This window comes from Echeneis naucrates, chromosome 7, assembly GCF_900963305.1.
Source record: "Echeneis naucrates chromosome 7, fEcheNa1.1, whole genome shotgun sequence".
Taxonomy (NCBI): domain Eukaryota; kingdom Metazoa; phylum Chordata; class Actinopteri; order Carangiformes; family Echeneidae; genus Echeneis; species Echeneis naucrates.
Window position 1 is genome coordinate 2492314 of NC_042517.1, and position 72089 is coordinate 2564402.

General features: G+C 42.3%; 3 protein-coding genes across 3 annotated transcripts; all 3 read right to left on the reverse strand.

Moving 5' to 3' along the window:
* Positions 1–2482: 2482 nt before the first annotated feature.
* atp9a (ATPase phospholipid transporting 9A) lies at positions 2483–30714 on the reverse strand. Its single transcript, XM_029506339.1, has 28 exons — positions 30559–30714; positions 28640–28784; positions 25602–25715; positions 25325–25433; positions 24332–24390; positions 23335–23386; positions 22159–22253; positions 21556–21636; positions 20931–21006; positions 20505–20581; positions 20163–20323; positions 19922–20064; positions 19030–19142; positions 18181–18390; positions 16013–16174; positions 15484–15576; positions 15278–15361; positions 13985–14155; positions 12661–12759; positions 10961–11050; positions 10551–10695; positions 10006–10070; positions 8570–8725; positions 7206–7270; positions 6847–6955; positions 6704–6761; positions 5511–5714; positions 2483–4164 (listed from the first exon to the last, which is right to left on the reverse strand). Exons 1-28 carry the CDS (start codon positions 30624–30626, stop codon positions 4028–4030), a joined length of 3141 nt encoding a protein of 1046 aa, XP_029362199.1. The 5' UTR covers positions 30627–30714; the 3' UTR covers positions 2483–4027.
* Positions 30715–33996: 3282 nt separating this feature from the next.
* sall4 (spalt-like transcription factor 4) lies at positions 33997–39491 on the reverse strand. Its single transcript, XM_029506607.1, has 4 exons — positions 39425–39491; positions 34912–37386; positions 34517–34821; positions 33997–34431 (listed from the first exon to the last, which is right to left on the reverse strand). Exons 1-4 carry the CDS (start codon positions 39489–39491, stop codon positions 33997–33999), a joined length of 3282 nt encoding a protein of 1093 aa, XP_029362467.1.
* Positions 39492–59944: 20453 nt separating this feature from the next.
* zfp64 (zinc finger protein 64 homolog (mouse)) lies at positions 59945–64819 on the reverse strand. Its single transcript, XM_029506622.1, has 6 exons — positions 64598–64819; positions 64284–64451; positions 64019–64165; positions 63813–63875; positions 63468–63719; positions 59945–63341 (listed from the first exon to the last, which is right to left on the reverse strand). Exons 1-6 carry the CDS (start codon positions 64617–64619, stop codon positions 61921–61923), a joined length of 2073 nt encoding a protein of 690 aa, XP_029362482.1. The 5' UTR covers positions 64620–64819; the 3' UTR covers positions 59945–61920.
* Between the last annotated feature and the right edge of the window lie 7270 nt (positions 64820–72089).

Consider the following 72089-nt stretch of genomic DNA (forward strand, 5'->3'; position numbering starts at 1 on the left):
CGTGTGAATGAACTAATACGTTCCGTCAACATGGAAACTACATACATCCACTGCGTTGGACGAGACCGCCTCCTTATGTAACAGGATTCTGATCAATACTCAAATGTTTGTAGAAAGAATTCAAGTGTCTTAAGTCCAGTGGAAAAGTGGAAGGAGAGCTCACAGATTTTTCCCTCTTCAGCGCAGTAGTATGAAATCCCCAGAAACTATATCACCTCCCTCATCTGCTTGTCAAGACCATTTTCTGTCCCGTCCAGGTTTCCAATTATATTCTACAGTATTTCATAACTTTCAGCCTCTCTTTGTATCCATCCTAACACAATACGGGCGGATAATACTTTGGTAGTCAAAACAAGAGGGAGAATCTCAGCTCATCTCTCCCATAACGGCTTCATTCATAACAACAGCTGACGGCATTTCAGCCTCCGCAATCACAATCAGTCACCACCGATGCACCAGTTCAGAAAATAAAAATGGATTTAATCCGCTCGGTCTTAAAGTGATCTTGCTGTTGTGGGAGGTGTTAACAGTTGTCATTAGAGATCATTTGTGGCCTGTCTTTAACATCGCTGGGTACTCAAACAAATCAAAGCCTTCCAGGCCCGCAGAGCTATATATAGTGCCAGAGGAGGGTGTGTGTTCATGCTTTGCAACATTTCTGTTAGGGGGCCTGTCACTGCCAAATCCAGTGTTTACCCAGAGCAGTAACAGTGTGTAGTAAACATTTCATCTGCACCGGCTTGTTCGCTGGTTGGTGTCAGTCCAAATGGTCCATGGAGGGTTTCTGTTATTTCAAAACAGATTGTTGCATCCAAGCAGACAACCCTAATGTGGCTTGTAATGACGGGAAGATGATGCAAATTAAGAGTCGGCGCGAGTGACTTCGTTAGGACGCCAGCCAGTCGGACGTGACCCGGGTGGCAGGAGGTCAAGCGGTCTCGCCAGGAAACTGTAGATTTGGATCCCGAGGCCCGAGGACCTGGTTGCCTGGTGCCATCTGCGTGAACAGCTCTCATCAGGACTTTGTGACAGTTTGTGGTGCATTCTGTTGTATTCTCACAGTAGTCTCTCTCTCTCTCTCTCTCGGTTCCACTGGGAGCAGAAACCAAGATGTTTCCAAGCTGGAAACAAATTCCTGTCTTGAAGTGCCAAAGATAAAATGCTCCGTGACAATTAGCTTGGATTTGTTATGTAACAGCTGTAAGCTACTTTGTGTTGGATGCAAAAAAAAAACAAAAAACAGATAAATAAATAAATATAACTAAACCAGTAAAAATGCTAGGTTGATTTCAAAGTTTGCCCAGAGCCTGATTGGACTGTGCATTTGGCAGCGCACCAGCTCGGGGGGGCTCCAGAGCTGGAAGAGAGCAGGAAAGAGCACCAATGTTAAGGCTAGTGGGCAGCTCTGTTGACTCTGGAGTGGAATTTCAGTTTTCATGGGACTGATTAAGTTAAATGGTTTCTTTTAATGGTATAACTTACGTATTTGGGCAGTGGAATGAGAAGAAAAAAAGTTGGGCATACACTGTAGGTTTAATTTGAACATGCGGCCCTGAGGTGCTCGACTGCATGTTATAAAAAAAAAGGGAAGGATTTTATGGCAGAGAAGCTGCTCCAACTAAAACCATCGCTGGGCTGAAACGTCATGTAAGCTTCACTGCTTTTACAGCCTGTAACCTCCACGGACAATTAACAACATTACGTCTCAAAACTCAAACTCAACTGGATGTCAACGGTTTAGTTTTAACGAAACGCACGTTAAACGCCGAGTTTATTCATTTCCAGTGAGTTTAAAAATGGACTCGTCTTATTGTGCTCGGGCTCTTTTGAGTGCTGATGTAGTTTCAGGCTGTGTACAACATGCAGGATGTGAAAACGCAGATGTCTGCAGGCATCAGGGACTCCCTCCTCTGGTGAGACAGTGCCAAACATGCAGCCCCCGCAGCCTGCCTGTGTGTCCTGTCTGACTTCATCAGCAACTCAAGTGGAGCTTCACCACTAAATGTTTAAGCACACCAACTTTCAGTCCAAACTCTGTTTCCAAGCATGGATATAGAAGGTATGTATATAAAATTCATTTTTTAACGTGTTATTCTTATCAAGGACCCTTTAAGGCCACGTGACCGTGTAGAGTTGGGATTAATCATTGTGACGTATTTTGAGGCCACTCAAGTCACTCTAGGCAACGCTGAGCTAAATTGGTTCCACTGTTATAATTCAAGAAAAGGTCATTAACTGTAGTTAAGCTCCAGGATGACATTCTGTGGCTGTTATGGTCCTTTTTACTTTCTTAAGGATATGTTTTTTGTCCAATTAAAAAGGCCCAAACCAGCAATTAACTGATCCTAGTAAAAAATAAACGTCTGTGTAATTTAAGCTTCGTAGGACTCTAAAAACTACTGACACAGAAGACACACAGGCTGTTGTGTTGGGTGACATGTTGAATACCACATCTGAGAAAGAGAAATGACACGAGTAAAAGAAAACATGAGATTTATTAATCATCACAACATTGACATCAACACGATTCTCCCTTTTTGTTCTGCTCATCTGAGTGCAATAATCACTGTTAAATAAAATAGGTTAATAAATTAAAGAGAAAAAAAAAAGATAAAATGTTATTTACAAGCAGCCAGATAGTTTTAATATCATTTCTGTTTTGCTGTCTCATCACAACAGAAAAATATAACGATCAGACGTACAAAAGAAAAAAAAAACATTCTGTGCAAACAAGTTGTTGAATTTTGTGGATAAAAAGTAAAAATTTGAGTTGATCAGCAACAGAGAAATAAATAGTTATGGCACCTTGGACAATCATCTCAGGAATTCCTCATAATTCTTTTTGTTTCTAAAACAAGGGAAAAGAGGCGTGTAGTTCTGTTAGCTGAGTATTATTTACATTAAGTCTGATGAAATGTGAGGCGTGAACTGACAGTAGTAACGTACCGTTTCTTTTTCTCAGTGTGCAGCAGTAATACTTCGACAATATTCACATAGGATTTCACTGACTAGAGGTGGTTTGTTCCCTTTTTTCCCTTTCACAGCTGAACTGTAGAGGTTAGTAGCAGTGAGAGGTGGTGGGTGACATGAAATGGGGGCAGCCGGACAACAGTCACACGGCTATTTTCATCTATGGCTTTAGGTCACTGTTACAGTGAGTCATCATGCAATGCTGAAGCGTGGCTGGGGCCGGCCTGCCTGACTGGCCACATGAGAGGCTGCACATTCCCCTGCGGACGCCGAGCCCGTTGGGAGCCCCGGCGGAAGGTTTCGGCTCTAAATAACCCGATACTGCTTTCGCGGCCGGTTTGACCGCGTTCCACAAACACTAACGACTCAGGGTCCGCACAAAGAGACGAAGACAAATTTAACATCAGACATCACAGGTCACGTTAAAATAAACAACCGCACCACCTCCGCCGTGCCGAGGCTGCAGAGTCGGGTGACGCATAAACAAATACACAAACTTGCAGACGTGTGTTTTATGCAAAGTCTAGCCGGTAAGCTTTTTTAACCATGTAATTCTCAAACTCTATTTGTAAATCTCTGTTTAAGGAGAGAGTGAATCAAGTCCTGAGTGAGAGTGCTACGTCAATTTTGAGTGTATAATAAAAACAGCCTCATTATTTCAGACGGAAATATAAATTAGAGGAAATCAGCCTCCAGTGCAAATGACACGTCTATGAATCTGAGAGAGCCTCCCACTGCTTTCACTGGCTTCTCTTGATGAGATTATCATGACTGAAAAGCAAACTTGACCTGCATTATTTATGTTTTTTGGAGTCAAACTCCCAAAAAGCAGCCATCAGCTAGTTTTTGCATTAGACACATGTAGCAAGTAAAACTCTTTTAAAAATCAGGCACGCTCCCCCCTCAGTAAACAATCTGCCCCTGACACAACTCTGGACAAATTAAAGGGCATAAATCCATGTTTGATTCTCTGGTCTAACCGCCGGTTCTGCTGAATGAAGGTAGAGGCCGCTCTTTGTGCTCCCTCACAGACGAGGCCGGTGGCTCCTCGCGCTCTTTAAGAGGTCAGTTTGGAGTAGTTGGGAGGAGAGAAGCGTCTCCGCAGGTACTTGAGGATGTAAAGCGGCAAACAGCTGACAAGCGTGATGGCGGTCACCTTCCAGAGGAACGACACCGTGGTGATGAAATGTACGTCTGGCACAGACAAAGAGCCAAAGGTCAGGATGAGACTGAGGAACTGACTGAAGCTCTGTTCAGATCTGGTTTTAACGCGAGTCTCAGTCGGTCAGCTCCGAGTTGAGGTGTGAATGCACAAATGTCAGGTCTGAGGGCCGATCACTCAAACCACATTCAGCCGTGGTCTGGATGAAGCGAAAGGCCGCGTCGTCTTCTAAAATCCCAACAGTTTCACAATGAACTGGAAATGTTTGACTTTTTTTAAATGAATAAAACCTCATTTCATTGTCTTCACTCACACACCGGTAGGCACAACACTAACACCACCACCATGTAGCTCTGTATTTGGAAAGAGCAGCGTAAAGCAGGGAAGTGAGCGTGACATCTTATCACCAGTTGTGACTGGAAACTGATAAAGAGGCGGAATAAGAGTTGAGCTGACCACCTGTGATGGGGCGTTAACACCAGATCTGATCAGGAAGTTGGACTGTTGGAATCACATCAGTTCAGTTTTATCGTAAATTCGGGAGAACTGTTTCATGCTGACGTCATTCAAAAGTGTCATTAAGTGTGTGGACTACACATGCAAACAGGAGAATGGCCAAAGTCTATTCTGGTGTAACATCAAGACTGAGGAGAAGTGTCCAAAAAGGGTACGCTCAACCACACACCAGTCATGATCCTCAGTGGTCGAGATTGTAGGCTGAGTGGAACTCCACACCCCACATAAAGCTGAAAATAAAGGCCTGCAGAGCTCTCGGTCACAGTATTGTACATGTCACGTCTCTTAATGTGGAATGACTAAATTTGGCTTGTTTTGTTTTAAGTGGGTGCAAGTAAATAAACAGCCAATAGCCTGGCAACAAGCATGGGTGTGATTGAGCACCACACAAACACCAGCAATACTCTCCCCGCTGCTGTAAAAGTTGTTTATGTTTCAGGTGTCCAATTGCAATAACTCCTCTTATCTGACACCAGAGAGAAAAATATTTCTTTGGGGTGTTTTCTACCGAACACAGGAAACTGACAGCACTGTTGGCATTTCCTCTTTGATACTACAGTATGCCTGAGTCTGGCCCACACCAGGACTATTTGTCACTGCACTCACCTTTAGACTTCCTATTATCTGGCAGACCAAAGCTTACTGCACACCAGAGGAAAAATGTGAATGAGCGGGTCCCACTTTTGACTGAATGCTGACGTACTATTTCAAGGTCGCCCGAAGCACAAAAACATCAATCAGGCTTCAGTGAAATGAACGCAGACTGTTTGTTTCTCCGTCTCTATGAAATATAGCACCACAGGCTCCATGCTGCAGCTGCCGTGGGTCAAGTATGAGCGTGTCTGTGTTTTTGTTCACTCACCTATGAACTCGTGCAGGAAGACAAGTGAGGCGACATAACAGGCCAAGCTCAGGAGCTCGCCGACGATCATGAGCCAGTGCCACGTCTGAATGGTCAGGGCGACCATCAGCAGCTCGGTCAGGATGAGAGAGGTGAAGGAAATGGCGACGATATGGACGAACTCTGACTCGAAGAGCAGCAGGGCCCCATACATGATGATGCTGCCTTTGGAAGGAAGAAAAAACCAGACCAATAGTGGTGTTTATTGAGGGGAACAAGCCAGGCATCAGCGGTTCTGGGTTTCTGTGCAGTTTTTCCGTTCTCCGTGTGCCCAATACTCCGGCTTCCTCCTCTCACAGTCCAAAGACACATATATTACATTTAGTGGCGACTCGTGAAGCACAGCTACAGTTACAGCTTTTAATCCCTCATCAGTTAGAGAACGAAATGGGCATTAACTTTCAGTGAAAGCTTCGTTTTGCTAGTTGCAAAAGTGTAGTAGTTGTGTTTAGTTCTTTTAGTAACATGTAAACTAACTGGCAACTCAATCCTCTAAACTGCTCTGATCTGTATATGACACATGCTCAAACACACTATAAGCATGCGGTAAAATGAGAATATCTGAATTGGTGAAGAAAAACAGAAGAGATCATAATTTTCTTTGTCCAGGCTTTCAAAATAAACAGGAGCAGAATTCTTAACCTGTCACTGAATCTTGTAGCTGATATATGGAGCTATTGGCTGGAAACCAAGAAACATAACTTGAGAATATACAGTGTCTTGAGATGGGCCATTAAATTGAGTGTTTCATGTTCTGATGGACTTCAGTAGAAGGCTTTGGGGCAGAGCTTCGTATTATCCCCCAGATGCTTTTCACTGCAAATGTTCTGCATTTGATATTGACCTTGGGTTTTGACGTGTAAGGTCCTCAGACATTATAAAACTTCTGTGACGGTGTGTGTGGGCTGAAGAGCAATGTGTCACCCGCTTTTATCTTTGTTTTACTGGGAGCCAAAATCTAACATCTGATCCTCATTTCTGTTCTGATCTGATTTGGCCAACCTCTAGAGCAGCTGAGTGTGTGTGTGGAAATTGATGACTCTGTGATTCACTGCACTGACCTCACAACTCATGTCTCATTTTTAATTTATGGGTCTCTCTCAGCTGTGGTTACTGACTATGATCATCAGCATTTTGTATGAAATCTTTCTTACCTTGATATATACTTATTAGGACCCATATTAGAAAGGTCTTGAAAGACAGAGGCCGACCCTGTGAGGTGGAAGAAGACATCGTCATGTTTTATTTATTTATTTGCTGTGTTGTAACACATAGGAGATCACAATTCAGGATATACCTTCAGGAGATCTTTGTACAACTCTGGGTACAACATGGCAACTTCTGACTTCACATCCTTGTCCAACACCAGGGAGAAGACGGGGAACATGGTGTAGATAGTGGAGTAGCTGAAACAGACAACATTGTGTGTCTTCAGTGTGGAGCGGAGTGGTGCGGGTTAGGAGGGGGGCATCAGCAGGAGAAAATGGCACAGGGACCAAAAAAAGTTTTACACATTTCACTGCTGGATTCATTAGAGATGCATCAGTGGAGTGGTCAATACTTTCACATTTTCCCCTTCTCACATTTCAACACAGAGGAAATGCCATTGAGACCAGGCAGCCAAATGCTCTCTTGATAAGTCATCGCTGTTCTTACCCAATAATCAGAAATCCTTGGTAGAGTGGGACTGAAGCAAAGTAGAAAACGGAGGAGAAAACCGCCTGGGGACAGAGAAGGAATTAATTCACTCTTCTTTTCATATGAATTCAATATAGGTGATGAAGACAGAAATGAGGGGCATCACTTCTCAAATGCTACAGACGGAATTAAGAACAGGAGGGAATGAAGGATATGACATTGCAATATTAACCTGTCGTGGTAATGCATAAATGAAAAGGTAATCACACTTTGACTAAATCAATTAGCTAAATCACCACAACAACCTTCATGCTGCCGCAGTGCAGCCAGCGGAGAGAACTCCACTGACTCACGTTGGCATGAGCCTTCGACATAAGGACGATGCCAGTAGTGAGCAGTCAGCTAGTCAGTCTGCCGTCCAGGCAGCTCCAAAGCCGACGGGTCACAGCTGTGGTCAGTGTTAATGTGAGACATGTGGAGGAGGGCCCCCCTAAAACCCCAGAGTCCCTGATGCAGTGAGTCACGGGCTGTCCCTCCACTGCGGGGGCGGAGGTTGGACTGGGACATGGGAATTGAACTAAGGACGGTATCAAGTGTGTGTGTTTGTGTGTACGTAGGGGGGCTCTGAAGGGCACCATGAGCCCACTCCTGTGAGTCACTGTGGACCCCGCCCTGCCATGACCTCCCCTGAAACTTCTCTCTGCCTTCCATCGGCAGTGTTGTGGATCCATTTTACATCATTTTACAATTTCTGAGGAAATTCTGAGTTTTAAAGTGTAAAACTTAACACCTTTAAAATACAAAAAACAGACTCACAAGACAAGTGTTCACCATACAGCAGTGAAAACTATCAGATATACAGCTACAGTGGAGGAACAAAGCCTTTGGCAGAGCATTACAACCCAAAGAAAGTCAGTTACAGTAGGCTAAACTGTGATTTAATGCTTCCCAGTCCTATAGAACCACTGTGGCTTATTGTGTTTGAAATAATAAAACACAAGTAGCTGAAGCTGGAGGATAAAATGGAGGATTACCTGTTCTATCAGGTCAAAATTAATCAAATGTAAGTTGTTAAACTTACACTTCTTGACAGGTGACTTTTTCCTGGAAATAACTTGTTTGGATGAGAACTGACAGGTATGTTTGATGTTTTAAAATGCAGAAATATTGAAAATGTGTGTTCATGTCTGCTGTTTCTTCTCTACTGCTCTGATAAACATAGTATGTGATGTACAATATAATCTGAGACAGATGTTTCCATTTTATGAGCTATGTGGAACTTGGATGGAGAGTTCTGTGGTCTGAGAAAACTCACTGTTGCGACATAGTACAATAGTTATAAGTTCATAACAGCTGATTAACATGTTACAGTCGCACTCTACCTGCATGGTGCTGATGCACAGGCTCCTGTGGATGACGAATTGGCTGAGGGCCGCAGACCTTTTGTAGCTGTTCCGACCGTGGACCATGAGGAGACGGCCCAAATGTTTGAACTGAGTCACCGAGAAGTCGGCGGCCAAGGAGGCCTGCTTTCCTTCCTGTCAAACACACAGCACAGAGGGCAGTGAGGAGACACAACTAGTCTTTGCTGATCCGAAGAGAAGGCCTTTGAGTGCTGACTGTAATGAGAATTACGTTACAATATATGAGGATGAAAGGAAAAATACTGCACAGAAATGGAAAGGCTTGCATTAGAATACAGACATGAGACCTGAAGGTTTTACTCCTGAAAAACAAATCAAACACTGAAAAATGAACACACCATATTGATCATGGATAAAAAGTCGGCCAGCAAATAATCACCCTCCTAATTATTAATAATCTGCCAGGTACTCTCTGAATTAACCATTTGTTTTTTAAAATATCAGGAAATTGTGGAGCAAATTTTCGCATTTGAGAAAACAAAATCAGATAAGTTTTTAGCTATATAAAGTTTTTAGCTATATAAAAAAAAAAAAAAGAAAAGCAACAAACTAAAAAATGGCAATATCAGAAGTAGAATTCTCATTTTTATCTGATCTTTATTGAAAAATGGAAATTAATTAGTAGTTTTATAAGTATGCAAGCCAAACATCCAAACATTGGCCAATAACAAGTTATTACAACAACTACTGTAATTATTTCACAGCTCATAACCAGTCCAGTACTGAGTCCATGTGTCGCTGGGTTTTTTTTTTTTTTTTGCAGTTTTCATCACAATGCTGTTGTTTCTTTTATGTTCCTTGAGGAAAATGCTCCTCTTTTGTGCTGAATACCTGCAGCTTTTTAAAATCAGTTGGAAACAACCTGCAGCAGTGCATGTGAATGTGAATATGTTTTTCTTTATGCATGAGACTCAGTCCTGGCCTTGTGAGTAGTGCAGGGTCCAGCCTACTTTTTCACCACTTCATATTGGTACAGCTGGTTCCAGCTTAATCTGAGAGTGGTATCAGTTTCTGAACTACATTTCTGGATTTAAAAAAAAAAAAAAAGACAAATGTGCAAATTTCCCAAATGCTGTAATGTCACTGCAGATGCATTCACCGTATGAGGTCCATGTCAGAGTAAGATGACCATCTTGACAGGAAATGTCCAAACAGAGGGAGGTACAAGAGAAAGCAGGGTGATGAGAGACGCTTACTTTTACTTAAGCACAAAAGCATCCTGTCATCTTTGTTTCCTCTGCTCAGACAATAGATCCTCATAAAGAGGAATCATCTGTGTGCTCGTCCCTCTACATTTCTCTGGACATGAGAGAGAAATCTTGCCAGGAAACGCAAAGAGAAAATCTGTGAGAGCAGCACGTCAATGTGAACCGATGAGATGGAGCAAATCTTACTTTTCCCTCCACTCCCACGCCACAGTCGGCTTCCTGGATCATGCTGACATCGTTTCCTCCATCCCCTAAGAGAAAACAAAAGCCATGGAGGTGTCAGGATTCACATCACTGACTCACTGATAAAAACTGTTAAAAGAGCATAATGGCATGCACCTATTTCAAGAGACACTCCCTTCATTTGGCGCGATAAGGAGTTCAGGACTAAAGCCAAGGAAACGTGAAATGGAAGTTTTGAATTTGGCAAATAAAGGAGCTGAGTGATATACAGGAGCTGTATTTACTGCAGAACATACTGATGAAAGTATTTTTCAAATAAGATAATGATTGATGACCTGATTTCAGAAGTTCGACTGACTGATGCTGAGTTCAGTTAAGCAACTTTAATCACCGGCTGTTTGACAGAGGGACAGTGACTCACCAGTAATGGCTGAACTGCTTTTGCCTGAAATCTATTAATACATTTTCAAGAGGATGTGTAAAAGGAGAAGACGTTAAAAAGACAAACAAACACTTAAACTGTTGGGCAGTTTCTATTGTCTACTCACCTACAGCACAGGTGAGCTTGCCTGTGCGTTCTTGCAGCAGCCTGACAATCTGAGCCTTCTGGGTGGGGGTACATCGGCAGCAAACCACAGCAGGGCACTGGCATGCAAGCTCCATAAACTCATACTCATAATATTTCAGACAAACCTGCAAAGATACGGCATCAAAAACAAACGGGTGAGCAATTCAGGCCACCACAATATAACTGATCTCAGCTGTGGATCCTTAAGACCTAGTTAAACTCCTACTGCAGCCTAGAGAATGACTCTAACCACAGATACCACTTCCAGAGATGCTTCGATGGCAGCGATTTTATCATGTATCACACAGAATGCATGTCAGACTTTCGTAAGGAGAGGTGAATCGGTGGGAGGAGGAGGGTTACACACGCGCGTACACTCTCAGGGTTTACCTCAAGCGAGTCCCCTGATATCACCAGAGCGCAGTCGTGTTTTCTCCTGAAAGCGTTGAGCTCCAGGTGGGCTTCCCCTCGCGTCGTCACCTATAGCAATGGCAACCACATTTATAAATGCATGCAAATGGAAGCATGCACACATAAAAGAACACACACAACATAAAAAATTATCTGCGGCGCCAATCTGTCAGCTTTTGCATCCTGATTGTTATCAAATAGAAGAGCATCAGGTTTTTTCACTCCTGCAGCTGCAGTGACGGCAAACGTTAGAGCAACCGAATATCTGCCACATCTCTGACTGGCTGAAGGGGAACTGAACTGATTCTTTACTTTAGTCATTTTCACCTAGTTTACAAAACAGGCATTTGACCTGTGATGAGGTATAACATTATATAGAGTAAAAGAGCTGACATAAATGTTATTCTATTTATGTTATAATGGGTCGAATGCATTTAAACTTTAGCTGAACAACGTAGGGCAGAAAACTGATTAAATGACCAGATTTATTTAACAAACTGAATTAGCGTCTCCCTTTTTGGTGGTGGATGGGAAATTTTGGCAATGAGTTAAAATCAATTAATGTTTTCATGGTGCCAAACCACGGTGGGAGGAGAAACACAAAGTGAGGGAGGAGGAGAGAAGGAGGAAGGAGAGAGAAGGGAAATGGCTCTGTGTGCTCATGTATATATTGTGGATTGATGATGTGATAGTGAAAATATTTATGCTATGCCCATAGGTCCTTTGACAGATTCTTGTCTTCACAAAGGAAGTTATACTTGTTGACAAATGCATTAATAAAACACAATAAAATATTTGATTTTCACGTTTAACTGTGCAAGATTTATTAAATGATTATTCGAGTCAATGAAGACACGAGTGGTACTGAAATCTTAATTGGAAAGGAAATACGGGAAGTGGGAAAACATAAAGTCAACTGAGTTTCCTCACACTTATGTTACGTTCAAATATAGACTTCAAAATTCTCCAAAAATGCAGCACTGACAGGGCATGGTGTTAATCTGTCAACGGGACGTATGCTCCGGTATGAATATCCTTCAACCGCTGACTATTCATACGTCAATCCAGATCAGGCCATTGGTGGCTGCAAGGAAGCTAATCCAGATGTATGTGTTGCAGGCCCAGTCAGCACTCCCCCGTCCACTGGGACGCAGGTTTTAAAGCTGTGCCAACCATTGTTATTCTCTTCCAGTAACCGCAGTTGTACGCAAGTTGTAACCTTCCTATATGGCAGAGCTCCTTCAGCTCTGGCACAGCTCCAGAGGGGAAGGCAGAAGGGGGGACTATCAAAGTCGGCAAAAGAGCCCGAAACCTGCAAAACAAATTAGGAAGTGAGCCCTCTGTGTGTTCCCTCTGGGAGTGGTTCAGCTGGTTTCTCCTCTCTGGCTGAGCGAGGATCTGTTTGTTCTTTTTGACAGTGGCTTGGATGGTTTCGCTGGTGGGAGGTGATTTATTCAGCTGCGGTTATTCAGATGCTGGCTTGGGCTGCATGCGTAGTTGTGTGCGGCTGCATGACCACAAGCAAATGGACCTTGGTCACACATGATGCCCGTGGGTCGACAGAGTCAGGAAACTGCCAGTGCTGCGTTGAACTAAGATGAACCCTGCAATACTAAAATCAAATATTTCCCACCTCATATACAACCAAAAAGCAGGATGAGTCCTTGTCCTGCACTTACGGGCCTGAAGATATGGATGTCCTGGTTTCGGGTGATCAGATGGGCGTTCTTAGCCGTGCATGTGGCTGTTTCAAGCTTGTCTCCTGTCAGCATCCAAACCTACACAAAAACCCAAGAGAATGTATGTGTTTATAAGACATCAATAAATCAAAGCAAACTGTGTGTGTTTTAAAAAACCTGTCAGTGAAATTAGTAAGCAAAAGCTCCCTTTCAGAGATCAAAGACCTAATCACTGTCTCGATCAGGCAACCTGTGACTGTCTGCAGTGAAGGCATGTGGACTTATCTGTGTTGAAGCATTTGTACTTCAAACAGGAGACAAACATGAGGCATCACAGAGATTGGTATCAGAAAAACACACTTCTGTCTCCGACTGATTCTTCATGGGACTGTTCTGGATGTTGCGCTTCATAAAAGAATGAATTATGTAGACAGGATTTTCAATCATGTCACTTTATTTAGTTTTTTGTTTTTTTTTGCATCTGTCTTTAATCTGTCTTTGATTATAATGAGGTTGCCAACTGCATTTTATTCAGTTTTTATCTGTTCTTCTATTATTAAGTTAGTTTTTTACCAATATTGTAAAACTCAGATTGATTTGATTTGTACATTTCTTTTTGGCTCATCATTCATCTGTGAAGCACTTTGAACTGCACTAATCTGTTCGAAAACAAATCAGATTGATTGATTGATTGGTACAGTAGTATCAGTGTGTCGCTTAACTGTAGCGTATAGTTTTGTTGTTTTTTATTCGCTTGGTTTTTGAGATATTAATCACACAGGTTCCTGCCTCCACTCAGATTAATTGGGGATGACATTTATAAAGTAAAACATGACTTTCCAGGAACAGTGCTCCTGTTACTCTGGATACCTGAACACGGCCAATTATCCACAACATTTTTACTGGAATAGTTTAAATGAGTTTAAATGATGAAAAACTGACAGAATTTGAGTAAATACACAAAAGAAAACATACATAGCAAGATAAAACTAGAGCGCTAAGAGAGGAATTCTGATTTTATTTTAGGGTGAATTTACCCTTTAAATAAAACGCAATGGGAAGTATCAGCCTAACTTTTACCACAGTAACTAGTCAGCTTTCTGGTTCTCATGCTGAAAACCAAACGGTTGTTCCCATATAAACATGGTCAAATTACCTGTATTAACAATGTAAGGAGTGCCACTTCCAAATGATTCATTTAAATTTTATGTAATTTTAAATGAGTTATGAAAAATGCCTTGCTCTGTGTGTTGTTTCTGTGTTTTGCTTTTAGTAATTTGCTACTGTTGTGTTGTACGAGGTCGTGCCCCTCCCTTCCTCAGACCTTGATGCCTGCGTTGCGGAGGATCTCCAGGGTGGGCCTGACGTCGGTCTGGAGCTGGTCCTCCACTCCAGTCAGACACAGCAGCTCCATCTCCATCTCCAGACTTTCAATCACTGTGGCCACCTTCAGAGAGCGGTCATGGACGCTGAGCTTGGCTTGGACATACCGTGCCTGGAGAGTAAATGGGAGGGGGGGAGGGGGTAGGAATACTTTCAGTGGAAAGAGATGAAATTGGATTAAAATAGGGTAAAGTCTGTGGCAGCACAGTGGAATAGTGATTAGTGCTGTTGCTTCCAACAAGTATGTCACTGGTTCGATTCCCAGGCCTTGGGCCTTTCTTTGTGGAGTTTGCATGTTCTGCAATGATTGGCCCAAAAATGGATAAACAGTCGAAGATGAATGAATTAATGAATAAGGTGAAGTCATTGCAGGGGAAACACAAGAAACAAGAAATATCAATGTATCCTCCAGGTGAATTTCCCCTTGGGGATCAATAAAGTTATATTTATCTATCTATCTATCGATCCAGTCTGCATACACTATCCGAATATTGCAAGCCAGACAGAGATTAATTTGTGTGCAGCATGAACATGTGACTTTCAACTTTCCCTGTAACTTCGACATAAGATATTTATAGTTTCTGTTAAAAATGAAAGTCCAAACTCCTCAGTATTTCTCAATATTTGCTTGGGAGCAGCCCTGAAAGACAGTGTGTTTTTAAAAAGCTTGATGCACGGAGGAGATGTGATCAATGGGTTAACGCCCATCTTCAGTGCTCCAGTTCAAGTTCCATGTCAATTTGTGAGTGAGATAAAGCAAAAATAATGAGTGTGACTCATACAGGAACACAAACTCTGTGTGTGTGTGTTTGACTCAGTTGATGACTCACTACTGCCCACCAGCTCTGCTCACACAATTATACACTTCAGCACTGGGCCTGGGGCTGAAAACTGCAGGGGAGTCGGCCCTGCCCTGCTCAAACAATGAGAGGGGGCTGGGTGTGTGCGTGGGAAGTGGGGTGTACAAGCAATAGAGGAGGGAGGAGGGTTCAGAGGTTAGCTCAATTACCCGAGAACACAATCTGACATTTAGAGATGTCCGTGTAGAATATCAGTCTGCATTTTCTTTGACAGTCAACAGACTCTGGGTGCGAGTGAAGCAAAAAAGAAGTGAAACACATGGTTGATATTTGTGTGGTTTACACACTGCAATGGCTTCACTTGACAAAGGCCAAAGAGAGTGAGAGTGAATGTCCCTCAGCTGTGGTCTGATGTCATGAGTGAGTGCTCTTACCTCAAAATCTTGATACTGCTCCTCTGTAAGGGACTTCTTGGAAACCACAAGGACCCTCAGACCCTCCCTCGCCATGTTCCCACACTAGAAAACAGCAACAACAATCAGAATCCGCGAGTTATAAAGTCAGTTGGATCTGTATGTTAATTAAGTGGGAATAAACTTGTCATTAGATCATGAGTTGTGATAAAAAGAAGGACATCTACCTCCTCTTCCAGCCAATCATTATACTGGACGATGCCTGCCATCACCACATCAGCACCTTTCATGTAGAAAGTGATTTCTCCTGTTGATTCATCCTAGGAAACATGACAGGATATAAACACCTGATACACCACAATATAAAATGCACACCATTGTTTCACTCACACTTTGCAGTCAGAACCATTTTATGATTCTGTGTTGCCTAGAAATACGCAACTTATTTTGGTATTCACAAAGGATTTGAACGGTGTTTGAAAATTGTTATGATGAGGAAGTTGAACTTCAGAATCCCAGACTTACTGGGCTGTAGTCCAGCCAAGAAAAATAAAGTCCGTCATCAGACTTAGTCAGAGGTCATTGTAAGCTACGGTTTTTCCTCAGATAATATTCTTTAATATGAATCAGTTTTTACATACTATGTGAGAGGCGGCAGCAAAATAACAATTTGTGTCCTAGCAACAAGCAAGTTAAAACAAACATTTCACTTCAAACAAAGCAAGACATAAATTCATCACAAAAAAATAAACATACTCGCACTATGATGCCCATTCTCTTGCTCTCATAGGTAAAGGGGAATATCTGCAGAATGGTGAAGTTCAGGATTTGGCCAGTAGGGGTCCGCAGCTGCATGGAGGACTGATCCCTTCCCACCAGTGTGAGCCCAACACTCTCAGTCCACTGCACCAGCGACACCTATCAACGCCACATTGTAAGGATCGCAGTAAGTGGTCATTAAAACTACACCACTGGACACAGGGCAGAGAAAGATGCAATATTTAATCAGGCACATGATGCTTTATGTGTTTAAAAGAATAATTAAAATATCGTCGCCACACAGGAGGAGAGAGAAAAGCGGCTGCTGCTTGGATTTTTTTATTAATATTCTCACAGTAAAACCATTATGTCAATATGATGTTCCATTACTTGGATTACAAAGAACACAGGCAGCGCACACTTGAAAGAGAAGCCTGTCAGGGAGCACAGTAACCATTTAACTGTAATCAATAGCTCAAACATTTTCAGCACTCAAGGCTATTGATTGATAAACCAGGGAGATGTCCCCTTCTGAAGTGCAAATATTGCTTTCGTTTGAACCTTTCTGAAGGACACAACAGATGACATCCATTAATACAATGGTGATGTGTGCATGTGTGGGGGGAGAAAAGAGAGGGGAGATGACATTGCCCAATAACTTCCAGACCAGAAGCCAGATCACATACCCAATTCATCATCCATCTTCTGACAGCACTAATAGCATAGTGGCCAAATGGACACAGATGAGAAAAAGCAACAAATATCACCACTTTCAGACTCCATTTTAAATCTGGAGATTCTAGTGGTTCTGAAATTGCTTATTTTGGAAATACACAACCAAGTATGTCTGACAAAGCTTGGCCAGGAGCACGTTAACGTCAGAAAACCTACCATAATGTTTGTCATCCAGGTTGGGAAATATGAAGTTTGTGTTTAGTCACAGTCTAGAAATATTCATAGGGGAGGCATTTGTGGATCTTGGTGTCTGCCACAACAGCAGCACCACCTTGTAGCAGCGGCATCTGGGTTGGCTGGCAATTTCTAGCTGGACTGAATAATGCTGCATTCAGCTAGTTTGACTCACAACAACCACAAGGCATTTTTTTTTTTGTGAGATGAGAAATCAATGATTCAGGTACTACTGTGACTATTCTGAATCATTTAAAAGTCATCATTTGATGGTTACACCTGAATAAGATTATTCCAATATTAACATGTAAGTACATTAACCTACTTTCATGTATTTGTAGGTATCTTTTTATCTGCTTCAGGAAAAAAAAAAAAAAAAACACGTATTTAACAGTCACAGGCACTGTGTCCATAGTACTCACAGCCAAAACCAAATGTTAAGACTTCCTGGAAGCTTTAAGAAATCAAACTGCATCCAGACTGCTACGGCTCAACTCTCAGGCAACTGCAGTTCAAAGAAAACAGCTTCAATTGTTTTCCAGTGTGACACTAAAATGGTTAAACAGCTGCTTTGTCTACCAACAATGCCAACCAGTTCTTTAATCAGGGCAGATATGCAGCACTTAATGAATGTAAGCTAACAGAAGAAATTCAAAAGGGGACAAGTGCAATGGGCCGTGGAGCACATTAAGGAAATCCGTATTTACATACAGGAAATGGAATGGAAGTCGAATTCCACAGCCTTCTTCCTGACGTTCAAAGAATTCCTACCAACCAAGGACATAAATGTTTTGGATGACTAAGGGTCACAAGATCCAAGAGAGATGAAGGGTGGTAGATACTGTACATACAAAACAAGAGTCTTTAAACATACCTGGAGGGGAACCTTAATATTTGATTATTTGATATCTAATTATCATCTAGCATCTGATTTCTCAAAAAAATAGTTTTGCTCATAAATGTGACTTTTTGAACTTGGAGAGCACAATACATGCAACTTGAACATGAACAGACTTCTATTACTTGGCTGTATAAATACATTTAATTTGATTTGATTTGAAAATGTTAAGTAATTTGTTTGAATTCAAGTCAAGATGATGAAATTATTTTAAAATTTTCAGCGCATGCCCTGTAGACGTGGAAAATCAGTAGCATGTAATTGCTCTGAAGATAAAGAAAAAAAACCAAACCAACAAAACATCACGGTCAACAATGAAACTGCAGTAATGTGATATGGGCCTGTGCAGCCACCATACCTCATCTGGGCTGGACGCCTGGTAGACCCTGCATGTGTCCTCATAGTGCTGCTCAGCCTCAGCCTGGTCTGTCACCCCGTTGGACTCGTACACAGGTGTTACATTATGGACCAGAGCGATGGCCTTCACAGCTTCATGAACTCTACTGCTGATGGTCTTGCGGACCTTTGTGGCTGCTGGTGCTCTGGATGCTGGAAGGTCATGAGTGGGCTGAAGAAAAATGCAGCACATACAAGAATCTGAAGAGTTATAACAAGCCTCTCCAACAGGAGTGTTTCTTTGTGGCCAACGCTTCTCTAAGAGAGGCTCAACCACGGCTCATTATAAACAACAGAACAGAAAAATACACAAGGTATGTGAACACTAGAACTTCAACATATAACTGCTGATGTGTAGGTTTAATAGGAAGAGACTAGTTGTTGAATTAACCAAACTTCAATCACTGCTGTGATAGGTGCCTATAACCATGACCAGATGTGTTAAGAAAATATGAACATTGCATTTGTGGCCTTGCTATTTTTAGACAGCTGTGCGTTCCAGAGGTTAATGGTGGCGTCATTAAAGAAGTCCGGTCAGTGCTTCGCTCATGGGCTAATCCTGTTTCCTGCTTCACTAACCTCTGGTGTCAAGGGGGACAAAGAGTGTCATCTGAGGTCAGGAAGCATTCAACCAAACAATAATCACAAACTGATATGTTTCTTAAAACAATGTGCAAGTCTGTTTGTTTTACCCTTTTCCCAAGCTTGTGGAATTTCAATCTTTTCTTTTCTGTTTGTTTTTTAGATGGTCATTTCGTTTCTTGGACAGACACAGAATGTTGCAAAGTTGTTTTGTTGTTTTTTTTATTACCTGTGTGTAGGCACTGAAGACATGGCTTTGTACTTCATCCATTGAATCCATCCCATACGCCACAGTTCCAAGATGGAGCCGTCTGAACACCATTTCATTTTGGGTCAGGGTCCCTGGCATAAATTACGTAACAGTCATTTGAATTTTCCACCATAATTAGACCGGGAAGAGTTAATTACAGTTAATTACAAGAATAACTACCACATTATAGTGTTTGAAATTTGCAAAATTGAGAAACTAAGACTTCAAATCTCTATAAAGATTTGTTGTACAACAACCATATTTACACTGGTGGGGTTTGCAGACATTAATCATTCACTTAAACAAAGTTTGTATGTCACATGTTGTGACTGGAAATAATTGTTAAGAAAGCTAGAAGCTTTCCCTCTGGCACAACACACAACCTCTGTATCCTCACACTCCTTTAAAAAGCATTTTCCGCTAGTATATCAGAAAAACGTCTGGGGCCTCACATGAGCTGCAGACCCCCCTCCCCAAGCCTTATCACACTCTGGATGGGGAAACTGCTGATCATTTTATTGGGCATAAGGGCTGTAAATCTGACGACCAAAACCTCACACCTAAGGAAGTTCACTGGTGGAGGTGCTGTGCTCCAAAGGTGTGTTTGGATGACAGACTTCAGGGGTTTTTTATGATTTAAGGGTCCAATAAGTAGCAGGTCACCGGGAGCAGCAACCCCTCCACAGAGCAAACCCCCCCCAGAGAAGGAAACAACTTAAGTCGGTCCAACTAGATACTTCCTTGGCAAATCCTCGGCACTATAACCTTTCATTTTAGGACTCCACACAGTGGCTACAGGCTTCTTTTGGGCACACAACCAGATCTGCCTTGAAGCTAGGCTGCTTTTCATGGCCACTTCCCGCCTTCTAACCTGTTTTGTCAGTCAGCAAGTAGGAGATGCGTCCAAGCTGCTCAGGTATGGTGCTAGCCCTCACCACCGTCCCAGGGATCTTGGAGTCTTTCTTAATCATCCAACTGAAGACCATCTTTCCCATATCCAGATTTACCCGCAAGCTGTGTTAAATCAGAAAAGTAGAGCCGTTCTCTTCACGTCATCATACCTTAATAGAATACAGCCCCACAGATGTATTGCTGGAATCATTATATCTCACCTGATGGGTACAATGTGAGAGAAGAGGAGCAGGAAGCGAAAGATCTGGAGGTACCAACGGCCAGCAAAGTGCTGGAGTGCCACCATGACCAGTGACACCACCACCAAGGCCCCAAACAGGATCTTAGTCAAACAGTTCACTTCCAAGTCAAACAAACCTACCTATAAGATGCAACAGAGCAAAATTAATATAAGTAGAATATATACATGTAAATAAGAATAAATGAATTAATTAAACTAAAATTAAATATCAATTATAAATTTAAACTTAGCTGTGAAAATCTGACAGACGAAAACTAAATGACCTAATATGGGTCCCCAGGCTCTGCTTCCGCTACTGTACCTTGTGTCGTGGGTTGGAGGTGTTCATGACACTGCGCAGCTCCTTTCCTGTGTAAATCACAACCCCCACCACTGTGCCTGGAGAGAGGGAGAGAAAATCTACCTCAGGCCAATACAATAAAGGAACAACATAAAACAAAAGTTGTCATGAAGACGTTTCCCAGACTTATAATCCTGACATTCCCAAAAGAAGAACGTCAGCAGGAATATAGGATGCAGATTTCTAATTGCTTAACAGATAACATGTGTTGGTGTGAGTTTAAGTGGATTCTGTCTACGGTGGAAGGAGATTTTTATCATCCTTAGCTAAGGAGCTATTTATAAATGAGCAAAAATGTCAGATAAAAAGCTGTGAAAGACGCAATGCTTTAAAAGGTGCTCAGAGCACGCGCTCATCCTTCCATCAATCCACCAGTCAGATATTTACCAGAGGCAACAACTGTGCTGGCCCACAGGGTGTTCTCAATACTGAGACTTTCGTTAACTGGGGGGTCTCCATCCTCCTGCAAAAGTTGATATAACATGCAAATACAGAGAATGAGGAGGGAAGAAATAACGTGAAATAATTGCGTTTGCTGTTAAACAGGATTTGTAAATATACAGCAAATTACACCAGAATCATTTTCAAGCACGGACATGATGACATTCAGTTGTTGAGATATAGAAAGCTTGCACGCTGGAGCATATTAATGCTCATCCTCGTGGTTTCACTCAGCCATGAGAGCACATTAACAGAAAGAACCATAATCCTTTCACTATCATGTGCTTCATTTGATGCATGGGAGAGAGATTGGCAGAGGAAAATATTGTGATTAGGAGGAACAAGAGTATTTTCTGTTGCTGTGTCCTTGATTGTCCCATGATAACAATCGTGGGCCCCAGTTCACCCGCAACTTGAACAGTAAATCACTGATACATAACAATGCCACTGAAAGAAAGAACATTACCCTGGCACCTGGTATGTTATGAGGTCTGGCCATTTCTTATCAAAGCATCTTAAAAACTGTCGTCAGATTTACAAAAAAATTTCATGCCTAAAGTTGAGCACTCACCCTGGTAAAGGTGCCAATAAAGTTATGGATATCAATGTTCGGCTCTTCGGCGTACACGTATGATCTGATTTGGAGAAGGTCCTGTGAGATATCAGAAACATGGTCCAGGATGAAATGATTGATGAGGAAACAAGAGGCAAAACTTCAACTTCCTTTTTCGAATAACAGATAGGATTTTAGTGTATCACATATTATTTGCAGCTCTATGGTTCTGCACTTTAAAGAAAACATTTGCTCAATAGCAGCAAATATTCATATCTGAGGATCTGAGGAACTCAATTATTTATTTCATTACTCGTATGTACTTACTTTTTACTTAAAAATTGAGTAAGTTGTTTGATTATGGAAATAGCTGCCTAATTTTATGGAGAACAACTCCTCTAACAGTACTGGTCTTAGGCGAACCTTTGACCTTTTGGTCAGCCATACGTCCTTCAAAAATTACTACTTTGTCTGAATTAGCGTCTCGCTCCTCATAGACCATGGTTGACGTGTGCAATTACTGCAGAATCAATGAGCTTTTGTTGCACAGAAACATTATAGAAGTGGTGTCAATTTTCTCCTGCACCCTCTCCACCTCTCCGTCTTTATTTTCAGACTCACAGCAGCAGTCGGCAGCCTCTGTGTGCAGGCCACTGGGAGGCGTAGTTTCCAGTCTGTCTCTCCGTCCAGTTGGTCAGTCCGCAGGAAGCAGGAGCCTGGAAAGGAGATGGACAGATGGAAACACACTTACCAATAGAGGGCTTCACCAGTCTAGTCTTTAGTTAAAAAAAAAAACAAACAAACTCACAATTTCTCCTCTGGATGATGGCCTTTACATTTCAATACTGTACAAGGTTTATTATCTTATTTCTTCTAATGCACATTTGCTCTCCACATTCCCGGTTTGCCAGCCTCTTTTCAGTGTGAATGCCAGAAAAAACGCTGTAAAACAATTTCAGCCTGGAGGTACAAATGAATATCCCCTATCTGAGAATGGGACTGAGCTAATTATTACTTTTGGGATGAGGCTTAGGCAGAAGTGGAGGCATCCACCCAACCCATCCCCCCCTGCCTGCTGGTTTGCATGCGTCATCCTGTCCTCACTCCCAATGCTGGCCTAGGCTCTTCATAATTGACCTAATGGCCTCCACATGGAAGAGAGATAGCAAAGCACTATTTCCAGTAAAACAAAGATGTTGTTTTTCTTCCCCCAACAGGAAGACGCAACGAAAACACACATCTAGCGTCTTATAGACCCACATTTGGTCATCTAGAGGCTGAAAGCAAAACATCTGGGGTGACATTTTGGAGGTGCTTATTTTGAATAGACACTATTTTGTATATTTGCAAATAAACAATGCATTGAAGTTCACCAAGTTGTTGTTATCGCTACCAAATCCCGTCGTAATCTGTATTTGATTATTCAGATGAGGGAGCATCCTCTCGTGTCTCCTGTTTTCTGTTTGCATTAGATTTTTGTCTGAGCTCCAATTTTCCTTTTCATTATCTTCTCATTTGAAAGACAAAAGTCTTGAAGATGAAGATGAAGAGAGAACAGTGTTTTGTCTACAGTGCCCATCTCACCATTACACAATTCCTCGACCACGTCGAACTTTGACTGATTCTTTGGAACTGGACCCAATTACAATTTAGACATTGTATGACTTCCTGTCCTGGCTCAGGGCTAATCCCTGCACCTCAGCGCCTTTTTAAACAAGTCATTTCCACAGCCAGCCAGCCAGGGCCAGGCAACCAGTCTGTTGTGGAGATCTGGATCAATGACCAGCAGATGTTTACCATTTCTTTCAGAGGTCCTTAGAAAGATCATGTCAGCAGGAACACGCTGGTTCTACAAAGAAAGGCAGAAAGAAAAACATGACTTCAACATCAGCCCCTGATCCGGCACGTTTTCCTTCTCCCTCCCTCTGCTCTTTAACTGTAGCTAAGTTAAGACTTGTTGCTTTTAATGTGCCACATTACCTGCAACCAGTCGGTCAAAATAATAAACCCCTGCCACATAAATTATCCTGTCGTGGCCTGAATGGGACCCTGGCCAGGTTTTACACTCTGTCTGACCTGCTCCCTCCACACACAAGACAAAGTCCCCAAGCTGTGCATGGATTATTGCTAAGTGGTCAATAGTCTAATAAAGATGTATTACAGCTCTTTAGATGCAGGTTAATTAAAAAAAATTCCAGAGCTTTTCCTTTGTTAGCTACTGGTTTAATTTCTGCTTAAGTGTCTCTCTGAATTGTCCCACACATAACTCTGAGCCACTCAGTCATATTAGTGAAATGTGTAGAACAACATGTGTGACCTTTCCTTTGGCTGCGTTGAAATGAGTGATTCAGAGAGAAGCCCCGGTTTGGAAACTAAAGACAGGAGTCACTTCTCATGTTTCATGTACAAAGACCTCAGAGAATCCACTCAAGATCAACACAACACATTCCCCTGAAAGCACAAACTAAAACAACTGCAAACTATAAAACCCATGACTTCAAAATAAGAGAAAAAATTATTTCAATAAATAGCACTTAATTGAATTTTTGTCTTTGATCTAATTAAGAGGCATTTTAGGCTCATTTCTCTTATGCGTGCATTGAGTTTGACAGGCTGAAGCTCAGCATTGATCACAAGATTACAAAATCTTTACTAACTCCTTTCACCTCAGTCACCACCAGAGCACGGGAGATTAACGGCCCCCTCATTACTAGCTCTCGTATAAACGATAACTTGACAGTCTTAAAAACGCAAAACCATTCACAGATGTGGATGAAATCAATCATCAACAAACCTTTTCCACGATTATAAGATCTCCCACTTGAATGCCACTGCTTTTAACCTTCACTGTGCCTGAAATACACACAAAAAAGTTCAAGTTAATGAAGTGTTAACTGAGTTTGCATATATGGTTAGAATCACGTAGTTAAATCCCAACCACCCATTTAAACAAAGGCTTTAACACTAAAAAGAGACATAAAAAAGACTCCTGGCTATAAAGACATATTTAAAATGTTTTTTTGTTTTTTTTTAAATCAAAATTAAAAACGGAGGTCCTCTCTTGGTGAACTGCTGTTAGGCATGCCTCAGCAGTCAGCCCAGTGAATTTAGGAAAGTCATTTTTTGTGCAGGTCTGAAGGAATGCTGGGGGAGTTGAGCCTTTTCTCTCATTCCAGTTGGAATGAACAGGCAAAATTGTTTGGAAGAGATCACTGACCCCTGACCTTTGCCGTGACCTCTGGGCTTTGCATATGTAAGACATTAAAGCACATTAATATTGCTATGCATTGGGGTTCATGGGGCTTTCACATCAGTGCTATGTTCTACTTGGGCAATTAAGTTTGACATATCTCTTTACAAGAAAAAGATGGACAAAGGAAGACCTGGACAGCTGCCTTTATAAACAAAAAAAAAGAGAGATGACTGACTTCTTCTCTATACAGTTCCTACAAACCCTAAGATATGAATTGGGGCTGCTGTCATGGAGGCAACCAGCCCTTGTCTTTATGGGTAAAACAAGCTGCCACATCAAAGGGGAAAAGTGATGGAAACCACAAGAGGTCTCCTTGCTTTTTATTGCTGGTAGCACTTTATACCAAGGCCTCTTATGTACACTTTTACATCTCTGCTTTGAATTACCAACCATTTCCCCTAGCCCCAATAAGTTTTAATAGGACCAACCTCCTACAGTTAATAGATGCTGATGCAGAGAAATTAGCAACATGGTTTAGATATCAACAGAAGACAACACATAAGCAGTGCAGCTGCCTGCAATATCCATCCTCACCTCTGGTGGAGAGCTTGCTGTAAATCTGAGAGTTCATTTCTTTGTCTCGAAGGTAGCATCTTATTTCCTCAACAGCTTCTCTCATGATAGTGATAATCAAAACAAGACCCTAGATAGTTAAAAACAACACAAGTCATTTTCTCATGAATAGGAAATGCAAGATTACAAATTCTGCACAGAGCAAAATATTAGCATGGAAACTGCAAATTTGATTAATTTTAATAATGAGCAGTGTTGAGGGGAAGGTGAAGTGGGGGCTTTGTATAGTGCCACATACCAAAGGGACCCAGTAGGTGTACAGGGCTCCTAGGCGTAGCTCCTTGACAAATTGAGAGCAGGCCAGAAGCAAAAAGTACAAGTTGAAGAAGTACTTGAACTGATTGAACAGCACCTGAAAACAGAAAACAAAGAAATATAGGGTGAAATAAAGGACTGCTTCTGTGTGGCTTCTTATTACACATATGACAGTTTCAGACATTTACTGTTACGTGATATTTTTAAAGCCCTAACTGCGTACCTGAGTTCGGCAAAAGAGCTTTGTTACCACACTGTTTTGATGACCTGTAGGTAAAAAGTCATTTCTAAAGCTCAGGGACCTCAGGAATACATAAAACATTTCTTTCATTAACAAAAACTATGAAACCCTCCAGAATAACCTGAAGATCGTGATCTGATCTTGATCCAAGTACAATTGTAATATATAATCATCCAATGACTTTACGGAACAGACCTATTACATGTTCCAGTGCTGAGGAGAAAACCAGTGAGCTCAAACATGAGTAGTACCTGTACAATGTTCAGGGGAACTTCGGATCACTCAGACATTTCTGGTGTGAAATGCTCTTCAGGTCATTCCTCTTAGTTAAACTCTGGTTAAGGTCTGGGCTCTGACTTTGACAGGAGGATTTTCTTAGTTTGAAGTCAGTCTGCAGTAGATTGACTAAAAAGCATTTAAGGTCATTGTCCTGCTGCATCACCAACAACTCCTGAGCTTCAGCAGGTGGACAGACACCCTGATATTATGACAAGCTGTCCAGACTCTGAGACAGCAAAGCCACAAATCATGATGCAGCCTCCCTGCTGCCTCCCCTATGGGATGATTTTTTCATCTTGATTTACAGTGCCTTTTTTCACCTTAAATCTTAAACAAATCAACTTTAGATTAGTCCATCTATGAAACATTTATCCAGTAGTGTTATAGAGATTCCATCTGTTCTTTGGAAACCTAAATTTAAAATTGTGTTGGGGTTTGTTTGTTTTTTTGGAAAGTAGCAGGTTCCTCCCTGTTTTCTTGTAAGGACACAGAGATCCATGCTGCCAGGTAGTGTGGTTTGGGCACATTTGAATCACGAACATAGATGTTAACGAGCTCCAATTGTCACTTTGAGCCTCTTTGCTTTGGCTTTGTGTGAGTTTTTTTGTTATAATGCAGATCTTTTGTAATCATTTTAGCTGGACGCCCACTCTTAGGGAGACTTTCCACAAAAATTAATCAGCTCCATTTACAGAAATCTGCAGTTGGTCTAAACAAGGACTAATGAACATCCAACATTTTTCTAACCCACATCCCCAAACTGATTTCATCGAAAGACTCCAGGCAATGTCATTAGCTGAGGGGTTCACAGTGTTTCCAGCTACCATGAGAATCTTTAAATGTTGTTTTCAGTTTGGACAAGAATAATAAAATGATTTGTGGGATATTAGTAAGAATAGCTTGTGTTTCTTGATAATTATCACTCCGATTAAACATTTAAAGTTTTCAGATCCACTGAATTAAAAGCTTTACAATTACAATTAAGAACCTTCCCCTGTAATAAATGGAAAAATCTTCAAATATCAGTCACAGTGATTAACCTCATACACAGTCAGAAATATTAAAAGGGGAAATAATTACCATATTACATACTAACAACAATACATATTGTCTGAGATATTTGCTCTATACACTTGCTCTAAATGGATTAAAACCTTAAATAGCCCTGATTTAGCCTATAAATCTTTTAGCGATGAATCAATATACAAACACATGCTGTACCTTTTTTCCTCTAACAGTGTCATCCTTAAATTTAACACACGTGCCTCAACTTTGCTGAATTTCATTACCACCATAGTGTAACATTACAACGAAGGGAGAGCTTGTGTCTTCACACTGTCACCACATGCCATTTACAAAACCTGCTGCCAAGGTCAGAGCAGTGCAGTAGAAGCCATACAGAGAAAATAAAGATTACAATATGTCCTAGTCGCACAGTCAGAAGACCTTCTTGACATGAACCAAGATAAATAATAAAGCATCGCAATTTGCAATGCAAAAAGGCTTTGCTCTTGTCTTTTGCTTTCCAAACAAATGTGAGCTACTTTCAATGCCTGCCATCATATACAAAAATTAGATCTTAAGACAACTGAATGTCTGGAAAACAAATGCATATGTAAATCCAGTCAGGTCAGGGCAATACACTCAGTCAAAAATTCACAGCTTACAAACTGCTGTCTGTGTAAGATAGCTCCAGCGAACATCACATCTGTCCCTTCTGTGCTCTTCCAAGAATCTCTATGGGAACATGAAGGCCTTTGTACTGAGACTGTGTTGCTATCTGTCTAAATGTAGCATCGCACTTCTCTTATCTTGCCTGAACATGAGAAGTTTTATTATTAAAAAAAAAATAAATAAAAAGAGTACTAATAATGGTGTCATGTCAAACCCAATTCTGATCAGGCCTGTATATTCCCTAGCATTAGTCATATCAGGTAAAAAATTAACCAGTGTTTATCTGAGCATCCAGGGGTATGTGGATATTACTAAAAGCAAACAAGACTATGGTATTCCTAGATTAAGCTACTAGGCACACAAATAAACATAAAATATTCATATTTTAGGCATTAATCTGATGTAGAAATAAAACTATTAATTAATCAAACAAGCAACAGAAAATTAATCAAAGAAAATTTGGATAATTAAGTCATTTTATGGGTCACTTTTCAAGCAAAAATGCAGAGGATGTCTTTCTTATACCGTATAAATATTCTAACTTTCATTTGATTAGTGTAAATTGAACATGATTTCAGGACTAAAAGAAAGCAATTATTAGTTGCACCCATAATCTGATGCTCTGATGCACGGCGATTTAAAACAGGACCAACATTGCAATAAGTTTCAAGGGCCTGACTGCATCACAAACAACAATGAGGTGGTTCTAAGACGACTCTGAAAATGTCTACGAAGATGATAGTGAATCAGGCCCAGGTGGAGGTGAAGGTTGTTGGGGGTTTATGGAAGTAGGGAGGACGAAGGAGTGACCTTTGGTTGACACTAACCGCAGGCAGGAAGGTGAAGAAGTTGTACTTCTGGTTGTTAATAACATTCCTGGGGTACCTCTGCTCCCTCTTTTCTGGGTGGCCGAGCCACACGGTGCGGGGACGGAAGTCGCCCATCCCGCAGCAGCTCGACCACGGGCAGCACCTGAGTGGAAAAGGCAAGGAAACGCTGAATAATTTCAGGTCACCAGCAGAGATACAACAACATAGACATTGATATGTATTGATTTAGGCTATTTCAATTTACATACTGTAGTTTGGCTCATACTCATGCTCAGCATTGTGTAGAGGTGGTGAGAAAGCTGCATTTGTAATGAAATTCATCTCGCATCTTTGTTAATATGCTCTTTATTGTGGCAACAAACCAGCAGACAAGTCTGAGCTAAAGTTCCACAGCCATAGAGTCAGGAAAGATAATGCCTTACGAAATAAACATTAACTCTGTCTGGAAAAGGGTGGCCACTCCCTTCACTACACCAAAACAAAGCATTCCATATCAATCAACCAAGAGCCCAGTGACCTCATTATTAAAGACTCACTTTGTAGGTTATAAAACACTGACAAGACAAAAAAGGACCACACAAATATACAGCCCCTATCAACTACAGACAAAGTGATTTCATCCCGGGAAAAGGGAGCTAAAGAAGCAATATTTGCATGACAGATGACTTTGAGTTTTCTAATTCCATTAGAAAATTCAATGTTCAAAGCCTGTCTGCCAGGCCTGACCGCTATTTCTACTGCAGTTCACTTAAAGAATTTACTGTGTGATGGCACAGTAAACTCCTGCAGTGGATTCATGGGACAGCAGACAGGAAAGTTCTTTTCCTCTGTCATATGCTTTATATTATTTCTGCATAGCTTATATTCATATATGCATTTTGGCTGGAGAAGGGGAAAGACAAGAATGAGCTCTGTCATTGTAAAACCACTCCTGACCTCATCATGAGTAAGCTAATCCTTAGGGGGCTCTTCAAGAGTCTCTCAAAGACACAGCTAACCTACAATGCATCTTTGTGCTAAAATAATGACAGTATATTTTGGTTTAACAATTACAATATATACACCAGTTTTACACTGACACGAATCAGGAAAAAAGCCCCACAACTTCACATTTAAAAACCCAGATCTGGTAACTTTATTATATTTATAAGGGAGTTCCCCAAGAGTCCACAACTGGGCCTCTTTCAATCCACATTTACTTTCTCCAGACCACATACCTGGAAAAAAACAGGGCTGAACATACATTTGTGTTCAACTGAAATGAACTTGCTGCAATATAGATGGATGTAGCTAGATGAAGACATATTTAGTTTACTAAGCCCAGAGCTAATGGCCTATAAATAAACAGTGTTGTTGCTATTTTCCTGTGTGTTTCCTGCGCGTTTGGCTGGAGGAGACATCTCCATCTCCATCCATTCACAGCAGCCCTGGTCAGCCTTCATCCGGCCTCCCCCTCCCGTTTCTGGTCAAAACACCACGAGCTATTCTTTAGCTTGTATGTAAATGCAGGATGAAGCAGCTTTGACTTCGGGCCTTTATCTCTGCCTGTCTTTTCTTCCTGATCGGCTCCACCGGGTAAATATTGACCCGGCCGTGAAGCGCACTTGTTCCAACAAACTGCGTCCCGGAACGAGGATGTTCTCCCGGAACGCTTTTAGCTAGCTAGCTTATTTAACGGCTACAATAAATCCACCAATCACACAGACATGCATGTAGGTTCATTTATTATCTGACAGCCTGCATATATATTTATGTGTGTGTGTGTGTTTATTAGCTGTTATTTCCGCCGCTGGTTGTTGTTTTTCTCCACAAAATGTCGCCCTGTCAACACAGTGGCGGCTACATTGACGTTAGCTGGACATGCTAACTAACGGCTCCGCGGCAGCGTCGCGCCCCGGGCGGCCGGACGGTCTTACCCATGCCGGTGTTTGTTGTCGTGTCGTTTCGGCCGCCTGACCGGCTGGAGAGGGATGTTGTCGGTCATTCCTGCTGGCTGCAACCCCTCCCCTGGTTAGCGGGTGGAAGCTGCGGTGGTGGTGGGCGGCTGTGTAAGCGGTCCCGGCTGGGCGGAGGCTTCATTCACTCCCTTCACAAACAGAAGCGCTGCCGCTGCCGCTGCCGCGCCACGCCGCGCCGCTCCGCGCCACGCCGCTGCCGCACAGGAGTCATTACAATAAAAAATAACACAAATTTATCATTCTATAGTTATATTATCTTATTATTATAAGAGAGGGAGAGGAGGAGGGGCGGCATGTGCTTTAAAAAAAAAAACAACAACTGCCTATCTATGTAATATTGTTTTGTTTAATCTAATCTACAGTAATTTATCCTCCAGTTTTCATCATATACAGTATTGTGCAAAAGTTTTAGGCAGCTGTGAAGACTAAATACTTTCACAAATTATAAATATAAATGAACAGAAATTTCACCAAACCAATATTGGTTTGGTTTATCTAGCACCAAATCGTAACAAAGTTATCACACTCGTTGATTATTATCACATGGATTATAATCCCAGCATACCAGGTATGATGGGATTTTAGGTCATTTGAGTTCATTGATAACATTTTCTGCATTTTAATCAAGGCTAAATGAATAAAAAACCAAACAGGAATCAAACCCTTCTCAAGAGTCAAGAAGTTTTAATGTTTTTGGCATCCTAAATTCGGATTCACAGGTTCAGTGGTGAACACAATATGCACAAGTTATAGTTAAATAAAGACAGCAAATTAAGTCAAAGTCAAAAATAGAAAGTATGAGAAATGAGAAATAAGGTACCAAGATGTGTACACAAACAATTACACTGAAATTCTTGTGAAATTTAAACACCTTAATGATAATGATCCACGAATGTGATATATGAAACACTCAAAAAATGCCTTTTTGTATAATTGATATTTTTATTTGATACTAAAGAGGAAACCAAAGAGGGGAGATTGGTGAATGTTCACTGTACACTAAAATAGTTTAATTTGCACAATGAGAAATGCTCACAATGGTTGCATTTGCATGCCATCACTTTGACCTCAGTCTATAATGTAGCAGAGGCTCAACAGTCTCACGCTGTGGGCGAGCCCCATTATGAAATTTACATCTTACAGTTTACCTTGTCTTTTTCCATCTGGTGAGACACTTCGATTTACTTCGTATGACTTAGCATTATTTCAGATAAACGTAGAGTTTTTGAACATCAGGATAATGCTATCTGCAGGCTGTGCTTGACTAAACTGATACACCAACACATGAAATCATAATGTTCTGCGAATCACACCAGCAGAGGATGAAGTCAACAAAACCAAGTGGTTGAACTGACAGCAGAGCTGGTGAAATCAAACAAAGGGGTTTTTGCTTACTGACTTATGCCCTCTATCAGTTGCGTGTGCCTTGTAAGTACAATTAGGCAGATGTTATATCATGTCAGAGTGTAACAGGAAAAGGCCATTGGGTAATTGACTTAAAATGGATTGTCGACACACACCATCAGAGAGCATGCTTCAGTTGTGGATGCAAATAGTTTTTTACTTGTGGATGCAAAATGGCACATGATTCATGGCTACCGGTGGGTCATAATGGATAAATTTAATGTTCAAATCTAATGTATATTCAAATTTGCATTTGCTGGAAGGAAAGATGGCATAAAGGAAGGATGTATTTGTGTGGCTGGAGAAACACTGCAGTAATGACCAAAAAAATAAAATAAAAAAAAAAAAAAAGTATTGAAAAAGTCAACCTGATTTTATTTTTCAAAATCAGAAAACATTTAGGAACAGGAAACATTTGAAAAACGAAACATTTACATTGTAAACAGGCCAAACTGGCTCAACATTACTTGAATTGTAGAGACAACTTGAAAGCAGTTTTGACATGGTTTGCTAAAGAAAGGCACAACTTGGCAAATGCATATCAATAAGGAATGTACAGTAGGGGCCTACAAAGTACTCGGACCGTTCTGAGTTGTGTAAAGTGTCCAGTGATACATTCAGTACTGTTCAACTCAGCAGGTTGAGTATGAAAACTCTTATCGCATGCTCATGAATGTATCAGAAATTATACAGAGCACTGCGTTGAGAGTAGGGGGCATGGAGGACAAATAAAAAATAAAAATAAAAAAAAAAAATCTAAAAAACGAGGTAGAAATTACCCCCTAAACTCAAGCATTTTGTGTATTATAAATAAATTAAAGATGCTACAAGCTGGTAAGTCCGACGGTTACTCTAAATGGTTATTTCAAACACAATCTGACGGGAAGGAAAAGTTGACAAAATTGCTGATTTGCCCTTTCCCCCTTCACAATAAAAGCAGTGAACCTGAAATGCAACTATAAAAAGTAGAGCTACCTAAAACTGAAATAAAGTGCAGGCATGAGAACATTAAGCATTTAGTAGCCCTCAGAGCTCAGCCAACTTAATTTGACTCTGGAGGTTTACATGTGAATGTCGGTCAAAAAGAAAAAAAAAAAAAAAAAGAAATAGAAATGTACTTTTGTAGACTGAACGAAATCTGTGCCTTGCTGCACTGTAAAAAACACACCAATTTAAACAGTCAAACAGAGCCTTCATAACAACCTAATGGTGCAGTGAAAGACAACAGCCAGAAGTTCAGATTAGGCACTTAACAAGAGGTTTGAGCCATTACCTACTTTATCGCTCCACTAATGCAAAGACGAACACCCATTTTATAATCTGCACCATCCAAAACTGATGACTCAACTGATGCAACTTGCTTTAATGGACAAGACACAGGAATAATCTGTCAGTCTGATCAAAAGCCCCTTCAAAATGACACGAGGTAATGTCATTTACCACTATGAAAATGTACAATATATAAAAAAAAAAAACAAAAACAAAACCATGGCACACAACAGGAGGGAGAGTAGTCATCATTTCTAACCATTTCTGAACACTGAGACATCGTGTCATGCCCTGAAACTTTTCTTAATAGTCAAAATCCTTCAGAGTCAAGAAGACCATCGGAATTAAAGCAGTTTCAAGTAAGTCATACATTCAAACTTCTGGATAGACAGCAAAACAAAATGTCACAGGAAAAAATACCCGCATATATATTTATATAAAATAAAATACAACTACAGTAGTTATATCAAATTCAACTTAAAAAAAAAAGAAAAGAAAAAAAAAACGCTTGAGTTAGACAGTCGCAATGTTACTGGGGAAAAAAACTAAACAAAAAAAAACAAACAAACTCATAAAAATTCAACCAATCAAAGCAGAATTTGATAACGTTTTCTCTGAAAATTGATTGTACCTCAGTCAACAACAACAAGAACGACAAGAACAACAGAAAAAAGACATTCGAAAATTCCATTCAGGTGATAAACTGGCCAATTGCTTAAAACCCTAATTAACTGCAATTTTACCCTCCTCCATGAAATGTGGGAACTGTGATTTTGGCACGCTGTCGGAGCTGTTCTTCTCAATTTCAGCCACCGCTGCAGGCAAGCAGGAGTGGGACCCGTCCATCTTCATGAGGCCTCCGGTGGAGCCGATAAGTGGCCCCCCAGCGGGGCTGCCGGGGATCGGGATGCCACCACCCTGGATGACAGAGATTTCATTGGTCTTCATTGTCAGGCCACCACTGAAGGCGGCGGCGTACTGGTTCCACAGAGACGGGTCAAAGTTCATTGCTGGTGCTCCCAGTTCTTTAGGAGCCTGCATCATTTCTGGCAACATCTTAGCATCAGCGCTCATCGCCATCAGTGCCATGGGATTATCCAGTGACAGACGCTGACCACGTCGGGACGAATTGTTCCACATGTGAGTGCCAATGTGCACCTGAAATGACAAGACATCCCGTCAGTTACAATCCCAATGAAAACACCAGCTTCAGGAGACGGCCTCAGAGACAGCAGTGGCTCACCTTTAGATTTCCCTTAGTAGTGAAAGCCCTGCCACAGATGTTGCAGGCAAACGGCTTCTCCCCCGTGTGAGTGCGCTCGTGGATCTGCAGGGCACTAGCTGATGAGAAGTTCTTGCCACAGACGTTACACATGTGTTGTTTGATTGATCGGCGAGGTGCGGTGGAAATGGACGAGGCCACGGCTATTCCCTGAGGCATGTGGGAGCTGAACAAACCGTGAGTGCCCAGAGGATTCTCCGGAGGAATCTTCATCTCCAAACTGGCCAGACTTGATGGTACCCTCATGAAAGACATGTTACCGGGAACTGTGGATAGAAAAGAAGGAAGATTAGAGCAAAGATATCAAGATGACCACCTTTAAAATATTCATCTTAAAAACGAATATTAAAACTCACCATAGTCCCCATTTGAGAACGGCATCCCAAGCTCTTCTTTGATGGGTTTGGGGGTAAAGCTGCTGGCAGCGGTGAGGTCGAGGGCTCCACTTGTCTCAGCGCCATCTTGAGTGCCGCTGTCGTACTCCGGTTTTGACCCGTTACCATTGAACTCGTCGACAGCAGACTCAGGAGACTTGCTGCTACTAAGGTTGTTGTTGTTGTTGTTGTTGTTGGTGTTTACTGGGGAGGCTGGGTGAAAAGACGCAGCAGAGTCAGAAATGGGGGGACTACGGCCATTCTGATATTCCTGATCTTTGGGCGTTGATGGGGATTCTTTGGACGTTCCCTCGCTCTCTGAAGCAGTGCTACTTTGTCTTTTCAGTGCAAGAGCAGAGGTGAGGTTCTTCAAAACATCCAGGCTAGAGAAGGCCACAGGAGCAGCATGCTTCTTTGGTTGCCCCTCAGAGGCAGATGAGAGAGAATCTAAGCTCTCACTCAACTTCTGAGAGTTCAGCTCGGGCTCATGATCCTCCGTGCTTGCTTCAAACCCATTGGCATCCACGGGCTTCTCCTCTGTTAGAGGCAACTCCATCGATTCAGCTGCTTCAAACTGGTTTTCCGGCATGGGGGTGTTGGGGATCTGCCCGCCCATGTGCATGCGAATGTGTTGCTGCAGAACCACAGCGTTGGTGAACTTCTTCTGGCAGATGGGACACGAGTGCTGCATCTTAAGAGGGGTGTTAGCTCTGTGCACCCCATAATGGGCCTTGAGGTTACCCTTAGTGGAGAAGGCACGGCCGCAGATTTTGCACTTGTAAGGCCTCTCGCCGGTGTGCGTGCGGTAATGCATCTTCAGTGAGCTCTGGCAGCTGAGCACCCGATGACAGATCACACACTCGTTGGGATCGTTGGTCCTCTTTTCCAGGCCGTCCACCATTTGCTGAAGTTTTGCTGTTCCAGAGGTTTGTTCTCCTGTGATGGCGTTCCCGTTCATATGATGCAGCGCACCTAGCAGTTCTTTCGCATCTTTCTGATTCTGATCCAGACCCGTCTCTTGGCCGAACACATGAGAGGAAACAGATGGAGAGCCATCGCTGGTTGATGGGGAGGGTCTCTGGGAGAACGGGTCCCCTCCGAAGCTGTCGAAAGGCTTGAACCCTGGTATGGATGATGGGTGGAATCCTGCCGTGGGATGGCCCAGAACAGGCTTGCTTTCAGTGATGTTCGACTCTTCCATGGGCACAGACATGCCAAACGGAATTCCACTGCTGGTGGGAATGTTGTCAAGATGCTCAGGAACAGGATGAGGGTTCATGCTGATGTTCGGATACTTGTCTTTATGCCGCTGGAAATGCACTTTGAGGTTTCCTTTGGTCGTGAAACGGTTTCCACATATGTTACACTTGAAGGGCCTCTCCCCAGTGTGAGAACGCAGGTGAATCTGCAGAGCACTGTCATTGCTGAAGGTCTTTCCGCAGTACTTACACTTGTGCTTGTATAGAGAATCGCCGTTCTTTGATTCGGATGGGAGGTTCAACATCTTCGCCTTCACTTTTTTGGAGGCCTCAAGCCCAGCTTGGATCCCATTAAAGGTGCCAGGGAAACCGATGACACCCGGTGACTGGGGCAGTAGCGTTGGTAGACGGCTTGCCAGGTCTGGCATGCCCTTCAAAATGTCTGTTTTAGAAGTTACTGAAGCCAGTCCTCCGGGCAGAGAGGTAGGGACGCCAGAGGGCAGAGGTAGTTTACCTTGCTTCATTGTCTCCATGCAAAGGTTCTGACTGCCGGTCCTCTTTCCTATCAGAGCTGCAGCAGCAGACAGCTGCTGAGAGAGGTGCGCGCCGAGGGCTTTCAGGGGGTCCATTGCTGCCCCGACCGACGACTGGAGACCCTGGGGAGTCATCATAGCTACCTGGATTCGAATCTGTTCTGTGAGCTGGATTTGCTGTAGCTGCTGTTGCTGGAGGCACACCAACTGTTCCAGGATCATCGGGATGGCCTGCAGGGCATCCTCTGATGTGGGCAGAGGCGTGTTATTAGAGGAGTGTTGGGAGACAGCAACTTTGGTGTCTGCCATGGTTTCTAGAGTGACATTTGTATCTTGCATTTTGGGGGAGTGCTGGAAAGTCATCTCAGGGCTTACAGGAATCTCTGAGTGATCCTGTCCTGAGTCATCTGCGTTCATGCTGGTGTGCTGGTCTATTCTATCCAGGTGGTCAGCGTTGATGTTTGAATGACTGCTGGACTGGCTGTCATCGTGGTCACTAGTAAGGCCTTCGGGAGAACCGTGGGAATATTCCTCAGGCACTTCGTTGCTTTCACCGTCTTTCATGATGACCACTTGTTGGCTTTTAGTGCAATTTTTTTCATGCTCAAGAAATTCTGCTTCGTCAAAGAATTCAGCACAACACTTGCTGCAGACTCTGGTATCGTCCATCCTGAACCTCTTCACTTCATTTCCAGCCTCCTCAGCTTGATCATCCCGGAGAGTCCCTAAAAGCAAAAGACAACAGGATTTAGAAATCGGTGCACTTCATAGTTAAGACATTTGAAGAGTTAAAAGTCAGTGAAACAGATTGACAGTCTTGTCAGTAACAGTAAAGCTGCTGAGGGGTCTTCTGTTTATCTATTATCAGTTGAAAGGCAAGAGATTGATGTGAAACTTTTGCCGTCACGCTGTGACAAGACGTTGATTTGAATTTGTGGAAATGGAAGACTTTGGTTTGGAGGATTAGATGATCCACATCCCTTAATTTGCCGATTTCAAACAGGTCAGTGCATCGGGCACTAACAGACTTTGAATTTGCCTATTGCCCAGAGAGCCAGCAGAGGGCAACCATCTACATAAGACATTACCCAGAACAAATGTCCATAAAGACAAAGGGCCACTGGGCATTAAATTACTCTGTCACATATACCCCCCCCCACTTGCTAAAAGTCAGATCTGTTTCCAGCACTACATGTCAGGTAATACTTGTGAACAATCCCACACTGAGATGCAGTGAGAGGTTTTCTCCCCAATATCGGAAGACCTCCAAACTTTTTAACCCAATTTCAAGTCCCGTTTTAGACAAGAAAATAAAAGACTATGTTTAAAATCAAAACCTGGGTTTAGTTAGAAAATAGAAAATGAAAGGCGCCATCTAAAGCTGATTAACCGTCCAGTATTTTCACAGCCTGTGAAAGCCTGATAAGTGCTCCAAGTGTGCATTTTAATTTGTCTGCCAAGCGAGAGGCCGTTTCACAACTGGGTGTATTGTTAAATGCTAATGCCCCCAGAGAAAAGGGGGAAGACCACCTGTTTGCATTTGGCCAAAAGAAACTGTTGGACTTGTTAATTGCTCAGCAGGAGACACTGAAAAAGGGTGTTAAAAAAAAAAAAAGTCACATTTTGATCCCTGGAGAGAAAGAGATTGAAGCTCTTATCTGGATATTCAGCTTCTACACAAACAACAAGCACGATATCATAAGAATTTTAGAGGGTAATAAAAAAATAAAAATCACTGTGGGGGAGGCACCGCTGCAGTCCGCCCACTTGACGGCGCCTGAGCCGGGCCGGATCACCTTTGGTTGGGGGCCGTGACACGAGGTCAGACTCCACATTCAATTCAAGGCCTTCGGTGGCTTCATCAAAATGAGCTTTCATTTCACAATCGTGTTCTCCAGCGGGCAGTAAGAATGAAGACACGCTGACTGCCCTGAAGTTTCCTAATTACAAAAGGTGAGCTCCGGACACTGCAGGGCAGGAACTCGCATATGGCAGCACCAAAACGCACCCCCACCCAGCCTCCACAAAAAAAGCTGCTCCATCCCCCACCTCTCCACATATGTACGAAAGGAAACAGTCATGCATTAAACTGGGGGATTTATTGCCTTTAGGTCAGCCCCCCCCCTCCCTCCGAGTCACATTTCATACAGTTTTTGGCCACCTTTTGTCTCACAACTCAGAAATTTAGAAATTTCCAAACCGACCAAAGTCCGTAAAACCAGGCAATTAAATAATAAGAAAAAAAAGTTTCAGATTGGCAACTAACTAAAACTACAAATCGAAACTTTAAAGATAAAAAAATATATATATGTATGATAAATCAGGAGACTTGGGGATGAAATGTAAATCCACAATGTGGTCACATTAAAACAACAACAGGTAGAAAGTTTGGTTTCGTCGACTCTTTTTTTTTTTAAAGCGGATTTAGCAACGAAATAAATCAAAAACCCGGAGTGGTTAATTTGAAAGTGACCAATTCCTTCAACAGTTTAAGTTATGAGACTCCGTTCATGATTTAAAAGCACAGCAATATTTAAAAATAACAGCTCCACACTGCAGACACCTGTATTGCGTTAAAGGAAAATAAATAAATAAAAACTTGATTGAGTCGCTTCAACTTTTAAACACCCAGACGATCCAAAGAGAGGCCAGCAGGTCCGAGCAGAGAAAATGAAGGATAAGTAGAAATACTTTGGGGTGGAGGAGGGGGGGGGGGGGCACCGTAACCTTTTCACTGTGCTGTCTGCGGAGGAGAAAACTCACCATTTTCCTGCGAACCGGGCTCGTCGGAGTTGATGTGCTGCGGTTTGGCTTGCTTGCGCCTCGACATGGTGCAACCATCAGGAGCGAAAGAGTGCCAAACAATTTCCCTTCCCCTTCTTCTACAAATTCTTCTGCTCGGAAAATTAGCCCCTCAAGTAGGCCAGAAATGCGCATGTCAACGTAATTATTATTATCAATAATGCATTGCGATTTATCACGGTCCCCTGACAGCTGATTGGCTCCGGTCCAAGCGCTCACACGTTATTCAAATGCGCTCCCCTATTGATGAGCGGGGCGCAGCGCCGGGAGGGGGCGGGCTTCAGGAGGGAGGCTGGGTCATGGCTGCTGCTCTCCTGTCGTCATGAGGTGAGGTGAGGGAGGGGGCAAGGCACCAAAAGGAATAAACACAGCCGAGCTATTTCTTAAAGATAATTAAAAATTATTTTAATGTCTCTTGTTTTGGAGTCTTGTGTGTGTCTGCAGAGGACTCGTTGTGTTGTGGCTACGTCACCGTTTGCATGTTTCCTGTCAGTGATTGTGCATCAATGCAAAAAAAAAAAAAAAAAAAAAAAAAAGAAATAAAAAAGGGGGAGTCAGCCAATTATATGTAAATATTGGATTTACAGCCGTGTTTGGATGTTGTTCTCCTCTCAAGGGGAATAAATGTTGGCCCAAACTCCTCCAAATGCAGTCAAGAGCTAATGCAGGTTTTGTTTGTTCATGTGTTTTAAGCATTTTTGGAAAAGACATCTCATGTTATACCTGCTGGTTTCTTCACTTTTATATTCAGTTAATACTGTAAAAAATGAACCTTTTTATATGAAACACTGTGAATGTTCCAGCTAATGCAAATAAAAGTGAAGCAGTAAACTGCTGGTCTTTGGAAAAGTTTTTATTAGATAACTTTGGGTTCAACAAGAAATGTTGATTTTCAGAGGTTTAATAATGAAGCTGAATTCATCAGATAGCCTGTCCAGTACTCCAATCTTTAAATGTCACAAATGAGAAACTGGAACGTTTGTTCTGACATAAAGAAGATGCTGGAGTGATATGGTTAGCTGGAATACGAACCTCGTGGTCGGAGTTCAGACATCTAGAACTCTCCAGGAATCACTGAAGAGACTTCACCTTTATCATCAGCTCCTGCATATTTATCGTAAATTCCATCATCAAAAAAGTCTGTTTTAAACAGATGGAATAGAAGAACTGAAGATTAGATGAGATAGATTATCAGATAATCAATAATATGAGATTACACCTTTTGATGATGCTAAAATCGCCTGTTCTTTTTAAAAGCTGTGACACTCCATGTCTCTGCAGCTCAATATGGGCCAGCATGGAAATATGGAGGAAAGGATTCATCTGTAATATTTAGTGTTCGGGACTTTGGAATATGAAATACCAAAGAATTTCTGATGTCAGTCAGCGTAAACAAGCCAGTCTAAGATCATTTTCCTGAATGCTGACAGTTTACAGTCATTTCTGAAGACTATAAATTCACAAATTAGGAATTCTTATGTTATCTGAGAATGAAAGCAGTCATTAGTTGAAAAGTAGATTTTATAGCTGTCATTAAAAAGAGCTATGGACGATACTAAAAACGATCAGTGACCTGACATCATACATGATATTGGCCTTTTCATCGATCTATTTCAGTGTAAAATGCCTCATCATGTGTTGTATAATCCCACAGCTGATAAGTGTGAGACAAAGACGAGCCAATATATTCAGATAAACAAATGTCCTTTAAGGGCCCGGCTGAAGGTGAAAGAGAGGGGAGTTCTGTCTAGACGCTTTATTGCCCCAATAAGAAACTATGCTTGAATACGCTGTTTCTTCCACGTTCAATCTAAACAAGTCAAACCGGGCGCAGTCATAAAACTGCAGTTGTGGGAACCAAAGAGGCATCAGCTGTAAGGACGACATAAAATTTATATTTATATGGAAACTGACATGACACAAGAAATTGATTTAGCTTTCTTTTAACTCGACCTTGACCCTCAAAAATCTTTACGGAAAACGATTACATAAAAGCGACTGTATGAAAAGTTAGAAATCCATCTTTGTACTTCCTTCTGTAAAAAAAAAAAAAAAAAAAAAGTGATATGAAGCGAGGGGTCCTTGGTTTCTATCGGGATCGTTGTCTTATGCTGATCAATGTCCCTTATAAAGTGAAATAATTATGAACAGTTAAGTAAATATAATATTGTACCCTTGACCTGCCAACTGTTTTTTTTTATTATTCCATCTTTCATTCTTTCTTTTTAACTTTTGACCTTTTTCCTGATTCCTTTTGCAGAACGCGCTGAGATGTCATTTGCCAAACTTTACGATGACCTTGTGGTGAACAAACAATAACAGCACCAACACTTGCTGAGGATTTGTGAATTGAACATGTGTTTTTTAGGACTCAGTAAAAGATGAAAGGCACAGAGCAGCTTGGGAAGAGCAGAAAATTTCACATCGGCGTGATAATCAGCACCGCTGTTATGAAATCTGTCTCTCTTACTCATCGTTCTGGTTGTTTGAGGATGTGGAATAACAGCAGAAGGTAGAGCAAACCCAAAATGTGCTAAAAGTTTAAAAGAGAAACTGAAATCTACTTTACATTTTGCTTCTTCTTCTGGATGTTTTAACTTTCTCTGTGAAAAATTCTGTATTTCCTGTTGAAACAAGAAAAACCTAAAAAAAATTTATTCCATAAATGTGATGCAGGTTTTTTTTTTTTTTTTTTTTTTCAATGACAGAACTATCCTTAATATATTGTTTGATGCATTTTTCAGATAGAAACTATTTCTCACTGATCTCCAAACATGACGAATCATTTTGAATCCTGAGCTCCTCGCTGGTGTTAGATTGCAAATAATTAACTGTCCGCCAGAGAGATACAGTGAAAAGCAGCAATTTTCTACGTGAAGGCCCGAAGACGCAGCCAGCCGCTTCATTCGTCTTCCTCTCAGGTTTGTTCTCTTCAGCAGCAGGACACCACAAATAGTCTTTTAATGGTTGACCAGTTTCAGGACTTTCTTCAGGAGTGTATTTCCTAGATCGTGTTTTATTATTTTATCCTCTGTTGGTTTTCTTCAGGTGGCCCTTAAAACATTTCCTTCCTTGCAGTCATAAATAACGTCATTAAACGCGACACAAAGGACAAAGGGAAAAGTTTTGTTTTTCATGCAAGACTTGATTCCCATGGAAAGGGTAAGTAATGCTGAGGACAGCCAAGCACAAATGAAAACAGTCCTGCTGACCTTTTGTTCTTACTCTGGCTACAGAGGTCCCCTACTATTTTTTCCCCCATTCATATTAGTCATATTACAACTTGTGGACGATCAATGAACTTTTTTTTTTTTCCCATTCTCCCTCTCGCTCTCTTTTTTTTTTTTTTTTTTTTTTGCAACGATAGCACAGTTAAGACTGTTCAGTAATTTTCCCTGCCACCTTTTGTTTTCAGCGATCACACGATCATCTAAACATGGCATTATCTAGCAAATACAAGTATGGAGGCTCACAGCAATTACTGTAGTGTCAGACTGTTTTCATTATCGATCAGCAAACACCTTTTCAAATGTCCTCCTTTTCACAAACACATGTATTTAGTCTTTTGTTTGGTAACATCAGCCTAGAAAAGAGACTGAGGGCATTGAGGTGAAAGGTATTGGCCGTTTGTCTGCTGTGCCAATATTGTTTTTCTGACCACTGAATGTTGTGGTTTTGAAAAGGATTGCACATATGAGCCGTAGTGCGTGACACATATACCCACAGGTGATCAGCTTTCTGGAGCCAATGGAGGATTTAAAAAAAAAAGATGTGTTTGCTTCTGAAGAGATGATCGCGATTTTGTCCAAACAGCACGTTCTGAGCAACTAATTTTGGAATATGAAATGGGGTTTTATGTTTTTGTAGTAAAATGTAGATTTGAAACTGTAAAATGAGACAGCAGACAGCTGAACATCCGATTGACCGTAACCGTTGAGCTGGAAATGGTTGTAACACCTGGGTGAAACAGGAAGTATAATGACTGTCTTTAAACCAGATCTGGGTCTTCAGAGATAACACGATGGCTGCTTATTTGTCTCACACTGTTGGCTGAAAAGGTTGGGGGTTGGGCCAGAAGGAAATTACGTGCCACAGCATTCCACAAACAACTTCTGCTCTGTGCATGAGTCCTTCCAATTTGGATTTTGACGATAATACTTTAAAAATCAAACTCACTCCGACTGTTATTTATTAGTTGTCACACTTTTTCTGACGTGTCCTTACAGATGTGTGCCGCGCCAAACATGATTCCAGTGCAGGTTTCTTTTTGTTTGGGGGTTTATAGGGATGGTGACAGTGTAATATCCTACTCTGCCCTGAGTGTGTGATCTGTGTGAATGTGTGTCTGTCTTTGTGTGTGTTTCTGGGGCAGGAGTTGTCGGGTGAGGGGGAGAGATCAGTGGCCCACACATGGCTGTAATTTAATGGAGAATTGCCCAGTGGTTCCTGTGCAGAGGTAAACACGGCAATAGTCAGGCTTTTGTTATTGCACGACTATGACAACTGCCTCCATCAATAAACAATAGAGTGTTGGGGTGTTGCGAGGGGAGGGGGGACAAGGACTCAGTGTATGAACAGATCTCCCCTCTAATCAGCACAAAAGCCGACGGAGTGTTATATAATTCATGAAAGGTGAGCGCTCCTCAAATCTTCTCATATTTTTTGGTTTTTATCCGAAGAAATTGGGAGTTTTTTGGGGGGGACGAGGAGGTCAAACTTGAAGAATTTGAGACACAATAAACAAAGAGATAGGGAGAGCTTAGCAGTCACCATCAAGCTGTGAGTCAACAGGGGGGCCAATCCTTCAAATCTGAGATTCAATCTGGGCCGGGGTCATAAACATTTACAGGGTGGGAAGTACTGAGCAGAGGGGCTGCAGGATATCAGACCTCTCTCTCACTTCTAATTAGCTTATGAGAGCACACACAGATACAATAGCATACTGCCAGATCCTGTTCTGGGCAATTTCCATGTGTTAATTTCAGCTGTAAGAGTAAATGAAGATGATGGGAGTCAAAATGAAACTCAATTTGAATGTTTCTTTTTGTTGTTGTTGTTGTTTTTTTGGGAGATGAAACTTCTAAAAACTGTAAAAGTTTGGTCTAGACCTGCTCTCTGTGTAAAGATCCTTGATGGAACTTTGTTATGATTTGGTGCCATAAACATACATTTGAATTTGAATTTTTTGTGAATCCGTGAGCTGCTCAGTTTGCGCTGCAGCGGGACACGTGTTATTTTCATTCACAGTGATGGATTAAGTTTTGTGGAAAGTGCGCCCAGATGGCAAAGTGACCGGAGAAAAATGTACGATGCTGATGAAACATTAATGACTGTAACACACCTATGATTTCACGCTGACCCACCCAAGTGTCACCAAAATGAAACAAAGTTTTTCTGTCTACATTTCTAAACTTTTAATTCACATCACAGACAGAATGATGAGGAGAAATAATATTAAGGCAATTTTAAATCATTTAGGCAAAAACCTCTCAGATGTGCCTCTCGAGTGCTGCAGGAGAAAAAGTTCACCCCGACACAAAGGAAACACGCAACATAAAGCACTTGACAGTGAATGTGGTCGTTCTTCTGGGGGCTCGGGGGGCCATAAAGACACCTGGTGGGTTTTCAGGCACTTCAATGTAGGTTTACAGCAGCCATTGACAAAGACAGCTGCGGACCTCAGAGGTATTGACTGCCTTCTGTGACTGCTGAAAGAAACTCTTAATCCCCGCAGCCTCTGCCTACTGTATTCAACAGCACTCGCACACAGCCACTTAAAAGCTGCCCTCGTTTCCTATAAGATGAACAAAAACTCGTGCCGGTTGTGTTACTTTGCGTCCTGCTTGCTGATTTTTAACACAAAATGACGCATGGATTCGTATTTTCCGTAGATACTTGTGTTACAGCCTCTTCTTGTCAATTAAGTTGAAAGAATCAAAGCCCGCGCTACCATGACTGCTGTGCGGGGGACGTGGATAAGAGTGCATTATGGTTGTTATAGCAACCACAGAAATGGCTTCTCTGCTGAACAATGGTCAGATGGGCCTTGGGGAGGCCCTGTGGCAACCCCCTCCGACACCCACATCTGCTGCCCCCGCACTCACACTTATAGGATGTTCTGCCGATTATTTTCTGTCCTGCTTCCCCTTTTCAAATCTGACAGGCCGAGAGAATGAGAATGAAATTAGGAATTCTGCCAACATCTGTCCAGGAACTGCTGATGTGGTTGGCTCGGCCCCCGATAGGAAGTAAGACAGAGCGAGAGAGAAACCGGGGCCCGCTGAAGTTATTCAGCCCGGTGTGACAAAAATTCTGATGTGCTGCGCCGGGCTTGTCACGGCAAACAATACCAGAGGAAGAGCCGGAAACATGCAGCAGGAGAGGCTGGGCTTTGACCTTTCCTCGTGTATCATCTTTTTGGTTTGCAGCATATCTTTTCTGGCTTTTTATTGATCAGAAATAAATGAAGCAGAACCAGAACAAACAAATATTAAGACGACTAAAACACAAGTCACAGAGAAGATGTAAATGTGTTGGCGTGATGAGAAAACTGTTTAGATGTCAGTCACCTCTTGTGACGGGAAAGACGGGAGAGAGAAAGGAGGTTTACTTTATGGCAGGCGCAACTGTAAATCACCAGCCGGACAAAAAGGAGAAAACCCCGTCGAGCTTTTGTCCTTCGGCTCCTCACGGACAGCCGCCACAGTGGAATCGGATTGGGGCCACCTGCCTGCCTGCAAAGCCGCCGAGCCGTGGCAGAGAACTGCTTTCAGGACATGATGGCGGAAGGAACGCCCTTTCTGGCATTTTCTCCCCATCTGACATCACAAACGTCCAATCGGAATCTCAAGAGTTGTCTCTAACCTGAGACAAAATATCTAGGTGCTAAAAGCAGGCGGAGCTGATTGTAATTGAAAAGCCAAAATGTGACACTCTCTGGCTTCATAAAAGAAAAAGGCCCCTCGGACGTACAATAGATCTAAAGTGTCCAAACTCGTATGACTTGTTTTGTGTTGTTTGACAAGTCCTCTGCTGATCAATAACGTCTCTGCTCTCAGGTATGTCCCACACGGAGACGAATAAAAGTGAGCCCTGGGTTTTTCCTATTACACACTGACCACTGATGCATTTACAAGTGAGGGAGGAAAAAAAGGAGGAGAGGGGGGGAGAGAAAGACTTCAAACCCCCACATCCATATTGATTAAACAAATTTGCCACAAATCATTTTACAAATGCCCAGCGGGGGGCTATAGAGTTGGGTGGAAATACCCCATTCATGCTCCGTCCTCCCCTGCAGGGCTGAAGCCTCGACTCTTGGCTCGTTTAAGCGTGCTGACAGCCTCTGATCCTCCAACCATCTGCAGGGTGGGCCCGTCAGCGCTCGGGGGTCTTTGTGTGCTAAACTTTAGGAGATTCAACTGAGAAATTGGAAAAGAAGGAAAGAAATAATATATCTTAAGGTGATGGATTCTACTCGTAATTCTGGTTGTAGCTCATTTGTAAGACACACATATTAAAACTGTGAACTGCTCACAGACGATGAGTCGCATTCATGATAAACTTTTTCCTGCAGGAGTTCAGTGACAGCACGAGTTTCACAAACAGGTCACTTTCTCTGCAGATGAGCCGTCTCAGTGACTCACACAAGCAGCTCCGCCTCCCTCTCCAAATGAAAATGGGCGGACACAGCCATGGAGTGTATGCACACGTGTGTCAGAAGACACTTCCATGTAAACAGGCAGATATTGTGGAGGATTTTTGAAGGAGCTGCTTTTATTCATTCCAGCTCAGGAAAGGAACGTTTTGGTGTTTTTGTTGCAGATTTGATCTCATGTAGACTTCATATCTTCGATCACGTCCTTGCAGCTTTACAGTTAGTGAAAAGGTGTTGTGTTACTCATGACAACCAACAACCAAAGGCGAGATAATGACTCATGCCCGCATACAAGGCTGAGCTGTAACTCCTGAAAAGCTGCGTCATTTATCATCTCCTCTTCCTTCTCCCCGCTGAGGTGAAGTGTATCAGCCCCTGTGTGTAAAAAAGGGGGCCGTCCCTCCCCTTCGTATAACCTCGAACACATGGTCAGCTCCTATTATTTTAACTGCTTCCAGTGACTTCAGATCTCACTCGACCTCTGAGTGCAATCAAGGGGAAGGAATGGCCGCATTAAAACAGCCAGGCCGACAACAGCTTGGGTTACCCCGCTTATGAAGGTTCAGATGCTGCTTTTCAGGCTGAATGATCATTGATCAGTATCTGTGGTTTGCATTTTCACGTCAAACATGAAAACATTCACTCTGATGTTGAAATCTAATGCCGTCTTTACCAGTGAATGTAAAAAAGAAGGTGCATTATTTTGAATGTATGACTTAAAAGCTCTTGTGTCTCCTCTTCCAACACGATCGGGCTGATGATGAGTGGGCTCAGAGGGAAAGGCCGGGTTGGTTTCTGAGCAGGACAGCAAACAGGTAATGCTTCCAGCAGCTGTGCTCGTATTCTTGTACTTCCTGCTGAGTGGGCTTTTCATCGTCAACAACTCTGTTGTCATTAGCACATTTGAATTTCTTAAAAGTCAAATTCATTCAAATGCACAAATAACAAAATGTGCATATGCTCGTATGCGATGTTGAGCGTCTACCAGGATCCTGAATCTCTGCTTTGGCTTTTAAACCGGCTCTGAATGTTTCCCCAGAAACCTAATCCAACAAAACAGCCCATTTCTCATAAAGACGCCACATGAATGATGTGAGCGGAGCAAGTTATAGTGACCCTGGGACACACAACTCTTCCCTTTGCCCAAACGCACAACTTCCACTGATTTGCACTCATCTGCGATCTCCGGCCACCGTCGTATCGGCTTCAGGCCAGAATTTATTAAAAATATTTCCAAGCCCGTGTTTCAGAAATCAAATAAGAATAAGAATAAATGAGAGGCCGCAGCATTCAAAGAACGAGATGCTTTATTCATTCTGTTGTGTGATTTTTGCTATTGACAAACGGCTGATTATGAGCTGCAAAGAGATAAAATCAATATCTTTTATTTTTTCTTCTTGTTTGCTGCTGCTGCCGCCAGCGTTGGCTTGAGATAGAGGACTGGGTCAATAAGCAGCACCAGATAATGGAGATACACAAAGAAAAAAATTGGGGAGGTTCTCCAATGCAAGCCATTGTGCACATTATCTATAACTCCATTAAAGTCCGTAGTTGTGTTCATGATTGAGGCCGTTTGAGAAAAATACATAAATAAATAAAAATCTAAAATTGGATCAGGACAAGATGGAGGTTAATAAGTGTAATTAAACGGCATTTTTCACCCTTGGAAAGTTGATGTTCAGGAAAAATGGTGTAATTCCTTTTGGACAAAACTTATAAATGACTAATTCTCAGCTGCGGCGGCGAGGCAGGGGCGGCACTCTGTGTTTCTCAGCCCACCTATAATCGGAAGTCACAGCGGCTTCGTCCTCCACACAATGAGATAAATATACTACTCCGCTCTCGCCTGCAGATTTTTCTCATAAAAAAACCCTTTGATAGTTTAGCCATCTGGCCGCGGCCTAAAAAAGTCCTCATAAAAGAGGCCCAAATAAGGTCAAAGGTCACTCCCCCCCTAGGTCAGGGGCCCTGGAAGGTTGTTATAGTGGACTTTACTAATGTTGTCAGCTCAGATCTCCTTGACAAATTAAAGCACATTCTTCTCTTTTTAACAAGTATTCCATTACAGTCTGACTTTTCATGAGGAAATATTATTCATACTTTGCGTCTTTACTTGGGGGAGCAGGGGGGAGTCAGGTATAAGCTGCACAAAGGTGGAATATGAACTCGCCCTGGTGGTGTGGGGGGGCGGAATAGATTCGCCGTAAATCAAAATCAAACTTACAGTCTCAGTCGTTTATAAATACAGAAATTTATATATTTACATATATAAATATTTCCTGTTTTTATTCATATTTTGGCTCGTGTCATTAGAAAAGCGTGATCCATGTGCGGACGGGTAAACAGCCTTTACTCAACACATTGTACATTAAAGGTGCAATGACACGGCGTCATTAACCCTGACCTGTCTGTGTCTCCGGCCGAACGTCCACAGGATGAAAGGCTCGCCTCGGACTTATCACACAGACGCACCGAGCTGGCGGCTGCCTTTGTGTCAACATGCACAATCTGCCTGCTAACATGAAGCAGACTTTGTGAAGTTTGGTATGAGACCGGATCCGCGGAGATTATGGAGCTAACGAATCGCTTCAAATGACGAGATGTGGAGCGGCTCCACGTCGTGGAGGTCAGAAGCAGTTTGACATTTGTGGAAATATGACTTATTTGATCAGCACAGAGACTGGAAACAGGGGGAGGCAGGGGGAAACAGATAGGGACGCTCTGTTCAACAGCTTCGCTTTAATCTCAATTTGCAGGCGAAAGGAAAACCACTAATTTCCTGTGGCCAGATTTCACTCACTGTCTTCAGTCAGTGTGAAGCTAAGCTAAGCTAAGTAGGGATACGTATTCGTACTGGACCGTTCGGTACGAGTGCACAGAACAGATAACAAGCAAAGCTGAACTACTCACCACTCCTAGACTATCCCAAAGCCATGTATGTTGTCTCTTACCAACCTCCTTCAGCAACCCAAACAAATTTGAGTTAATGAACTCTTCTAAACCGGCTGTGTCGCCGGCGGCCTCAGCACTTCCAACTGCTGTGAGTTCGCGAACGTTAGCTTAATCTGAGAAATGCCAACAGTTTCTGAAAGCTGAGAGAAGTTGCACTTGGCAGCCAATATACGGTCAGTACAATAATTCCTCTTGTGCTGTTGTCGAATCTGTTCTTTCGTTAATAAGTGTTTTGGCTAAAAGGGCAAAAACACTTCCTGACAGGACACTGAATGGACCGTCAATGGTTAAAATAAGAAAAAAGTCCAAGTGGACAATAGGAGTCTTCGTTGAAGGGTTAATCTAACTAACAACCCAGGTTAACGTGAGCAAAGACGAGCCAACTCATTTTAGCACCTAGCGTTAGCACAGAGGAGCATGAGGCTCGTATTTTCTGCCTTCCACATTTGAAGAATTTAGCATGTGAGTCAGATTTCAGGTTATTTCAACTGAGCAGTTTGACGTTAAAAATGCTTACAGTATTTTCTACGTGCCACACTTTATTTTATTAAATTTTTTTATTTTCCAACCCAAACCCAGGTATGTTTTTATTTAAAAAGAGCCATCCTTTGTTCAGGGAACAACTTTAGCTTTAGGTACGACAGAAACATGGACCCCTCACATCTAACTCTTGGCGAGGAAGTCAATAAATAAAATTCCAAAGATTGAGATTTGAGTCAGAGATGAAAATGAAGCCAGAGCAGGTTATCTTAATTCTGCACAGTTCAGTCTAACTGAAACGCACAACAAAACCACACCTTGTCCTTCTACACTTTTATTTCCAAGCAGATCAAATAAACAATACAAAACGTGGATTAGTGAGAGTTCTCCCCGACGACAGAGCGAATATCCACATAATGATATCAAGCTATTGTTTTCACTTAATTAACATTAAATTGTGTATTTAACCTGAAAAGCTAATTTAATAAGCTCTCACTAAGTTGATTTGTGAGATTCACGCAGATTTTTCTTTTTCTCTCTAGTTTTCAGTGTTAATGCTAAATGAAGCTATTGATATCTGCATTTACTGACGTGTGCTAACTGTAACACTCCCATCCAACTTTGGCAAGTCACCTCATTCTCAACAAACAAATTCCATTTTCCCCAAAAGAAGATTTGATGGAATATAAAAACAACATAAGTGAACATGAACATACAGCAGCTTAATATGAAACAGTCGAGTATTGCTTTCAAATGTCAAAACTGACTTTTGTTGGGACGTAAAATATATGATGGAAAAAAAAAAAAAGGTTGCCTGTTTTCCTCCAGAAATATCACAGGTGACGTACGAGAAAAGAAAAGCTGAGCAATGCTACATCTGTCTTTATACCTTTTGACTTTCACAGGCATGAGAATGTGTTTGGTTCCAGCCCACATGCTTTCAAAAACCCGTCCAGAACAGTCAAACAAAATGTGGAGCATATGACAGCCCCTATGTGACGGTGGGAAGGGCTGTGTTTCCCACCACACAGCTGCTGGCCTGCAAATTTGTCTTGCGCTCATTGTCTTACTCTTTAAAAAAAAAAAAGAAAAGAAAGGAGTGCTAAAGCTCCCACTCCATGCTCCAGTCACTTCCTAAGAAAGGTGCTGCTGGATGATACATGTGCCGGAGTGTCCAGTTTCAGGGGCATTGGTGAGAGAATTGGTCGTGGACGATGAGCTCCATTAAACACTGCTGAGGAAGTCCGGTGCAATCAATACTGCACGAGCTACAGGTGGGGTGTGTGGAGCGAGCTAACCCTAACCCCACATCAAGGTTACCTCAGCGTAATATATATGACGTGAGGATTCAGAGGAAGAGTGGGATTTTAAGTGATCATGGATCAGAAATTTCAATAAATAAAATCAAAGTTTAATAGCTGGAGAAAATTCTAATTTGATCAACTTTTACAAATCAATTTTTAAAATGCTGCAGAGGAAAAGGAAAACTCTGTCAGATAGTAGATTTACAATCTGGATTATCCACATGAGAAGACCCCCCCCCCCGTCACCACGGCGGTCTGGGGAGAGGACAGCGTTCAGAAATACATCACAGATGTCGTGATCAGCGTCCTCCTTCTCTCCCGTTTTCAATGAACTGATGATGAAAGGTGGCAGGAGAGGGAGGAAAAAAAAAGCTCACTTCAAATTCCACGCAGACAAGAATGCAACGTCTCCAGTTTCTTATAATCAGCATAACTACGGGGGGTGAAAACAAACAAACACTTTTTTTTTTTCCTCTTCTAGTCTACTTTTGCCTGAGGGACCGAAGATGAGGAGCTTCATCACACACACTGTTATTAATCTTTGTTCATTTTAGGTTTAGAGTTTAATTATAGAGCTGGGAAACTAAATACAGTACAAAATAATCTAATCTCAAAGAGACTATTTATATATTTTCTTTTTTACTATAACACATATCACAGTGTAATCTACACAAATGTGAATATGCAGAAATAATCTCAGATTTTTCACTATCTGAATAATTACATATAAACATTTGAAGGTTGTAACACGACACATTGGGAGCGCTTCAGAAACAGAACAGGTTATGTACATTTGAAGATATTTGTGTGATTTGTGTACTCCTCTACTTTTCAAAATAATCGTGAAACAATGCACTTTTCCTTCCACGACAATAAGCTGTGAGTCTTACACATTTTTTATTTTATACACGATTATCTTATAAGATATGACGATATGATGATGGAGATTTAACCACCCAGTCGTAGATGAAGATGCATCACCTCAGTCAATCCCGTCTTAAAGTTCTTGGCCATAAATTGATCGCCGTTTATAACTGCAGAGACTTTTTATTGGAATGAATCACTCCTTAAGTAAAACAATGAACATCCTCTTTGTGCTTTTGTCAGCACCTGCTTTCTGTTTCTGATGCACACCTCTGGCTTGCTGGTGAGCGGTGGGAGGATGTGACATGCCTTCAGTGCCCACAACACAGCTCACATTCCATGTGTTGAACAGTGATGGTCTCCTTTTCAAAAGGAATGCATCATGGTGGAATAATTGCCCTTACTCCTCTCTGGCCACTTAGTTAAAAGGGATTCAGATGGTTTAGGATCCTCCCCCCCCCCTCTCTCTCCACCTCCCCTCCTCCAAAGGGGCAGGGAGAGGAGGACAACATGAGGGGGGGATGGGTGTGTTTGACTTGAGGAGAGCTGAATTTGGAAGGGGGGTGACAACATTTACATAAAAGAAAGGCCAAAGAAAGTTGTTTTTTTTTTTTTTGCCATCCAAGTTTTTGTGTTGCTGATCAAATGAAAAACTTTAAGTTACAGCCCCCCCCCCCCCCCCCCCCCTCCTCCTCCTCCTCCTCCTCCCCCCCATGTCGCAACCTGGTGCTGGTGTGACTGGAATTCCTCAGAGATTCCTTGAATTAAAAGCGACCCGAATTACAGACAAGTATATTGGATTATAGTGGCGTTTTAGAGGTCACATGATCCCCGTGGATCACATAACGACTTGGCTTCTTGTCACCTCTTGTTGGCAGGGCTGGCTGGCTGCTGTTGGGAGGTCCAAGTGGTCCACGCTGCATGTGTGGTGGGACAAGTAATAGCTTATCTAGCATGTACTCACACACACAGAAACATTGCATTTGTTTGGTGAATCATGGACCAACAAGCGTAACAGGTTTGAGAGTTTTGCACTGAGCTCTGCAAGTACGATCAGAGAAATGAGTTTTTTTTGTCTGTAGCAGGTTTTTCTGGCAGGAATATTTTAATTATACACTGTTTGTTCAGCTCTGCCACAATGAGAGCCACACTGCAGCAGAGTGTTTAGTCCTAACTCGGGGTAATAGATTCATTAAAGCTCAGAATTATTTGATTCTCATGCCAGAACTTTGTGCATGCAAATTTAGAGTCATTCATTAACTTCCTGATACTGGACGCACTAAGCTGCGCTCCAAGGTTAATTGCAGTCGTCCGTTGAGTCTTGATGAGTCACTTTTTATCACCAATCACCCGTTTCCACCACATGTCTGTCATCTCCGAGTCTGCACTATCATGCTCCTGTGATTTTGTCAGTTCCACTGAATCTGTCTTATGTTTGCAGCCCCCAGCCCCCACTGTGGGGCTAATTAAAACAATTTCAAGGACAAAGGAGGGGTGCCTATTGTATCACACAACCAGCAGTGCAACGGATATGGTGCCTGAGGGGCACAGTTGTCAGGGATTAGCGCTCTTTCGCAGGCGCAGATGGATACATCAGCCTCCCACCGCCGGTGATGAGCGTCTGACAGGAACAACTGCCTCCAGTGAACTTTATTTATTTTTTTTTTTTTATGGGGGAAGGAGATGCGGCCGTTTTTGATCTACCTGTTGCTCTGCAGAATGCTTAAACCAAACAAATCCAGTTCTTCGTGGACACACATAAAGCGTATTTCAGTCTAGCAGAATGAAAATCGGTTGCAATCATAACTGATCACAAAAGAAAACCTCCACAGGCATCCACATTCCTGAGCTGTGCTGTATCCACTCCTTTCCTAAAACAGTGAGTTCTCCAAAGCTGACTTCCTCTCTTTTTCTTTCAACCGGAGTAACGGTCCAGTGAGCTGGATTCTCTCTGTCCTGACTCACATCCTCCACGCCACAATATTTATGCTGCCTATTGGGAAGCTGTCCTCATCAAATTGCTGAGTGAATCACACCGCAGGCACAGGCTTGCCTCATTATTTCTGACTAATTGTCTGAATATTAGTCTGGGATGATGTGACACTAGAACCAGCCACCGCAGCTATTGTAGCCTTCTGTGTTATATTTATGACCCGAGCTGCTCAACTTGAGCTGAGATACGGCACATTAGACCGGGCCGGGGTTTCACAACCTGAGGTGTTGACAGTGAACGTCTCATCTGAGCTTTTAAGGCATTGTTGTTATCTCTGAGGCTGGGGCCACACTTATCTCACAGAAGGAACTGTATGTTAGCAGAAACAATAGGCTTGATTGAGTGCATTCCCTAAAAGGTGTTGGGTTTCACCGGTCTGGTCTATTTTATAGATGATATCTTTTCTGAAGGGACTTTGGCACACGATCTTTATCAGCCAACTTTATTTTGAGAAATGGTGCATCATTCACAAGCTAATTAATAACCTGCTATAAGTCAGGAAACAGCCTGAGGCCACATGTTGTGGGTCAAACCCAAACTAGAGTCATATCATGTGATTATGTTTTCTGTATTCTGTATTCTGATTAAGATGCAAATGCAAGAGAGAGATAACTATTTCATTTCCATTTGAACAGTATAAATCTCACCCGCACTTTCATTCAAAGGATCACATACCCCCGACTTGATTTTTTTTTTTTTTTTCAAGCCACAATAATGCAATTAGCCTAACAAAGAAAATGGTAATCCATGAGTCAGTATGAGTGCGTGGGTGGGATGCATCTGTAATGACCCAGGAATGACTGAGGAATTTTCACACCAATAAGCTCCAGGAGAGCCAGACTAAAACTTTGCAGCATCACACGTTCATACAGTGCTAATCTCTGCATGGTGCAATTTGAAAAGATAAAACACAACAACAACAACAAAAACTTTTTGCATTCAAAACATGCACTTAACAAAGATGACGTCCACTGTGTCGGCTGGCAGGTTAGGATGTAGCGCAGCCTACTTGAAGTCGTGATAATTCATTCACGCAGTGTGTATTTACAGATATCAGCAGCAGTATGACACGTTATCAGACCACCAGCAGTTTCATAGCTGGGGGTGGAATCACATATGCTAATAAAGCAGATGTCCACAGTCCTCAACACATTCCAGGCAGCCTATAAAAACAAAGCGTCTTTCTTCATCAAGGAGCAACAGCCCTGTCTCTGACTGTCTCCAACCGTCACAAAGCTTCATATAAACATTTAGTGATGATCTCAGAGCCTCCTTCGCCTCGGTCTTCTAAAACAACCGCAGCAACTCGATCCCTCGGCACCACAGCTCCCCTCACATTGGGAGCACCGTGTGTTTGGCCAAGGTGCGGGTCCTCGTCTTGAAAACTTTCCATGACACTAAAAGTTTTTGGAGCCACATCTCTGGTGTCTGTGCCGTCCAACATTGTGCCCGACCGCGGCTGAATTCATCAGCCATTGTTTTCTCTGCACAGGCATTTATTATGTCACCGCAAACATAAGCTTTGTCCTCAGATGAAGGATCAGCCAGGGTTCATGCCCTCAAGGGGTCAAACAAACAGCAAATATGGAAGGGCTATGACTCAGATCCCGGGGATGGGGTGGAGATCATGGTGGGATGGAGACACATTTTCTTTTTCTTTTTACAGGTAGCAAAAAAAAAAAAAAAAAAAAAATTTAAGTGAGCCCTTTTCCAGTCGCATTACTTATGTTAATCCTGGTGTTTGAAAAAGACCAGCCTTTATCTTATCTTCTCTCTCTGCCCCCAACACTGTCAACCATCACTTCTCTTCACACCATATCAAAATGAAAACAGGGCCATTTCCTGGATCCCACATTATACTGAGTCATCAACATTTAAAGTACCGCAGCTCAGCCTGATCAACGTAAAGCACAGTAGATACGGACAGAAACTATTTCTGGACTGTTTGTGTGAGTGAAAAAAAAAACAAAAAACAAAACTTGAAAAGTGGAAAACAAGAGATGAAAAGAGTCAAAACTTTCCAGCAGAGACGCAGCCCTGATCAACATTTCCTAACAGCTCTTCTAATTGCTTCATGTTCAGCATAGATTTGGTTTTATATATTTTTTCCCACTCTGCAAAACAATGAATTTGGCAGTGGCAGCGGTATCTCTCCACATTAAAAGCTCTGAGAGCAGGCTAGGCAAACACAAACCTAAGCACATACACATGCATCTGCACGCGCACACACACTCACACACAACAATGGTTTGTATGTGTAAAGATCAGATTTCCATCATGTTTGTTTTCTTAGGATAAGGCATGTGTGAACAAAGAAAATATGTTGCTGGCTCGTAGCCATCTGCTGAAACCAGTGGAATTTCTAAAAGTGTAAAGAAGTTTGTTTGGATATGCAGCAATTTTAACTGGCACTGTTTTCCAACAATGAGATAACACACACGTGTGAATTTAAAGTTTGAATGTTTACACCTTTTTTTTTTTGTCCTTAACATCAAAGTGTGATGTCATTCTAAATGTCCAGGAAAAAAAGCCCACATTAATCTGCATGGAGATAATCAAATTTACAACTCCAACTGTTTGCAAGTGTAAAGTTTTGGGATGCTTAAGAACAATCTAATCACGCCATAACAACAGGCTGGTAGTTCAAACAAATGCCCAACCACACACACAAAAACAACAACAACAAAAAAAAAAAAAACAACAAAAAACGGACTGTCCTGCTCTACAAACTGTGAGAATGCGGCCGGAGGAAACACAAAGCAACATGCTGACATGAGAGAATGATCAGAGGTTGTCACAAAACCAAGCATAAAAAACAAACCCAGTATCTGTGTATGTGTGTGTGTGTGTGTGTGTGTGTGGGGGGGGGGGGGGGGGGGGGGATTAAACCTGATGGCCAAAGACTAACACTTGTTGGCCAGTTGTCCCAGTAACACTTGCTCTCCACAAAAAGAGAAAAAAATAAAAATAAATAAATAAATGAAAATAAATAAAAAAAATGTAATACAAGAAAACAATTGAGTGATTGTCCCCATCACCACAAGGCACCATGTGCACAGTCCGAACCCAGCAAACAGGCATTTGTTTAGGGTTAGTGGCACAGAAACAGGACAGGAAAACAATAGCTAAATGTCTTTGTTAGTGGATCACAAAAGCTGATAGCTGGTTATTTGCATTCACAAGATCACACTCAGCGCTCAACGGTGAAGCCCATGTCATTATAAAGGACATTGTTATAAAAGCCACTGGCTCAGTGCTGCAGAGCAGAAGGGTACTGTAGCATTCCTTTGTCCATTAAAGGACATTTATGGGCTTTGGTGCTGGGTCAAAATTACGCTTATTTTTCTGCCCCCTGTGGACTGTGTTTACTCTGCTGCTGTCAAAGAAGAAGAAGAAGAAGAAAAAAAAAAGAGGCTGTTACAGAAATGCTTCTGGACAACCCGAGATACAGAACAAAACAAGACAAAAGGAAAAATTGTGATGATCCTGTGAAAAAATGTGAAGAAATAAAAAAAAAAAAACAAAACCCAAAAAACTTATGTATAAAGGCAAAACACAGACACGGGGCAGAATTTGCTGTAAAATGATGCTATTGATTCCACTGTTAGACACAGTAGTCTAATAACATATTAACAAATAATCACACAGCATTCAGAAAAAGCACATGGAGGTGTCTGTCTGTCTGTTGCTCGCCTGCAAAACGGCTGATCAAATCATCTTGCTCTATCGTCTTGTATTTCTATCACCTCAGACAAAAAGAAGTGAACAAAGACAAGATAAAAGCCTCCAGTGTGCCAAGAAATCAAAACTCACTTAAGATGTCAATAGTGTCATGTTGGAGGAAAAAAAAGAAGAAACATGCATTGGAAAACAAATCCATATCAATACTTCACCAATCAGTTAATTTCATTAAGGCATTCAGTGCCATTTACTCTGGGGATTTCAAATTGTGTGCAAACAAAGCAAAGGTCAGAAATGTATTGTTTGGCTGGGTGACAGATTGTATCTGAAGGAGCGCGGTGTGAAAAAACTGTTTGCACTCAGTGGCTGTCTGGGCGATTTATAACCACCTCTGATGAGAGAAATTAACCAGAATGCCAAATTCACTCACAGCCCTTTGACATTTTCACACAGTTTTAAAGTACTCTTTAGTACCGGCGCTCTTTAATTCGTCGGTCATGTGTGATCCACTTCTGCCTGTTGTCCCTCTTATTGCCCGGGTCTCTCTGGATCCATTTATGTCCAGAAGGAATGCATCACAACTTACGATTTCTTTAAGCAGCTGTGAGTGGAAATTGCTTTTTGTGGAGACGTTTATGACCCCATTCAAAGGCTGACATCTCAAACACAGGAAGGAAGGAACTGAGAAGTGCCATACAGTAGAGATCTCTTTTAAACTCCTGCTACCTGTCTGAAAAAAACAAAACAAAACAAAAAACAGCAGGAGCAGAACTATAGATCTTCTGACAGAATTTTTGCCATTTTCAATCAGGAACTAACTTGTGCTTTAAATAGGGAGGTGACCTGCATCCTATCATTAATTCCTTAAAAAAAAAAAAAAATCCTCCAACATGTGTCGAAATAAATTAAGCTTCCAATAGTTCAAACTCTCCCCTCAAGCAAATCTCTAAAGATGTTGTAGGCCATAGAAGAAGCACTTAACCCGGCCATGATGTCACATGTGGAACAAGAGAAGGAGGGAGGAAAAACGGCCTCTCCTCCTCAAGAGTGCTCCAGATTAAGGCCGGGAAGTCTGTTAGATAATAGATCAAAGAGATACACCGGAGAGCACTTCTGGCTTTTTCCCACACAGCGCTCATCTTCATTCATAATAGAATTTCAGGAGGTTTCTTTTTTTTTTTTAATTCCACCTGGAGATCAGCCGACTAGACTTCACAAAGTGTCCAAAAGGGCCTCCGGTGATCACAGTTCATTAGCGTGACTAAGACAAATGTAGGAATCAGAACAGAGCACATTTTTCATTTAAACTGTCTGTGTTATTTTCTTTAAGCTGCCAAACATTTCTTGGTTATCAGTTGTGAGCAGCAGAAGAAAATGAAACTTCTGCGGAGTTGCAACGGAGTTAGATTTATTATTTTTGTCAGATTTCATTTTTATTTCCAAGATATTTTACTCTCGATACAGACTATGAAGAATAAAACTACTAATTATCCAGGAGAATGGCTCCTTAAGTAATGTGATTCATTAAAAACATTTTGCTATAATTTGGTGTCCTAAATTTAATAACTTCCTGCGTCGCTTTGGATATTTAAATCTGTTAGTGTTTATTCCCTTTATTTCTGAGAGTTAGACGACAGCAGGCCACATTTTCTAGAAATAACAAACCTTCATCAGTGGCTCCTTTAAAGCTCTCCAGTAACACACCATATGTAAAACTGAAGTCTAAAAACTTTCTTTGTGAGGTAGAAACCTGGCTGCTAAATGGACTCTATGCTAACCTGAGCTAACCATCTGTTAGCCTTAGCTTCATAATAGACAATTCACAAGTAAGGAAAATTCTCACTTCTCATAATGGCATATCATTAATTTAGCATGCTAGCCTGTAAGTACAAGACATCTCATACGCATTAAGTGAAATGAATTGTAAATATTACTGATAACACAGTTACACATACCTTCACATACTTAAAATGGAAAACGTACAAGGTGAAAGATGAGTTGTCTAACATATCACACTATGTGTTTTATTGGATTGTAAAAGGGGGCATTGTCGTTATATTTCTTTTTCATTTGTCCCGAGCGCAATTTCCTTTTCCAGGAAGAAGACAGTCCACCTTTTGAATCACAAACCAACCAAGGGGAAAGTTTAATGCAAGGCAAGAGTCATTCATCAAACAACTTCATCTGAGTTCGTGGCCACGCTGAGCCGCAAAACGTAGTCTGCATCAGGAGAGCCATTAGTGCTGAGGGACGACAGAGAAATCAATGGTCAACTGTTCTCAGGAGGCTCCTATTCAGGTTCAGCCTTCACTCTCAGCAAATACTAAGTGCTGAAGTCTGAGTGTAAAAATGGCCAGAATAATAGGCAGCTGCGAGCAAAACAGGCACTTTATTGAAAAATCTATTGGGAGAGCAGCTCGGCTTTTAGAAAACAAGACCTTGATATGCGGCCTAGTGTTTTGTGCAGTTGACATCTACTTTGTAGTTTCAGAATGAGGACTTGAAAATATTCATTTCCAGAAAGGGTTCGTATACAGATCTGCTCAATCAATACTATCGAGACTCCCAAGGCTCCACAGTTTCATGGTAAACTTCACCACCACTCTCATCGCTCTGCTTCCACCTTCTGGACAAACGGGGTGAAAAAAAAAAAATCATGACACACACCCTCAATTTCCGCGTGTGCCCATTTTATTAACTCACACTATAGAATTTCTTCCAAGCTGTCTTTTTGAAAATAAACAATATTTAAGTCTGGATGCCTCCAAAAGTTACACTTGAAAATAGAGTGTAAGAAATCACGTCCTAATGATTAACTTTTTACCTTCAAAAAGTTATTCAGTGTTAAACATGGCGACATTCTGGATTGAACTAATGTGCTACGACAACAATTCATTATTCTATAATCTGAAAATTAGAACAACTAAAGCTCCCAAGGTAACAGTGTTGTTACTTTGGTGGTTAATGGTTAAAACAGCTAGAGACAAAAACTGTTATGCGTTAATGGCCTTTAGGTCTTGAGCCTGGTTTATACTTTTGCAATGAATTGACACTGAGATTTTCATACCTGCATAACCCCAAGCCTGGGGCCACCTCTCCAGAAAGGTGACTTCATGGTGCAGTAATGTGGACCGCAACAACTGTGATTAGTCTGTTTGATAGTCTCTGCGGTTGGACACAGACAGAAAACTCACCTTCTTCTGCATCAGTTTACTGGCCGTGCACACCATCTCCTCAGGCGTCTTCTCTCTTTGCTGTGTTGCAGTAATTTGAGTGAAAGCAAATGTTCAACATTCACTGTTTCATTTCATAGTTTGATAAAACCCCCCCAGCCGTAACTGGCATCTCAAGGGCTTAGTTGCAGAGTAACAAGTATAAACGCTTGCAGTGGTTCAGGATTGCATAGGATGCAGCATAGCGCTTGCATCAAGCCTGTACAGAAGTATAAACCGGACTGGAGACTTGTCACTGGAAAAGAAATAGCTTATAATGCAGATTGTCCCTCAGAAAAACACACCAAACCCTCCACTCATTGTGGGATTCCTTCCAGTGTGTGTGAATCTGAGTAGAGTGTGTGAGGAGAGAGCTGCTCTACTGCGTTCTGCTGTGGCTGAGTGGACACAATCAGGGGGACGCTGTGAATGACCATGTTCTGGCCGCCCAGGCCGATGTTTGGCACCAGCAACTCATTTTCCTCACAGGGCAAGGCACTGTCCTCGACCGGAACAGTCCCTCCAGGTTTGGGGATGTCCTCTGATGGTCCACACACCATGCCAGGTGGAGTTGGTGCCGTCACCATGGTGGTGTTCCCTTCTGTCACCACTGTAACCTCTGTGCCACCTTCCTGGATCAAGGCGTTGAGGCCCTCCAGCTCAGAGCAGGTGGTGATGAAGGTCTGCGTGCCGCTGCTGGAGTCCTGAGAGGTTATGGCCGTCTGCAGCAGCACCTGGTGGAGCGGGTTGTTGGCGTCCTCGGGGCTCAGCTGTGTCAGGAGGACCGTCTGGGATTCAAGGGCGGCCTCTGCATTCTGAGACGACCCGAGGGACTGCACAGGCGCTAGCAGGTTGACCTGTTGGATCATGGAGTTGACTACCATGTCCTGGTTTTCAGGGCTCAGCAGGACCATGTTGCTTTTGCTTTGACCATCCACACCAGACGGGATTAAGGGGTTCTCTGGGCCCAGAGGGTGAGATACGATGATTTTGAGCTGTGCATTGCTGTAAGGCGCCATCGAGTCAGATGGGATGGGAACTTCCAGCTGGGCGCTGTGTTGTGACGCTGTGACAGGGACCAAACTGACTGCATCTGCTGGAGCGGAGAGCTGCAGCTGCAGTACACTCTGAGTATCTCTATGTTGCTTCTTGTGGCTGCGCAGGGAGTCCTCCCTGACGAAAGAAGCGTCGCATGAGTCACAGCAAAAGGCGCGAGCCGCATCCAGTTTGGCCCGGTACCGGGAGCTGACCGGCTTTGGAGAGTCTCCGCCTCCACTCTTACCTCCACCCCTGCCGCCTTTCTCCGGCTTATCCGAGTGGCACTTCTTTTTGTGGATGACGAGGTTGCTGCGCTGCTTGGAGGAGAAGTTGCAGAAGTCACATTTAAAGGGACGCTCCTCCGAGTGGATCCTCTCGTGGACTTTGAGCGCCCCCTTGCTGGAGCAGGAGTAAGTGCACTTTGAACACCGGATGGGTTGAGTTGGTTGGTGCTCCCTGGAGTGCTGCCGCAGAGCGGTCTTGTTGGAACACTTGAAATCACAGTGCACGCAGTGGAAGGAGTTCTCCGTGCCGTGCTTTATCTGAATGTGAGATTTCAGGTTGCCTTTCATGGCGCAGCGGTACTCACAGAACTCACATTTATATGGTTTTTCACCAGAGTGAATCCGGACGTGCCTCTTCAGGTCTGAGTTGATTTTGAACTTTGCATCACATTGCTGGCACTGGAAAGGTGCATCCCCTTGCAGATAAAAAAAATAAAACATGTTGTGAAATAACACAAAATCTTGGTCAACATAATCAACAAAACAACATCCCACAGATTCTGACAATTCTGGATTTATTTATTTATTATTAATTTTCTTACCAGTGTGGGAGCGGAGGTGCACGGTGAGCTGGCTGGAGTTGCGGCTGGCATAAGGACAGATCTGGCATTTAAATGGCCGCTCATCATAGTGGATACGCAGGTGCTTCTTCAGGCTGCTGCTGTCGGCTGCAGCATACGGACAGTGCTTACACTTGTGCGGCTTCTCCCCTGTGTGTAAGCGGCTGTGCATGTTGAGCTTGTCCCGCCGGCTGAAGCGCTTGTGGCACAACTCACATTCAAACGGCTTCTCACCTGAATGGCGGTCAGAGTAAAACAACTTGTGTCAAAAACTAACTCTTAAGGGTTCTAGCCAAAGGGCATCACACTTACAAGGGAGTGACTTACCGGTGTGGGTTTTAAGATGGCGCTCCATGTCTTTTTGGCCATACTGTGTTTTAAAAGTGCAACCTGCAGATCAGGAGAGATTTTGCATTTACAAAGTGTGTGTGTGTGGGTTGTGTACTCAGTGCAGAGTTAATCTAACCTGGGCTGGCAGGATGTACAGGATGTACAGGAATGTGTTACAGCCCTAGACAGTGAGGGGCACCAACCTGAGAAACAGCAGCTGTGTCTCTTTGACGTCAGGGTGGGTTTTAATTTTTTGGAGGGCGTTTTCTGCGCTTTGGTCAGGATCTTTTTGACGCCTCTCATAACACAGGTCTGGTAGGTTTCCTCGAAAACAAACTCGGTGCTGGAATCTGCAGCAGGACGAGATGTGCACAAGAGAAATCCGCTTGTCATTCAGGTTTGAATGCAGATATATATATATATTTTTTTTTTTAACCAGCAGACATCAGAGCCACAGTGTGATTATACCTGGAAGGGAGGATGTAGCAGCGGTGGCTGATGGGCCAGAGGTGGGAAGGGAACATCCATTTTGCTTATGGGCGAGAAAGTCCTCAAAATTATTGTACTGCTGCTTGCAGAAGCCACAGATGTGGATATCTGGGCTCACCTCCACTACAACCGAGTGTCCTGCAGCGACTTTGAGAGGGAAACAACGAAGACGCACACAAAAACAGAGTTGCAGGCTGAACGTAGGTGAAAATGACAACAAGATATCCGCAGCACTACTCTTTCATACGACGTGGTGCCTTTAGGGGGGTTTGTTGAAAGCTGTTTTGCCTCACCTTCGCCGTTGTATGTTGTCATTTTTCGAGCTCGTCTTTGCAGCAGATCAGCTCATCTCCCGGGCTCCCCAAAGTCTACACGACGTCCGCCATGATGTCAAACAGCACCAGCTCGGCTGGACACGCAGCCAAAGCAGATTTCCTTACATGTTTTGCTGGATTTAACCGACCGACGTGTGAATTTCAATGGCAACGACAGTTTACTTCTCTGAGAACTGATTCTGGTCGGTTTTACGACATCCCGTCTGCGGTTTGCGGCAGGAGGAAAAAGTGTGCGCTTATGTCCGGGTGACGTAATGCGTTGCTTTTACATCAGTCGGAAAAATCTAAATTAAATCACGACGTTAAAGCTTACACATTCGTTTGTTTTTCTTTCTTTTAGTTTTTTTGAAGTGAGTTTTTTATATATTCATGTATTCACACGTTTTTATTTTAATATTCGACTTGGTACTTACCTTATGTAATACCTCATTTGATAGCTCAAACCATTCTTGCTAAATTTTGCCAACAAACAACAAACGAAACTAGAGATAAAGTAACACTAGTTGTTATGTATTTTTATGTTATGTATTTGTTATTCTTTATATATATATATATATTTAAATAAAAATCTATTTAAATAAAATTTTTAACAGCTATCACTCTTAATTCAGACCTACAACAACAGCATTGGAGTTCAAACACACTGAAATACATTTTTTTATTTTTATTTGTACTTTTGTGAATTTGAGTATTTCTGTATGGCCCCAATAAATACAAAATAATAAATAAATATTATTTTTTAAGGTCAGCGCGGTACTTCAAACCGAGCTCAGGCTTTGTGGCCTTTGGTTTTTACAAGCACTTGAAAGCACCATCACTCCCATTGAAGAGACGTTGGTTTGAGGAGCGAAACAAAACTCACAGAAGGCCTTTAAACTAATCAAAGAACAGAAAACACCTTCATAAAACTCCAGACTTTGATAAACGTGAATACTGACCTCCGTGAAACACAAAAAAGAGAAGCTATTTGAAGCTAATAGAAGCTAATGTCAACGGATCAAGCGAGCAGCCCACTGCCGCTTCCTGTCGACCCGGAAGTGGTTAAAAGGCTCCCCACAACGACACCAACAAGTTTTGTTTGTTTGTCACTTCGTTTTTATGACCACAACATGATGTTATATCTAAATCAAATTTAAAAAGCTCCTCGGGAGTCAAATGGCTGAAAGCGTTAGCATTAGCATTAGCACCAGCTGTGAAGGGTTTTTATTTGAGAGATGAGTTTGACTGCTGGAGGAAACTGAAATCTATATATATATATATATATATATATATATATATATATATGAACACACACTCCACTGTCTCTCAGCTAAGGGCAATTTACTGGGTTGTTGGGGTGACTGAATGAGAATGCCTCTTTCTTTATGCCAGAGCAGTTGTGCTGGTGTGAATAAGCCATGAAAGTGACTGACATACAGCTCCATTTTCAGTGGCAGGTCCTTAACTGCCTGATTGCCACTGTGAAGCTCAGGAATTTCCTTACGCTGACTTTCCTGCATGGCAAAGGCACAAGACTGATTCCTTCCCTGCTGAAACAGCAAATCCTTGAGTCAGACATGAGGTGCGTACACACACACACACACACACACACACACACACACACACACACAGTTGCAGGGCCTTTCATGGCCTTACTAGTTGATTACCTTTTGTCTTTGAATTTGATATTGTCAGGATTGTCCACACAGCTTCGCACAGTGGTCCTGTAACAGTTTGTGTCATATTAAGAAAAAGAAAAAAGAATAAGGAGAGGAAGAAAGAACTGTTTTCCTTGCAGCATTTTGAAATGGGTGAAAGACATGAAAAGGAGATAATTAAAAAAAAAAAAAAGGATGTGACCGAAAGGCGTGCAAAAATCATATGCACATAAATCCCCCTCACAACCTCGGTCCCGTTAAATGTACATCAAAGGACCGCATTTACATGAGACACATAAGTGACTCAGATATGTGGTAATTAAAGAAAGACTTCTGTCACCCTCCTAGCAGCCTTGGAGAAGGGGCCAGTTTGCTCACTACTTTGATCTAGACTTTGTTTTTACAATCAAAAGAATTGTAATTTTGTTTTGTTTGTTTGTGCTTTTCACACACACACTGTATTTCCTCCCTTGTGGGATAGTTGAGCAGACTGGTCACTTCGTTATTAGTCCATTGAACTGTTATGTTGAATTAATATGTTTTGCCAAACCCAGTAAAGCTGTGACTAACTATAATTTAGTCATTGATTATTTGGGCAGATTTGTCTCCTAATAAATAAATGTATTATTTGGTCTGTAGAATATAAAAAAATTGTACAAATGGTCATCGTATCGAATATTTTCTGGTCAGCCTTAACTCTACTGAGCATGCCGATGTTTAATTTATGATTATGGCAAACAAAAAAGCTCTAAATCTCATCATTTAAAAATCTGGAGCCACTACATCTTTGTCATTTTTGCTTGACGAATTGCCAATTAATGTCCTGTCAGCAGACTAATCAGTCGACTAATTGATGAAGATCTAATTTACAAAATTCACTTCACTTGCTAGTGTCTGCTTCTTCACTAGGCGTCCCCATATCCTTTAAAAACAACAAACTCTCATTCTGTTGTGGTATTCACACACAGTCTTATTTGGACATCCAGCTGTGCCACTTCTAATTTGTAGACGTGCCCCTTTCCCATTCATGGAGATGCCCGAGTATTCTGTGAGTGATGTAATGTCCCTCTTTTCCCCAATGAGACAAGGGCAACAATAGGGGGGAGTGCCTCTGTCACATTATTTTCCCCCACCGAGGCACGCCAGCTGCTTACAGTTGCTTAATGGCTACGAGCTGTCACAAGGCATCACAGCCCGCTGCCACACAGGAGCGGCAGATGCTTTAATTGCACAATGACTTGTAGGTTGTCAACAGCAATTATACCAGGCTTCCACCTGAGGGCACCCAAAGAACACCGTCTAACCCTCTCCACTGGCAAGACGAGAGCCTCAGAAGCTGGCTGCTACACATAAACCTGATCTCTTGAGTTTTGCTTGTGTCCAGACAAGCGCTGCAGAAGGAATCCAAGTCTCTTTTTAGCTTAATGGTTCAGCCATGTGCTGCACGGATCTGGGCATGACTATCAGACAGCAGGCTCGGGACCCCAAAATCATATTTAGACATAAAATATTTATCCAGCTTTGTCACCTTAGGGCCTGCAGCTCACCGTGCTGCGGCAGGTCGCAGTGTGCAGAGTTTGAGTAATTTTGCTCATTACTAATTCATGTCTTTTTTTTTTTTTCTCTTTGTGATTCAGAGGAGGCTCATTTGCTGCTGCCGGTCCTAAGATTATTATCATCATTAAGAGGAAACAAATAAAATGGTGAGTTCAAAGCTGTGCTGTAACATGCTTCAGCCAGACCTTTGTTTGAGTGCCTACATGGTTTGTTTTTCATCTATGAATGTACACAAATTGAGAGAAAACACCGCCTAATGTGCTTGGATTTTATGGTGCTTTCTATTTATAGGCACACCTAAAATTATAATCAAGCTGCTCACAAACTAAACGTGCAAAGTGACCTTCTGTTTGTGCCATGTCACATCGAATGGGTAAAAGATGTCCCAAGTCCCGCGTTTGTTTTGAGCCATAAGACAAATTATACACACATGTATGAATTCCTTTGGTCAACAGCTGCCATCACAGCATCAGATAAAACGGAGCCAAAGTCTGGGAACCATCAGATGCCTCCAACACTCCCACTTTATCATATAAAAAGACAGTGTACACAAATGCACACAGTGCGCGCACACACATTGAAACACTCACACACTCAGACTTGCACACGCAAGCAAGTGCAGCCGTGCTACACATAAAAGGTGCACATGCTCACACGCAAATCAGCGCTATGCTCTTTGTATCTGCCAACTGATGCAGATGATAGGGCTGCAGATGAGTGCAGGCTAACCAGAGACTAGAGGGTACATGTGGCTTCACAGACAATAGCAGGCCTTAGGAGCAAAGTATTCAACCCCAAGAAACATGCTGGGATATAAATGAAGACGAAATTGTGACTTTTTTTTAATGTAATATGAAATTATATGCCCATATGTTGCAAAGAGTGAAGCCGTTGTTGATGTAGACGCCGATTCATGTATGTAAAACGTGAATGTTATTGAGAGGAAGAAAAAAAGGAGCTTTCTTGTCTCCCAATTAAATTACATCTCTATCAGTAGAGAGGTATTTATTTTTTGGGGGAGTCTGCTCTGACAGGACGGCACTATGGTTACCTTGTATTTTGCTGTAGTGTCAGCAGGGGGTGTCCAAAATCAGGCAAGGGAAGGAGACACAGTGCTCGTTTGAAGCCGCTCACAAGGCAGTGCTCCAGTTTGTAGCAGCTGACATTTTGGAACCAGTGGGTCAGCAAAATGGAGAAGCTGAAGAGATGTATCAAAACCATAGAGACTTTTGACCACAGGATAGTTGTGTGTAATTTATTGTGGTGCTTTGGTTTTTTTCTACATGGTGAGTCCTAATTATCGTCCCTGGCAACCGACCATTAACATTATTGCACAAGTAGGTTTCAGGTGTTGCTTCCTACTCCCAAGTAGAACAGAGCAGGAAATGAGGCCATGGTCTGAGGTGGTGTGTGTGTGTGTGTGTGTTTTTGCATGCGCATGCATACACAATGTTTGTGCGCGGACATGTGCATTTTTTTTTATGGTGTGTGTGTGAAGTTGTCAATGATGTCATGATGGAGAAGGGAATCTTGATAGTTAGACAGATAACAATGAGGCTGGCTTATTCATGCCATGCACACACTCACACACACGGCGGCATCATCATCGTCACAGAGGGAGCAAGGCTCATAATTGGACAGAGGTGTCTGTAGATAATGAAGCCAGACCTCACACCTGCCAAACCTTGGGGATTTCACTTGACTGGCCACTTAAATCTTCCTCACTCTGCGGGTCTGGAGGGCAAGAGAGTGAGTAAGGAACTAATGGAAAAAAAGCACGTGCTACAGGGAGGATCCCTGTCAGCATGAGTGTAGCGTGGACCCCCCCCCCCCCTCCACTCCCCCAAGCCAGCCACCCACCCTACCCGAGCTAACTCAGCCCCCACAGCTTGTTCCGTACAGCACCCACCTCACTTCGCTTCACTGTAAATCCTCTAATGTCAAGGATTTCAGACGGAAATGGGGAAATGCTGCACCAGCTATTTTGTTTCAAACTCTCAAAACACTCGCTTCTCCCAAGTTGTCTTTGGTGACAGCCTTGTGTGCGGGAAGCGTATTGTGCCAGCTTTTAGTGGGATGTCATTCGAGGTACTGAAAGGGAAATCAGATAGACGCTTCAACGGAGAAATACTTCTATATAGAAAGTTTACCTGACAGTCATCAGTGGAGGTGTGACACTGTATCAGGGGTAGCAAAAAGCTACACCAATTAGGGGCCGAGTTTACGCTGGCAAAACCTGAACAATTTATGAGAAACAAAATGGAATTTCACGCTGTCTTTTTTCAAGCGTTGATCCATAAATGAGGCTCAGAAATCATTGTCATTTTTGGTACAAATATGGTTTAGATAAGAAAATATTCTATTCGATTCTACTCTATCCTATTCTATAAAAACACAGAAGAGTAAGAGACAGCAGGGGGGTATCACTCTTTGTTAGCTTGTCATGAAGTCAGTCGTGTCAGCTTTTACATACGAGGTTGTGTCTGATCTCAAATGGTTGTGGTAGTAAATGGTGGGAATCAATAACATTGTTGTGCTAACAGACACAAATGGAGACTGGTAGCTTCACTTGTGGGTTAGCTGTATCCAGATGGTCTGGGTATATCTGTCATATTTTATCCTTTGATTCTGCCAATATTGGATGAAAAGGATAAACACATGCTTGTCAAACTGTGCTGTCTTTTCGCGGAAGTTGCTCTGTGCCTCCGCCGCCACCTGAAGTCGAGCAGTGCATTAATATGTGGAGTTTAAGGGCTAAAGCGAGGTTACCTGGAGAGCCCCCTTCACGTTTCTGAGTGCCGAGAAACACAGATGCAGAGACAACAGCGATTCCTGATGGAGACTTGCATGCACGTCCACAGCAGTGCACACAGTCACTTAGAGAGGTTGTTAGGTGTCAGTGAAATTGCATATGATGCATACACACTGGCAGATTTATAGCAGGATAATGACAGAACTTGAACAATATTCAACTGTGTGCAAAATCTGAATGGATTCTAAAATCATCCCCCTTTTGACTGGGGCTTTCATTCAGCATGAAAGGAGCCAGAAACCCTGGCCCAGGGTAGTAATCTTGGATACTTTCAATTTAATTTTCCACTGTTCAGGCCAGGTGGGAAGGTAAATGAGCCCAGGTGGCTTGTCTGGTCTGTGATACCCATGAGGGAAACTTTGCAATCAACAGCAAGACAAAAAAATAAAAATACTAAAAAAAATAAAAATAAAAAATGGTCCGTGGCAATGGATGGTGTCGCATGTCTGCTGAGTGTTTGTGCTCCAAGTATTGTGCATGCTGAGGTGCTGGCTCACCTCATCGTCCTCCCTCATAGATTACAGATAGACAAAAAGCTGTGTGAGCAGAGCCAGGTTTTTGGGAAATGCACTGTAACTGAAGACCCGGCATCATCACTGTCGGCCCATCTTTTACCAGCTCAAAGTGCCACATGAAGACGCTCACCGTAGTCGGGCGACGCCGGCTGATGTGGATCCTCTTTCCAAATTGCGACGATAAGCGACACTAAAATGTGCCCTGAAATGAAGCCACACGGAAACCAAAAGCTTATCAAGATGAAAGTGAGCAATAATACAAGAATTATCCATCACCATCCATCATGTATTTGTTTGCAGGAAACAGATTACATGGATCTTAATTGAAATATTATTTTACCTTCATTTGAATTATTTATGGGGTTGCTGACTAGATTCATACCTCAGAGAAAAACATGAACACATTATGTGATGCAAGAATGTGTGTGTGTGTGTGTTTGTGAGTATTTCTCATATATTATTCAAAGTCTAGAGTTAGAATGTGGTCCTACGTAGCCATATGAAGGAACTCAAAGGGCCTGTCTTTGATACAATTTTCCTGAGATCCACTGGCCAGAGCCGAGCTGTCCGTTGGCCTACCATTGCTAATGAGATCGGGTGGTAAAATTGAGAGTGGTGGGCTGGCTGTCATCCGCTAGGTGATGGTTTTAAGACTAAGCAGTGATACTTCATTAATTAACCTTCACATTCTATGTAGATCTGCTCATCAAGATGCAGTTAATTAAAGAAAGGTCATTCCAAGGGCTGCTGGGAAGCGGCATTATTACAATGGAGGGATGGCACTGCTTTGAGCGAGATAACACAGGGGAGGGGATGAGGAGGAGGTGGGGGGGTGGGGGGTGGGCAGGGAGGAGGCAATCACCCCAGTCACCACTTAAATGGCAGACGACTTGCCAAAGCCAGTTTCTGAACTCCTGACTGTGGACCAG

Coding starts and splice junctions, on each gene's coding strand:
- atp9a (XM_029506339.1), bottom strand. CDS start 30,626: ATGACCGACAACATCCCTCTCCAGCCGGTCAGGCGGCCGAAACGACAC. Junction 25,434..25,601: donor ACACCTACTGGGTCCCTTTG/GTATGTGGCACT, acceptor TTAACTATCTAG/GGTCTTGTTTTGATTATCAC. Junction 16,175..18,180: donor AGGCGTCCAGCCCAGATGAG/GTATGGTGGCTG, acceptor TGGCGTTGATAG/GTGTCGCTGGTGCAGTGGAC.
- sall4 (XM_029506607.1), bottom strand. CDS start 39,491: ATGTCGAGGCGCAAGCAAGCCAAACCGCAGCACATCAACTCCGACGAG. Junction 37,387..39,424: donor GCCCGGTTCGCAGGAAAATG/GTGAGTTTTCTC, acceptor TTTTGCTTTTAG/GGACTCTCCGGGATGATCAA. Junction 34,432..34,516: donor CTACTAAGGGAAATCTAAAG/GTGAGCCACTGC, acceptor TTGTCATTTCAG/GTGCACATTGGCACTCACAT.
- zfp64 (XM_029506622.1), bottom strand. CDS start 64,619: ATGACAACATACAACGGCGAAG. Junction 64,166..64,283: donor TGCTACATCCTCCCTTCCAG/GTATAATCACAC, acceptor GTCCTGCTGCAG/ATTCCAGCACCGAGTTTGTT. Junction 63,720..63,812: donor CCATCTTAAAACCCACACCG/GTAAGTCACTCC, acceptor ACCGCCATTCAG/GTGAGAAGCCGTTTGAATGT.